The sequence below is a fragment of the Borostomias antarcticus genome (genome assembly GCF_949987555.1).
Source record: "Borostomias antarcticus genome assembly, chromosome: 14".
Taxonomy (NCBI): Eukaryota; Metazoa; Chordata; class Actinopteri; order Stomiiformes; family Stomiidae; genus Borostomias; species Borostomias antarcticus.
The window spans coordinates 1,647,152-1,719,240 of record NC_140247.1 but is presented as its reverse complement, the minus strand read 5'-3'; the positions used below and the strand labels follow the sequence as shown (position 1 = coordinate 1,719,240).

General features: G+C 45.5%; 3 protein-coding genes across 4 annotated transcripts; 2 read left to right on the top strand and 1 right to left on the bottom strand.

Annotated features, from left to right (window-relative positions):
• Positions 1-36,003: 36,003 nt before the first annotated feature.
• Positions 36,004-39,769, bottom strand: LOC311317949 (alcohol dehydrogenase class-3-like; the record flags this gene model as incomplete). Its single annotated transcript, XM_084449105.1, has 9 exons — positions 36,004-36,137; positions 36,326-36,464; positions 36,922-37,054; positions 37,386-37,646; positions 37,775-37,994; positions 38,119-38,206; positions 38,306-38,456; positions 39,457-39,558; positions 39,755-39,769. The coding sequence occupies 9 exons, from the start codon at positions 39,767-39,769 to the stop codon at positions 36,113-36,115; spliced, it is 1,134 nt and encodes a 377-aa protein (XP_084305231.1). The 3' UTR covers positions 36,004-36,112.
• A 2,853-nt stretch (positions 39,770-42,622) lies between these two features.
• Positions 42,623-45,312, top strand: gar1 (GAR1 homolog, ribonucleoprotein; the record flags this gene model as incomplete). 2 transcript variants are annotated; one of them, XM_084448704.1, is made up of 6 exons in its annotated part: positions 42,623-42,812; positions 43,097-43,251; positions 43,413-43,472; positions 43,577-43,700; positions 43,874-44,005; positions 44,529-45,312. In XM_084448704.1, 6 exons carry the CDS (start codon positions 42,623-42,625, stop codon positions 44,537-44,539), a joined length of 672 nt encoding a protein of 223 aa, XP_084304830.1. In that variant the 3' UTR covers positions 44,540-45,312. The 2 variants fall into 2 exon arrangements, with proteins under 2 accessions (XP_084304830.1, XP_084304831.1); XM_084448705.1 differs by having other exon boundaries at positions 43,874-44,015; positions 44,536-45,312.
• Positions 45,313-45,709: 397 nt separating this feature from the next.
• Positions 45,710-51,964, top strand: LOC311317295 (alcohol dehydrogenase class-3). Its single transcript, XM_084448372.1, has 9 exons — positions 45,710-45,750; positions 49,233-49,334; positions 49,699-49,840; positions 49,939-50,026; positions 50,242-50,461; positions 50,622-50,882; positions 51,146-51,281; positions 51,499-51,637; positions 51,754-51,964. The coding sequence occupies exons 1-9, from the start codon at positions 45,733-45,735 to the stop codon at positions 51,776-51,778; spliced, it is 1,131 nt and encodes a 376-aa protein (XP_084304498.1). The 5' UTR covers positions 45,710-45,732; the 3' UTR covers positions 51,779-51,964.
• Positions 51,965-72,089: the final 20,125 nt, after the last annotated feature.

The following is a 72,089-nucleotide window of genomic DNA, read 5'->3' as shown; positions in this document are numbered from 1 at the left end:
GCTCTTTCGCTGGCGTAAATCCACGGTCAACAGCAAGGCTGGGTCAAGTGATTTATACAGCGGTGTACACACATGCACTCGCTCTCCCCCTCAGAGACATATACATGTTCACACCCCCCCAAAATACCCAGGAAAACCTGTTACTGTACTCAAGCGCTGTAATGGGGAGTCTTGTTTAAAATATGGAGGAATCTGGTCAAAGTCATTTGGGAGGTCATTTGTTGAGGAAGTGCAGAGCATGCAGGGAGTGTGCGCTGGGCGCTTTAACCTCATTTGCTTCGGGCAGCGGGGGAGGAGGTGATGGAGTGTGGATTGGCAAACACAAAGCACACACACACACACACACACACAAACACACACACACACGTGTGGGAGCTGAGAGCTGCAGACAGTGGAAGATGAAGTGCTAAGCGAGGTGACTGTACTTGACCGTAATCTCTAGATGAAATGGAGGAGATGCAGTGTGTGTCCCGGAGGCTCACTTGTGACATGTCTTTAGAGCCTCTGTAATACTAGCATATTACAATATTCCAGAGAGGGCCATTACAGTGAATCCATTGCTTTGTTCTCAAGGCCACAGCAACGTGAATGAGCCCTGCGTGCCCTCACTAACACACGAGCACTGAGGCATTCAACCTGCATGTAGTGAATAAAGGGGACCTTTGTCACAATTCAACACTGAATTCCTATCGATCGAAAACAATGGCATAGAATCCGTGACCTCTAGACTGAACATGGAGATACTTGGCTTAAGAAAATGTCCCTTACTCTCATCTCCATCATACGTGAGAGACAAGTGGTATGTCCCGAGAGACAAGTGGTATGTCCCGAGAGACAAGTGGTATGTCCCGACAAAGAAGCTGAATCGGAGGCCAGTCAGGCACTGTCAAAGCAGAGTGGGATGAAATGATCCACCTGACAGAGTCCGATATCCGACTTTAAGAAATGGGACTGACAGTTGCTCGTCTTAGCTATAGTCCCCATATCAGCCCTGTCGTACATCACTGGACATCAACAATATTGACTTCTGTTGCGGAGATTACCGCACAGAGCTTTTATTTTGCTAAGGGATCAGGGTCTTTCATGTTCTTACCTAAATATAACTTTTGCTCCATTGTGGCTTTGACATTGTGGGTGCAGGTGGTTTTTCATTTATGACCACAAGCTCAAGACCCTGAATGCTTCAGCTTGACCACTGGGCTTTGGAGGGATTATCTGACGAATTTGTATTTTATAACAGCTGTTAGGGAGAAGCCACCGGGGGGTCTAAAACTGGACATGATGCTCCGCCCCAGTTTCATTGTGCTATTTTGTCACTTTCATTTTTCACTTGATCGTTTGATGAGTTGCCATTACCCTGTCCAAGATAAAAGTGTTTCCCTTTATCCTCCAAATTTGGAATCACATTCATAGAGAGACCCAGAGAGAGATGTAATGGGAAAAAAAACATTTTGTAGATTGCATCACACACCCGAAAATAAAACATTATGTCTCCTGAAGCATCGGAACCAATCGTACTCGTGTGTCTCAGTTCAGACGGATCTCTTGCAAGACAACTATGCAGCGCCTCCCCGGTTGCTGGAGAAGTTGATTTACGAGGCACCGCGGAACGATTGACAACTCGCTAATGCCTGCTTGGACGCGTGGTTCCCAATTACAGCACACGGGCGGCCAATGAGCAGGCCTAAATGACACCAGCTACAGCAAACATGTCACCTGTGAGCACAACCTTTAACACCTCAGGCCGACCGGATGGTTTCTCAGAACTGTAAATTCTCTCTTTCTCTCTGGCTGCTGACCACCTCCTTTGAGGGCTTACGCCAGAATCCCACCATGACACCTACGCCTGTCCAACCCCCATAAATCTGACTGGTGTCTGTGCTCTGAGACCTAGCTGGGCCTCACCGCTTTGAGAAGCACCGTAGGGGGAATCCCAACGAGCGGAATATACACTACCACTGGAAATAGAACATGCCATAAAAAGGTCAAAGGTTAGGCTTGGCAGACAGCCACTGGATTTTCTTTACATGGGTTGTACGGAATGGAAAACCATACAGGCCTCCCTCCAGAAGCAAAACCTTGTTGACAGAGTTAAAAAAAATTATGCCAATTGGCTCTAAATGAATATGAGGTTTAAAACAGAATAAACCCCAGTAAACCCTAAATCCTGCACTGGCTGAAATTGCTTAGAGAAGGCATGAAGTGTTGATACAGCTCTTAATCCATTAGCATTGTGCGAAAAAATAAAACCAGATAAACTGAGCCGATAATAGCAGTTCAATAATGAATACAGGCACACAGTGACTCAAATGATTAGAAGCCCTGAAAATAAGGATTTGATTTCATGTTTTATATTTGTGTAAAACTATTTATTGGGGCCCAGTGTCTGGAGCAGCCTACCATGACAGTGTATCCTCAGACCTTGTGGAGTGACTGTGTGTGCTGCGCATGCTTCGTCCTCACACACATCTGAATCGATCCCCGTCGCAGTCAGATCACTTCAATTTTCTGTTTTACGTTGATGGATGTCACCATCTCTGTGGGCCGGTCTGGGTCTTCTAAAGTGGTCTGCGTCTGTCTGGGATCATCGGTCTCTGCTGGGTTGGCCTGCCACATGCTGATGTCTCCCCAGACTCCATGTCCAGCTTCCTGCTGACACCCCGCGCTCCCAGAGGAGCTGGCCTCTTGAATTATGTGACGCCGCCAGGCTGGTGCTCAAAGTCCCGTCGTTTTAGATGTGACATAAATCTCCCTGCTATGTGTGATCGATCTATTTATTACCCTATTTACGTAGAGCTGTCTAAAAGCCCCCGACAGGTGGTTTCTTCAGGCTGAAATATCAATGGCCCATCACTCACTTTTTATTGCTTTTTTCCTTGTCTCTCTGGTCCTGTGACATTTGTTTTTGGAGGCGTTTAGCTGAGGCTATGAGACATGGAATAATAGAAGAGCAAATCTGCAGATATATTAAATGAGAGCCGATGTCAGGGGTTAATGTGTACTTTCATGTCTTTTGAATTCAGTCTCTGAACAATATTTGTCAATATCAGCTCCAGAGTGAACCAGGTCACAGTACTGAAGTTATTCAGAATTTCCACATACATTTTTATGCACAAAAGAAAAAAAAGAAAATAAACAACAAATATGAACAAAAATGTATTTGTTCAACCAAAAAAAGGTAGTTTTCGGTAGAAAAGCTATTTGTTTGCTGAAAGTATCCATCAAGCAGTAACTTCTCCCATAAACATCCAAGAATATTTTTCCCCAACAGTGCCTATTCCAATAAATTCATTTTTTGCTATTATCCATCAAATTGTGAACAAAGAGGCGATTCAGAATCCAGGTTAGTAAAGTGGCCTGACGCTGAACTCACTATCTCTTCTCCAATGTTCCGTTACTGTACCTCTGCCAGCGTCTGAGTGGAGTCTTTGTGCCCTAATCCTGCCACTGTCAGCGAGAGTCATGTCCCCATCACCTCTGTAGGAACAAGTGCGCTCCAACATTCCCCACAGCATGTGCCATATGAAGTGTGAAACCAGAGCGGGGACTAGCATTTTCCTCTGGCATCAAAGTGGGTCCAAAAATGGGTCAGTTCAGTGGATTACATCACACTGGCCCCACCCAATGGTACAGAGTTCAAAGTTCACAACAGTAAAGGTTTGCAGGGGTCCATATTTCCTTGCGACCCCATTACCTACCACCCTCCCATCCTGTCCTGTGTGATAGTGGTGTGAGCGTCGCGGCTTTTGCTATCAGGCAAATGCCTGGGCTTCCTAAGAGGGCTTCTCAGGGCAATCCTCGGTACAACCACTGGTGTTAACCCGATGGAGGACCCTTATCAGCTACATGTCATGTTCGGCTTTCCCCGCAGGTCCGCCACCCCAGTGGCCACCTCGACACTCTTCCAACTCTTCCAAGCTTCCCCCTCCAAGACCGTTTTTATCACAAGCTTTAAAGTGGCAAACATATTTGCCTGGAGCTTTCCCACAGTCCAAGAGATCAGAGCAGAGGATGGAACGAGAGCAAGTTGTCCAGGGCCGGACTTACAGGTATGCATTCCCTGTCAGTGTGGGGCCCCTCATACTGTACTACTGAATGTACTGTAGAGACCTATTTATTGAAGATACTAAACAAACAAAGAAACAATCCCAAAATGTCACCTCTAGAATATCATACTTCCTCAAGTCATTTTGCCACCTCTTCATTATTTTGCCACCTGTTGATTACTGAAAGGTATTCTGCAAAGGATGAATTATGATTAAATGAAATAATTCTGCCGACTGATATCAGTCACAATTACATCACAGTTTATCATATTAAATGAGAAATCTAGACAAAATCTATCTAGAAACTTTTTTTTTAAAGGTGGTTAAAGGGTGCTGGATGAAAGAAAACCTTTAGACAGAGAACAAGGATCCGCACACCAAGTAGCTCCTGGTTTTTAGTATTTGCTGTTGTGACGTTTCGAGCATATTACTCATACTCAGACTTCTGAAGTAGTTAAGAGCCGTGTGCTCGAAAAATCAAAACAACAAAGAATCAAATATGAGAATACCTTACATTTTGTCATTCTAATCCTAATTATATTCTTATTTGTGTAACTGCCTACACTTTATGTAAAATATATATAAAAAGTCAAAGTTGAAGAGTTCGGATCAAGGTTATCAAAAGTCTATACTGATGGCAAGGGACAAATTGAAAAGTAGTATATCTTTTTTTCTCTCTCCTTCAATCCCTCCTCTCCCTGTTCACCTCAACACCCTTCCTAACCTACTCATAACAACCAAGAGAGGGGTACCTTCCTAACCTACTCATTACAACCAAGAGAGGGGTGAAAGAGAGATAGAAAGAAAGAAAAACCACTGGGGAGATATGCTTTACTGCTTCTGTCATATTACGGCCACTCAGAAGCTCCCAAACATTCTTCATGCAGGGGGGAGTACCGGCTTAATGCTGCTCTCTCTGCCTTCTGGGCCTTTGGCATCACCAGGCCTTTTATGTTCTTCCTGTGGATTTTGGGTCACTGTCAGAGAGACTTGGAGGATGTGAGGGAAATTCAAATATGGCTCTCAGTAGAAGCTTCTGGATTATTAAGAGTAGAGTAGAGTAGAGTAAAGTAGAGTAGAGTAGAGTAGAGTAGAGTAGAGTAGAGTAGAGTAGAGTAGAGTAGGGTTATCTGCTGGAATACTGTTGTGTTCTTTGACTCTTGGCCAATTGCTGAGGTCATACTGAACCTTTTCACGGATCTGGACAATAAGTGAGTAATTTCCTTTTTTTCTCTCTCTATCCCCATCATGCTGGTGCATAGTAGAGGTGATCATATTCAGGTGTTAGAAACACTTTGTGAATATGTGGAATATTGTGATGAGCATCAATAACTGATCGTAGCTGTTTCCTATCACTCAACAGTTTTATCATGTGACATGTTAATGAGTCGTTAGTTTAGCTTGATTTGTCAGTCTGGTGCAACATTGTGCTCTTCATCCCATTAAGAGATTCCTTAAAATCCACTGTGGAGGGTCATGATCGAGGTCCAGTTGCTATTGGGACACCCATCTTTACTTCTGTCTCTCACCTCTGTCTCTCCTTAGGGACTAAGAGCTGTCAATGAGCCCCTCTCCCACACACACACACATACACACACACACACACACACACACACACACACACACACACACACACACACACACACACACACACACCAGGGCGGCTACTCAAATCTCTAGTTCTTAGGGTGCTGTGTATGATAGCGACTGGGTGAGCTTGGGGCTTGATTAGCGCAGTTAGCCCCACTAAGGCTTTGGCTGTTTACAGTGGATTACAGGGAGGGACGCAGGGGTTAAGTCCATCCAGGCACCATGCCTCCCTCCCTCTCAACCCCCCACCCCCACCCCAACACCCCCCACCCCCCAACGGGAGACCCTGCAGCGGCCCGGCAGCTCGTCTGGTCTCCCCGCGCATGGCCCGGCTGACAGGTAGCAGGGATTTGGCTGAGCGCTTTGCATGAGAGCCAACAAGAAAAACCCAACACGGCGGATTAGCTCGGGATTATGTTGTCAGAGCGAGCTTTGACGGACAAACTGCGGAGGAATAAATTGCAATCTGTTTGAGAAGCGCGCTGCCACGCAAACAGGAGAGGGACCCCTTCGCCTTGCACCCCGTCCAAAATGACAGGGAGGGAAGAAAATCATTAATAATTTATAAACAAGGCCTCGACCATTACCCATGTCCGTCTGCCTGCTCTTGGACTCTGGTGATTGTATTTAGACATGTGTCGTGTCCTCTGGCCCTCACCTGGCTTTACAAGGCTGGTTAATGTTAGATATTCAACCAAAAGTGACAAGGAATCCTAGGGAGATAAGATAGGGGGTTATGTTAGGTTTGAAAAGTCCCACTTCTCCAGAGGTCAGTGTCCTGTCCTAAATCTGATTACACATGGTGATGGTGTAGCTCGGAAAACTTATCTTGCTTTTGACGACGTGTGGAACTGGCATTCATCAGTTTATAGTTTTGACTGATGTTGGTATACGTTAACATCTTAAACAGCTTTTAGCACAGGTCTGAAAATGACTCAAGTGGCTTTTATGAAGCTAGCAAGGCCCATAAATGCATCCATATGTTTATGATGTGGTCCATTAATTGCAAAGGGCACTTTGCTGTGTTTTTGGAAGGTGTAAATAGCTGGCTCTTGTTGAAGCTCATAGCTTCTGTGTGGGGTTCTGTTCAGCTTCATCCTCACACGAAGCCTTAATTTGACCACTATTATGTTTTAGTGCATGTGGTGTGACTCAGGCCCTCTGTCAAACGCGGCCTGTTTGTATATAACAAAATTACACATTGCTGGATGTATCATTGAAAATGCAGACCTCTTGAACTTCAATTTGCATGTCAATGCAAGTTGAGAACATGAAAAGTAATTGCATTGTATAGGCTTTGAAAACGTTGATTATAGGGAATCAAGTGTCAGCACATCGGACAAAATGCTAACATGCACAGGTGTCAAAATGGGATGTTTTCTTCCTGATGAGTAATGTTGTTGAGTAATAGTCTGCATAATAAAAACAAATCCCATATAACAATTAACATAATTTAAGCTTTTGATACAGTCGATCACCACCTGCTTTTAAAAAGATGATCTAGTATTGGCTTTGATAGAGATGCATGTGATTGGTTCCAGGATTTTCTATCTGACAGGTATCAGTGTGTGAAATCAGGACCCAATCTGAATTCCTGTCTATAAGTAAAGGTGTGCCTCAAGGCTCAGTTTGGGGTCCTGTCCTCTATAAGTAAAGGTGTGCCTCGAGGCTCAGTTTGGGGTCCTGTCCTCTATAAGTAAAGGTGTGCCTCAAGGCTCAGTTTGGGGTCCTGTCCTCTATAAGTAAAGGTGTGCCTCAAGGCTCAGTTTGGGGTCCTGTCCTCTATAAGTAAAGGTGTGCCTCGAGGCTCAGTTTGGGGTCCTGTCCTCTATAAGTAAAGGTGTGCCTCGCGGCTCAGTTTGGGGTCCTGTCCTCTATAAGTAAAGGTGTGCCTCGCGGCTCAGTTTGGGGTCCTGTCCTCTATAAGTAAAGGTGTGCCTCAAGGCTCAGTTTGGGGTCCTGTCCTCTATAAGTAAAGGTGTGCCGCAAGGCTCAGTTTGGGGTCCTGTCCTCTATAAGTAAAGGTGTGCCGCAAGGCTCAGTTTGGGGTCCTGTCCATTCTACCATTTACAGTATATTAATGACATTGGGCTTCATTCACTAATATCTTCCAAAGTTCTGTTCTTAAATTTCTTCCTAAGAACGTTTCTAAAGAAAGCTCCCATCTGATTCACGTGTTCTTAAATCGCTGGATGAGTTCACACCTGCCTTCTCATAATGATGAATCCCATGGTCTTTTTTGCAAATTTCGTTTTGCAAATTGAATGTGCGTGGCCATACACCCGAATTAGCATATGTGAACTCCCTGCAAACCCCATACAATGCAACTAACTACAGGGTCGTGCTTACACTTCTCAGAATGAATACAGGTCATCCACGCTCTCGACTTGCCAACTTTTTGATAGCATAATGGTTTAGGTGGGGTTGTGCCAGGTGCATTGGTAAGTCAGAGGACTGCAGGTTGTAAGTAGGCCTCCTACTACGAGGAATTCACCTTGGTGCATAAACACAGCGAGACAGAACAGTGCAAAGTGTCAAAGTGATAGAATATGTTATGCAATAGCCCGCAGTATACAAAAATGTAGGCTATAAAATACACATGTCAATGCGGCATGCCCAAACCTATCTATAGACCAGGCTCCACCTGTCATATTTAGCTGCGTCAGTAAAATGCATGGGATGATATTAGCCTATGCTTCAGTGAATGCTGTATCCGGAGAAGGGCATTCGTGTCTTTTGCACGAATAGTCAACATTCATTATAGGACTAACATTCACTATAGAGACCCTACAGCTGCATGGACTTGTTTGCCCACTAGATGGAGACGTTATTGTCCTCTTACTCACTCTACCATGGTTCGTAAAGAGCTTACTTTGGTCAGTCATTGATACACATGATGTGACATTAGTATGTCTGTATTTCAACATCCATTATGGGACTTTTGACCATATAGGTGCATGGACTTGTTGGCTATTAAAATGGCGCTCATCCATCGTTGCTTTCTACACAAAAAGTGTCTCAGTGTAGGGACAGTCCATTCTAGCCAGGGGCCTTTTTAGCTTGACCAGCGTCATCCACCACATGAGCTGTTTAGAGCTCACATAGTAGTACTCGTTATAAGTTGTTTTTCCCATTGCCAGTACATTAAGATTTGAAGACTGAAACTAGTATGCTATGTATTTCAGTAAAAGTATAGTCTATTCTACTGAGGGACACTTCTACTTTTCAAATCCAGAGTTTAGATAAAAGAAAAGATTCCTGGATGTCAACTCGTTGTTTTACATGTTAGGAGTCTCATAGATTGCTAGTGTATCATTTTAATTCAAAAAGAAATTCCATCTTTCCACTCCATCATTGCCACAAAGGAATATGCATCATGGGTGGGGGACCACATGTTCACTGTGCACTTGTTTTAACTGACTTTTGTTGTTTATGCTGATTTAATTTGTTTATTGAATGTATTTGTTGATTTCTGCGTCTTTGTTTTTATCTATGCTCGTCGTCACTGTCAATGAGGAAAATCTCTGTTAATAGAAAAATAAAGGTTTCAAATTAAATTAAACTCAGGTCTGGCTTTTAATGGTGTGTCAAGTTGATGGTGTATCAAATGGTGCCTTTGTTAGGTAATATAAATAGCAAACCTATTGTGAAAGAAGTGTAGGCTATTACGTGTCAGTACACCCTAATAAAAATCTTTGTTGTCCAAGCACGCTGTGATGTCAATTTAGCACATTCCCAAAATGGCAGCCAAGTCACCTGAAGCCCATTCTTTGTCTAACTTTTTCAAATGTGTGCTCCCACTTCCAGTCAGAATATTTACGGTCAGTTGTGAATATTTAGAGGTGGATGTGGGGACAGGGGTCTGTGACACTGTGCAATAACTCATCCTAACAATCTACAGACATAAATTAAACCTCTGATATGTTGTCTTCAGTGTTTTCTCTCAGGAACAAGAGAAAAGGGAGGGAGAGAGAGAACAGAAATAGACAAAATAAATTGGAGGTAGTTCAGGGAGAAATACAGACAGCTCAATAGTACATTCTTCTATAATATTGCATCTCTAACTTCTGCTCTTGCTGAGTACATTGAATGAACCTGATTAGAAGTCACATGGTGTCGGTGACAGGCATGGCACATCGTATTCATGAGGTGATTGCATGCTGTCCCACCCTGGAACATTAAGAATGCACGTCTGTACGTTAAACATATGAATATGCATTACCATAGAAAATGTGCTCTGAGACTTAGCAATGAGCCAACGTTGTGCCAGGAATAATAAGCTATGAAAGAAGATGAACAGCTTTTCACTCTCTTTTTCTCTGCCAAGTGATAACATGCTAAAATAAATGTTCTTAAATTTGCCAGTGCACAATACAATTAAATTGATATCCAAATAAGTTTTCAGAGTTAAAAAATTAAGGAAAAAATATGCATTTTCAACCATCGAAATAAACACGAGAACAAAATTAGTTGCGGCTTAATTATGTCATCTACACTAATCATGATAGTTTGGTCCAGACATGGTTTGGATTGCTTGGTATGTCTGAGTACCAAGGTGTGTGTGTGTGTGTGTGTGTGTGTGTGTGTGTGTGTGTGTGTGTGTGTGTGTGTGTGTGTGTGTGTGTGTGTGTGTGTGTGTGTTAGAGAGCAGACCCAGCTTTTTCGCTGCTCTCCTCCTGTGTCCCATCACATTGTAAGACTGAGAGGTCAGAGGTCCCTGGGGGTCACTGTGTAGAGGTTAACACATCGCCAGGGTGAGACCCACACCTGATTGATGCCCAGAGGAAAATGGAGGAGTTCTATTGGGTAGATGGATTTTGCGTGCGTGGGAATAATCTTTGGGACCCTGCACAGTTTTTAACAGCAGAATATTAAGCACTAATTTAATTGCACCAAATTTCCCCCATAGTGGGAAAAGGGTCTAATTGTAATCAGAATACATTTGGAATCCTAGAACACTGTTGTGAAACACATAATTGATTCCAAGCAGCAGAAAACAGAGCCACTCACAAGCGTGCTCTCTCTCTGAGAGAGAGAGAGAGAGAGAGAGAGAGAGAGAGAGAGAGAGAGTCCCAGGGACCTGCTTTGCATTTTCCACACATTCGCCAACGAAAACAGGCAGCGTGGCCCTCAAGAACAAAGGCTCAATCTGCACGCAGCAGGCCGCACGCTACGAGAAAGGAAGGGTGACTGGGGGAAAAGGTTGCAGACAGGAACCTTGTCCTGGTTTTACTGTTTATGCATTTATCGGAGCATAGGTGAGAAACACAAATGGGTGTGCGTCTCTTGCCCAGCTCAGGAACACATGCAACCAACTAACCCAACATGAGGCTTGTTAGGGTAAAGTGGGAGACTGTTCACTTCTGCTTGAGATGTCCTGGTTGTACCTCATATAATATTGCCCCCCCTCTCCCGATTGATCTAAAACCCTTTGTAGAGGTTATCATATTTCTCCTTCAGGATGGATATGATTTGACAGTAGACTATTGAATGGGCTCTGTTTCTGACCTCTGCTTTGCCAATAAAAGTCAGCACTCCAATAGGGTTCAAAAATAAACAAAGTATGGGTCTATTTCATGTCCCAATTCCCTCAGCAAACAAATAAAGGTATGTCCATACACACAACTTTTGACCTGTGCTGATAATTTAACTCTTTGGAGATTATTGTTTTCTCACTTTGGTTTCAAATTATTATCTTTGGTCTCCAGTGACGGGGAGAGCAAACAGTAGTTGTAAGAGCCGTATATCTCCTTAAATAAACCGTGCTGTCTGATTATGTTTTAATAGGTAAACCTGGCTCCCTTGGGCTGTGACTTGTATGCATTGTACATACATGGCTGGTCTAAGCTCTGGCAGTTGCCCATGTTATTTTCATTCAGGGGTCCGATGTCCACAGAGGGGGCAACAGATTTTTTTCCCCCACTTACAGCCACTCTTTCCCTGTATAGGAAAATGGAGACTTGCTCAGGGCAAGAGGGGTTTTATAACATAGTACTTTAAGAGGACTACATGTCATCATCATCTGTCCTGCACTCTCTCAATCTCTTTTTCTTCGTTGCTGAAACTAATGAATTTTGAGGGGAGAGGAAATGCTTTGGGAATAGGTACAATTTCATCAAACACAGGATGTGTGCACTTGATTAGTAATTCAGAACAAAGCTAACTTTGGTCGGACAATATTACAAGTGGGCTCAAGGAAATGTAATGCGCGGCTAAGCTAACTTAATCTTTCATGGCATACAGTAATTTCATGTTCTAGGTATTCAAACCTAATTGAAATGTGAATATTAAGTGAAGTTCATGATGAACAATGAGGATTTCACATCTAAGATATATTTGCTATACTACATTCTCTTTTGATTCAATAAAGCTTTAATCATAAATGTAAAATACAATTTCATAGTTCTTTTCTGTTATAGAGCGGAGATGGTCCGTATCAACTGAGCATTCACATGATGTAGCTGTGACTAGCTAGAAATCACAACATGATGTAGCTGTGACCAGCTAGAAATCACAACATGATGTAGCTGTGACCAGCTAGAAATCACAACATGATGTAGCTGTGACCAGCTAGAAATCACAACATGGGAAGAGGGTTTTTTTTCCCGCTGGTACTTGTTTTCCCTTTCCCCCCCTCTCTCTCTGTCTGTCTGTCTGTCTGTCTCTCCATCCCTCTCTCCCCCCCCCTCTCTCTCTCTGTCTCTGTCTCACCATCCCTCTCTCACTCCCCCACACTCTTCTCTCTCTCTGTCTGTCTCGCCATCCCTCCCTCTGCCCCCCCCTCTTCTCTCTCTCTGTCTGTCTCTCCATCCCTCTCCCTCCCTCTTCTCTCTCTCTGTCTGTCTCTCCATCCCTCTGCCCCCCCCCTCTTCTCTCTCTCTGTCTGTCTCGCCATCCCTCCCTCTGCCCCCCCCCCCCCCTCTTCTCTCTCCACAACTGTCTTCTATTAAGACGAGCTATCCAGGGCTCTCATTGGCCGTCGGTCTGAGGAGAAGAATGCAGTGACGACACCGGGGCCGAGTCATTCACGAGCTGACACTGAGGGCCCAGCCCAGTAAGGAGGTAAGGCTATATCCCTACAGACACTGAGGGCCCAGCCCAGTAAGGAGGTAAGGCTATATCCCTACAGACACTGAGGGCCCAGCCCAGTAAGGAGGTAAGGCTATATCCCTACAGACACTGAGGGCCCAGCCCAGTAAGGAGGTAAGGCTATATCCCTACAGAGCGTGAGGTTACCCCCATCACATGCAACATGAAAACAGGTCCACCTAGGTCATGAGACAGGGACTCGTTGCGAGGCATTTCCATAGAGCAGCATTTTAGCCGGGGTTGCAGGATAGGATTTGTAATATACAGCATTTTGGTTTAAATGTGAAATTGGAAATATGCATTTTTTTTAAACGAATGATGCCCCTATAATAACAGATAGGCCCTACATTATATACATAGGTGTGAGGAACAGTAGCTCTACGTCTGTTGGGGCAGCGTTCAAAGAACGTGACAATGATGCAACAGCATCATAGATTGGCCTCGTTACCTGAGCATGTTAGTCTGCGAGGTGAGGCGTTGTGTGTGTGAAGGTATGTTCCCATTAAGGTTACTATTGGCAGGAAGGGGAGTGGACTGGCTGGCTTTCAGAGGGGTGGCGTGCGGCGATACACTCCAGTTTGTTTTTCCTTCCCATCATGCTCCGGCATGGCTGATTCCAACACTGCGAGCCGACTGGGGCTTTAGAGAGGGGTCCAGAGTTCGTGCTCTGGCCCTCGTCTGTGAATCACAGCCTAGCGTGCGATCGGCCCACTGCCCTCCGTGTGACTCCCCTGCAGACTCAGTTACAATAACACACTTGCCTTTCGCTCCGTCCCTAACCCTCGGCCCACCCCACTCCTCGCCCCCCCTACTCCAAAAAAACACGGGAGAGAAAACTCCCTTGAAAACCAAATAAAGTTCTCTATGGTGGCCTGTGAGATCAAAAAAAAAAGCCGACGGGTATTAATTTCGCCCATAACTGTGATGACGAAGATAATCTTTGTTATTATTATTGTTATTCTTTATTACTTTAATTTATTTCCCCCTCTGGGCCAAGATGCTGTAACGAGGGCCAGACGGGGTTGATCCCCACTCCCTCCTATGGAGAGCGTTTCCCCCATGTCAAGGTTAACAGTGCCATCTACAGTAGAGAGCATCAAGCTGCTTCTCCATCACTCTGCCGGGGCTCAGACACTGTGTGGTGGAGAGCGCTTGGTTGATCTTGATGTTCCGTCTTAGACAAAGAGTGTGTTGCTGTGTATGAGTTGCAGTGTCATCGGTGTCTTTTAACCACGTGTGATTTTCAGGGTTCTACTTTTTTTTTTGCACAATGTCATGAATTCAAACACTCACGTGTCAAAAGTGAGCCTAACTGGTGATATTCTCCAGCTATGTACAGTCTGTCATACACACCCGGGATTTGATTGGCCTGATAACAGAACGATTTGATTCATTTTATCATACAGTAGCAAACATTAGTAGCAAACGCAATACATCACCACTGATGGACATGAAATATCTACTGACAAAAATCTGAGACTGACAACAACAAAAAGAGGCTAACGACAGGGCGGTATAGTTTATCCTAACGACAGGGCGGTATCGTTTATCCTCACCCTAATCACCACGGCTCCAAATATTATCCCATTCTTTTAATCCACTCCACAACAATGTGCTCTCCCTCTTACCGGAAGCTCCGACATTTACCTCGGGATTTAGCGGGCTTGGGCTAGAGTGGCTGCGAGGGGGAAAGTGTTAATCCACAAGGCAGATTCAGGATTAGTCTGGTGAGCGAAGTGACCTAAGAGCCTGAGCTTCCATTGGCCAGAGAGGAGGAGGGTCTGTGGTTTGGGGAGTGGGCTGGCTGGCTAATGTGGGTCTCTTCTCTCTGGGTCTCACTGTCTCCTTCTCCTTCTCCCTCTCTCTTCTCTCTGGGTCTCACTGTCTCCTTCTCCCTCTCTCTTCTCTCTGGGTCTCACTGTCTCCTTCTCTCTCTCTCTTCTCTCTGGGTCTCTTCTCTCTCCTTCTCTCTCTCTCTTCTCTCTGGGTCTCACTGTCTCCTTCTCCCTCTCTCTTCTCTCTGGGTCTCACTGTCTCCTTCTCCCTCTCTCTTCTCTCTCCTTCTCCCTCTCTCTTCTCTCTGGGTCTCTCTGTCTCTCTTCTCCCTCTCTCTTCTCTCTGGGTCTCTCTGTCTCTTCTCCCTCTCTCTTCTCTCCTCCTTCTCTCTCTCCTTCTCCCTCTCTCTTCTCTCTCTCTCTTCTCCCTCCCTCTTCTCTCTGGGTCTCTCTGTCTCTTCTCCCTCCCTCTTCTCTCCTCCTTCTCTCTCTCCTTCTCCCTCTCTCTTCTCTCTGGGTCTCTCTGTCTCCTTCTCTCTCTCTCTTCTCTCTGGGTCTCTCTGTCTCCTTCTCTCTCTCTCTTCTCTCTGGGTCTCTCTCTCTCCTTCTCTCTCTCTCTCTTCTCTCTCTCTCTTCTCTCTCCTTCTCCCTCTCTCTTCTCTCTGGGTCTCTCTCTCTCCTTCTCTCTCTCTCTTCTCTCTGGGTCTCACTGTCTCCTTCTCTCTCTCTCTCTCTTCTCTCTCTCTCTTCTCTCTGGGTCTCACTGTCTCCTTCTCTCTCTCTCTCTCTTCTCTCTGGGTCTCTCTCTCTCCTTCTCCCTCTCTCTTCTCTCTGGGTCTCACTGTCTCTCTCTCTTCTCTCTGGGTCTCTCTCTCTCCTTCTCCCTCTCTCTTCTCTCTGGGTCTCACTGTCTCTCTCTCTTCTCTCTCTCTCTTCTCTCTGGGTCTCTCTGTCTCCTTCTCCCTCTCTCTTCTCCCTCTCTCTTCTCTCTCTCTTCTCTCTGGGTCTCACTGTCTCCTTCTCTCTCTCTCTTCTCTCTCTCTCTTCTCTCTGGGTCTCACTGTCTCTTCTCTCTCTCTCTTCTCTCTGGGTCTCTCTGTCTCCTTCTCCCTCTCTCTTCTCTCTCTCTCTTCTCTCTCTCTCCTTCTCCCTCTCTCTTCTCTCTCTCTCTTCTCTCTCTCTCCTTCTCTCTCTCTCTTCTCTCTGGGTCTCTCTGTCTCCTTCTCCCTCTCTCTTCTCTCTGGGTCTCTCTGTCTCCTTCTCCCTCTCTCTTCTCTCTGGGTCTCTCTGTCTCCTTCTCTCTCTCTCTTCTCTCTGGGTCTCTCTGTCTCCTTCTCCCTCTCTCTTCTCTCCTCTTCTCTCTGGGTCTCACTGTCTCCTTCTCTCTCTCTCTTCTCTCTGGGTCTCTCTGTCTCCTTCTCTCTCTCTCTTCTCTCTGGGTCTCACTGTCTCCTTCTCCCTCCCTCTTCTCTCTCTCTCCTTCTCTCTCTCTCTTCTCTCTGGGTCTCTCTGTCTCCTTCTCCCTCTCTCTTCTCTCTCTCTCCTTCTCCCTCTCTCTTCTCTCTCTCTTCTCTCTGGGTCTCACTGTCTCCTTCTCTCTCTCTCTTCTCTCTGGGTCTCCCTCTCTCTTCTCTCTCTCTCTTCTCTCTGGGTCTCTGTCTCCTTCTCTCTCTCTCTTCTCTCTGGGTCTCTCTGTCTCCTTCTCTCTCTCTCTTCTCTCTGGGTCTCTCTCTCTCCTTCTCCCTCTCTCTTCTCTCTGGGTCTCACTGTCTCCTTCTCTCTCTCTCTTCTCTCTGGGTCTCTCTGTCTCTTCTCCCTCTCTCTTCTCTCTTCTCTCTCTCTCTTCTCTCTGGGTCTCCCTCTCTCTTCTCTCTCTCTTCTCTCTGGGTCTCACTGTCTCCTTCTCTCTCTCTCTTCTCTCTGGGTCTCCCTCTCTCTTCTCTCTCTCTCTTCTCTCTGGGTCTCCCTCTCTCTTCTCTCTCTCTCTTCTCTCTGGGTCTCACTGTCTCCTTCTCTCTCTCTCTTCTCTCTCCTTCTCCCTCTCTCTTCTCTCTTCTCTCACTGTCTCCTTCTCCCTCTCTCTTCTCTCTGGGTCTCTGTCTCCCTCTCTCTCTCTCTTCTCTCTGGGTCTCTCTCTCTTCTCTCTGGGTCTCTCTGTCTCCTCCTCCCTCCCTCTTCTCTCTGGGTCTCACTCTCTCTTCTCCCTCTCTCTTCTCACTGTCTCCTTCTCTCTCTCTCTCTTCTCTCTGGGTCTCTCTGTCTCCTCCTCCCTCTCTCTTCTCTCTCTCTCTTCTCCCTCTCTCTTCTCCCTCTCTCTTCTCCCTCTCTCTTCTCTCTCCTTCTCTTCTCCCTCTCTCTCATTCAAGGATCCCTGATGAGAATTCCACTAATCAGTGGAGGATTAACAGGGACTCAAACAACACTACATCTAATTCCCCCTTCACCACCACTGGGGCAACAAGAGCCCCCCCCCCCCCCCCCCCAGCAGAACAGCATGTTCCAGATGCAGTATCTATCAAACAAATGATCAGCCATATGTATTCATACACGTTTGGATGTTTTATTCAATTCAATAAAACACATCCTCTTTATTTCCTAACACTTTGCATCCTATTTGTTTGGATGCATGTTCTGGCCCCTGCATGTTCCTGCATGACTCCTATGTAGCGGCGATACGTTTTTAGTGATCCGCGTGTCTGTCTGCCTGTGAGGGACCTGTCTGCCTGTGAGGGACCTGTCTGCCTGTGAGTGACCTGTCTGCCTGCGAGTGACCTGTCTGCCTGTGAGTGACCTGTCTGCCTGTGAGTGACCTGTCTGCCTGCGAGTGACCTGTCTGCCTGTGAGTGACCTGCCACAAGAACACTTTGGTCAGGCAGCGTTGGTCACATATGACAGCGACAGGCACTTATATATTCCAACGTGAATACAGAAAATAAAACGTTTACTTGCCAAGTAGTTTCCCAAGTTTTTATATTTCTAAAACAAAGTGTCCGAGTGATTTATTTTAATTTCTAATAAAGATCAGTAGTTCACCTCTCACCATGCTGAGTGTACCACTTTTTGATTTTGGTACTGTAAATATGACATTAGAGACAACTATTTGCTTGATAAGCATCTACTATTTTCCTAACGGTTTAACTTCTCCGCTTAACATTGCTTGACCCCATGCATTATGCCTCATGCACAATTCACAATAATGCACGCATGGGAAGCATCAATGGAGAGAGGGTGGCGTTCTCGGACTGGTTAAATACATTCTGGCACAGTTCCCAGGTTATATGGGAGACAGGTTGGCTTCTTAGCCTCCCACAGTTTTGCAGCTATGAAGGAGTTGCTTTACCCAAACAAACAGGCTCTCTGGTGCTGTACCTCGACTACTTCCTTAATCCAGGAAGTCTTTCTTATCTCCCCACAAATGGCCCTCTGCTGGGCTGCCGCAGGCTATGATGTCATCATTCATCAGCTCCGACTCAGACGGAAGAACAGGTATGGGTTTTTCTGTGAAAAAGAGACTGACGACCCACACACTGAGGCATGTACTCAAGTCTCAATCCTTGTTCTCGTTGTTTATTTTCACAGAGGCTGTCAACGTTGACGTCTTGGCATGTCATTTTGACCTTTTTTTTTTTTTTTAAAGAAAAGACATGTTATGTTAAGATGGCTCTCTTTTTTTATTTTTTTTCCTTGTAACCTGACACACAGAAGAAGATGACAATGGAAATTCATGCATTTCATGCATGATAGCTTCAGCTGTGCGATCTGAAAGTTAATCCGGCCTGATTTTTTCCCCCTCAAATAGGCCTTCAACTGTATAGTGGTGAGAAGGCACATTTCTCCATCGCTGTAACACTGTATGGAAAATGTACAGTTAATAATGAATATTTATGGCTGACAGTGATAGTGTAAAAAGACGTGAGTACGTTCAGTGTTGACAGGGTGAGGAACGTGAGCAGAGTGGCGGTGATGTGGTCTGGCAGAGGGAGAAGGTAATTTGTGGAGCTGTTATGGCGGGTGGCGCCGTTCATTAGACAACTTTATAGAGAGCTAAAAGCCTCCATCCTCCCACTACCCCCTTCCTCCCACACTGTGTCAGGCACCGCACGCACACACTCACTCTCACACACACACTCACTCTCACGCACGCACACACGCACGCACGCACATGCACGCACACACACACTCACTCACACACACACACGCACACACACGCACACACACACTCACTCACTCTCTCACACACACGCACACACACACACACGCACCCACTCACTCTCACACACACACACGCACACACACACACGCATGCACACACACACGCATGCACACACACATACACATGCATATACACATGCATAGACACGCATGCATGCTCACACAGACACAGACACAGACACACACACACTACTGTAAGTGCCATGCCATCCATAACTTCACACAAAATCCGTTATGGGGTTAAGAACTTCACTATGATAAACAGAGTGGGAGCTAAACTTGCAATGTTAACTCCCACTTGCAGAGACTGTGAAGCTCAACTCTAACACATTATGGAAATTCAATTAAATAACAAGACACATCTAATCATTCTGCATATCATTATCTATTCTGTTTTCAAACACTTGCAACATCCTCCTCCTAAGCCATTTCTCCACCCCACATCCTGTGTTTATATGTGTGTCTGTGTTAAGGAGGATGGCCGTTTCCCATTGATATCAGTTACACCCGACTGGGTTTTCAACTAGTGGTTAAGACTCTCACCCAGCGCTGGAGTGTTAATAGTGACCTGCACATTTCTTTCTACCCCAAGGTTATTATAAAGAGCTAAGACCGTAATGCCATGTTTGCGAGTTTAGTGAGCAGGCCAACAAGGAAAGAAGGTGGCGGAGAGAATTGGAGACCAAAGCACTCAGCCAGTTCACAAAGTCCAAAACAGCTGTGTTTTTACAACCACCGAAATACTATGCTCAAAGACCAGACCCCCCCCCCCCCCCCCACTACACATACAGCACCTGCCATTTTCATCACAGCCTTGTGGTCACAAAGGGAGCAGTATATCTGTCAACAGGACCAGTCCCTCAATAGAGCCAGCAAGCCAGTCAATCTCTCCAGCACCCCCCCAGACTCCCCTAGAACCTCTCAACCTGGCCATCTTACACCCATTCACAAGGGATAGACTCATATTGACTGAAAATAAGATGTTTCCTCAACCCGTCAAAACCATCCAAACGTTGGAGCAGCCCTCTGGGTGGGTGGCGCTCATGTCCTGAACACCCTCAGTCAGGAGCCGTGTTGGACACATGCAGGGGGATGCGTTTAGGACACTGTGCTTATTCCAGCAGCTGCTCTGCCTTCGTCTCTAGATTATTCACATCCCTAGTGGAGTTTACACCCTTGGACTCAGTGGCTGTTTTCCAGAAATGTAGAGAAATCTGTTCTCAAATCCCTTCTGCTGTGGCATTAGTTTCTTTAATTATATATAATGTCACTCAAATCAAAGATTTTGCAAAATCAAGACCAAGTCAAGTCTGTTCAAAGATTGTTCTGTGAGAAACCTACAGGTACACTCCGTTACGTGGAATCCGCTTCAACAACATAATTTACAAGTGTCACTTGACGGAAAAGCAACAGCAGAATAAAAACATTGACCCTCATAAAGAAACTTGTCATCATGGTTAAGCTCCAACACGGAGAAGGTCTGCAAATTGCTCGAGCATAAGGTACATCCCTCCAACAAGACCCACTATTGGTTAGGCACCCTCTGTGTTAAAAAAAACACGTGAAAGAGAGGAGGTACTGAGCTGACCCAGTCGGGATTAAGGGGGTTCAGAGTGGATCAGCTGGATCTTCCTCTCCCACAGAGGAGGGAAAACAAATATTAATCACCTCGACCACACCACACACAAAGGGCCCTGGGACACAGGGGGGCCGCAGAGCCCACGACACAGACCAGGACACCACCTAATGAAAAGCCTCCTATGGAGCCACATTGGGCCTTACACTCTCAGGACCAAGGCTGCATAAGTGTGTGTGTGTGTCTGGTGTGTTTGTGTGTGTGTGTGTGTGTGTGTCTGGTGTGTGTGTGTGTGTGTCTGGTGTGTGTGTGTGTGTCTGGTGTGTGTGTGTGTGTGTGTGTGTGTGTGTGTGTGTCTGGTGTGTGTGTGTGTGTGTCTGGTGTGTTTGAGTGTGTCTGGTGTGTGTGTGTGTGTGTCTGGTGTGTTTGAGTGTGTCTGGTGTGTGTGTGTGTGTGTGTGTGTCTGGTGTGTGTGTGTGTGTGTGTCTGGTGTGTTTGAGTGTGTCTGGTGTGTGTGTGTGTGTGTGTGTCTGGTGTGTTTGAGTGTGTCTGGTGTGTGTGTGTGTGTGTGTGTGTCTGGTGTGTTTGAGTGTGTCTGGTGTGTGTGTGTGTGTGTGTGTGTCTGGTGTGTTTGAGTGTGTCTGGTGTGTGTGTGTGTGTGTGTCTGGTGTGTTTGAGTGTGTCTGGTGTGTGTGTGTGTGTGTGTGTGTCTGGTGTGTGTGTGTGTCTGGTGTGTTTGAGTGTGTGTGTCTGGTGTGTTTGAGTGTGTGTGTGTGGTGTGTGTGAGTGTGTTTGGGGGGGGTGTGCTCTACAGACAGTGAGGAAGACTGGAATGTGGCATTGTTTGCTTTCTTCCTGACTTGGCTCTCCGTGTTCTACCCACACTCCTGTGCCCGCCTGCCCGCTCTCGCTGTGGGACCCCCGCCCGGGAAGCAGCTCACGAGTGGCGACGAACCCCACCTGGCGCGCCGGCGGCGGCGCCATCTGGTCCCGGCGGCGGTCGCCGATTGGGCCCGCTCGGTGCCCACGGTGCCAGAGTGGCGTTGTTTAATGAGCCCATATGAGCAAACAGTGCACTGCCAGGTGGCGATACCACCACACCATGTGACCAGGCGGGGCTCAACCACCACCGTTCAAACCCGGGGGCATCAAAGGGGGCCTGGGATTTCCAAAGTAACCAAGCCGTAATCCACCCCCTTATTGGGCTCATTCATATTGAAATGAATGATCAGAGGACTTGCAGGGGCCCTAATCTTGCCAATGAGTGGTCCGGCACAGCTGCGGGGATAAAGTTAGAGTATGAGACCACCACTATATTAGAAAAGCTAAGGCCTTGCTGATTGGATTATGTGGAAGGGGGGGGGGGTCATCTTCTAACGTGGTGTGTGGCGGCCGCGGCGGCGGTGGTGCGACAACTCAGCTCACGGGTGGCGGAGGACCGGCTTTGTCTCAGGGTCTGGTGTCCCACAAAGGCGAGCGGGGAGACGGAGAAAAGGGTGACAAAATGAGGAGCAAAAGTGTCCCTCTGGCGTCTGGACCCGGGCCTTGATACGGCCTCGGCTTCTCGGCATGAGCTTGTCTGGTATTAAGTTGTAGCACGACAAGAGTTTCCAGAGAGAGAGGCAAAGAGAGAGACAGAGAGAGACAGAGAGAGAGACCAAAAGACAGAGAGAGAGAGTGAGAGAGAGAGAGAGAGAGAGAGAGAGAGAGAGAGAGAGAGAGGACTAAATCAGGCATTAGCTGCCGACTTAAAGGTTTCTGCCGGTTCCTCTGGTAGTAAGAGCCGCCCCATTTAAGTGTGATTGAAAGTGGCTTAGATGGGGATCAATGGTTATCCTCTTGACTGTTTTGTTTTGATTTTTCTTTCAGTTCTCATTGGAAGAGGGAAAGGGAGTAGCCATTTGATTCTAGAAAGCAGGAAGCTCATTCGAGTAATGTGTGAAATCTTGGATTTTGCATTTGTACTAAAAAAACAAATAAAGTAAACAAAGCCAAGCCGTAGTTAAAACTTCCATTCCATTGCTTTCACATTAACAATTGTTTTTCTGTACACAATGTGATGAGACAGTGAGAACCTTCTCTCATTGAATAAGGTGTTGCACCTCAGTGGTGCTCTAACTGATAAGCCCTCTTCAACTCTCAACCTGATTGGACCGGTGCCCAGTCAGGGACGGCCCCCTCCCCTCCCATCACCATTCCTTCCTCTGCAGTCCGTCCAGCGCTGTGGGAGAGGCTCCGAAGGTCTACAGCAGTCATCTGGACCTGGCCGGCCTGCTGATGGAAGCTTGGCAGGAGTTCTCCACACCTGCCTCCGCTGTTTACCCAGCACGGCTGACTCACAGCGCCGTGTGGGAACCAGGGCTGTACAAAGACTCCATCCACACTGTATCCTGCAATTAGTAGTCCAATGTACTCGTCAGTGTCAATGGTCCAATTTGATTTGAAACAAGACTTGAGAAGAAAAATATTATTTTGTAAATATACAGTAAGGGCAATGATCCATTTGCTCTGACTTATTATCTCCAAAAAGACCCACACACCGAGCTGTGGAACGCCCTTCCATTGGACCCACACACCGAGCTGTGGAACGCCCTTCCATTGGACCTTATTATCTCCAAAAAGACCCACACACCGAGCTGTGGAACGCCCTTCCATTCCTTCCATTGGACCTACATTCTGGGGCCTCTGTTGACTCTTAAAACTCCGCTAAAGATTCATCTTTTCAGACTAGCCTTTGTCTAGCCTCTCTTTTTATGTTTTTGTCCTTGTTTTTTGTGTTATTGTGCTTTTGACCTTATATATACATACATACATATATATATAAATATACATATACATATATATATATATATATATTATTGATGATTTGTGAACCACTTTGTGACCCCTGTCTGTGAAAGGTGCTATATAAACACATCCCCATGCTCTCTCACTTATTCACTTATTCACTCCACTTCCCCTTCAATCGTTTGTATCATTTTCCTGACTTGGTTGGTGTAGAATAACACCATAAACATTCTCTCTTTATCTCTCTCTTTCACTCATACACACTCACACACACATACAGAGAGAGAGAGAGAGAGAGAGAGAGAGATAAACACACACACTCCCTCCCTTCTTCCCACTCTTCAGCCACTCCCTCAGAGCATCAAAGCATATGCCGGGAGCTTTAGCGGCACACAGAGATATTCTGGAACCTGAACACTGACCGACAGGGGCCAGGGGCCCCGGCTCCCCCTCCGTCCCGCACCGTCCATCTCCCTGCATCCATCATGTCACATTATCTCCGGGCCCACGCAGCGAGGGGTCACGCCGGTGGGGCCCGTCCTCGGGGCCAGGATGTCATCCCCCAGGCAGCGTGGGGCCAGGACATCATCCCACAGGCAGCGCGGGGCCAGGACATCATCCCCCAGGCAGCGTGGGGCCAGGACGTCATCCCCCAGGCAGCGCGGGGCCAGGACGTCATCCCCCAGGCAGCGTGGGGCCAGGACGTCATCCCCCAGGCAGCGTGGGGCCAGGACGTCATCCCCCAGGCAGCGCGGGGCCAGGACGTCATCCCCCAGGCAGCGTGGGGCCAGGACGTCATCCCACAGGCAGCGCGGGGCCAGGACATCATCCCACAGGCAGCGCGGGGCCAGGACGTCATCCCCCAGGCAGCGCGGGGCCAGGACGTCATCCCCCAGGCAGCGCGGGGCCAGGACGTCATCAGCTAGGCCATTGTTCTTCAGCAGAGCCATGGTGTTGAGTAACTCCCTGCTGAGAGACAGGAGCAGTTGCAAACAAACACTGGGGCCAGAGAGTCATGCTGTGGAACTTGTGCAATGAACAACCCACAGTTTAGGGCAGGGCACTGTGATGCATTGCTTTCATGTAATTGTTAGATTCATCAAAGTGACTGCAGTAAAATAGCCTCCAAATTCTACACTGTTCAATAAAGAGTTTAGTTATACAGTACCTGCCGATTTAATTTGCCATTCCCAACGGTCACCTCTTACTGTCTATAACCTTGATGTAACTTTGTGCATCAAAATGACTGTTGTGATGTTCTCCATGACCTCAGGAGGAGGTAGGTCAATTCGATCGCCATTCTTGATAAGCAGTGGGCCTGTTCAGCTTTCCCTTGGCTCCCCCAAGAGGATGGCAGAGCCTTACCCATAAGCATAAATGCACTAACAGTGCAAAGCACACGTCTTTAAATGTTAACATTCTTGAATGTGCTTAATTACCACCACTACATATGCTGTATTCTTCTCAGCATTGCTGAGGGGTTAAACAGTTCTATTACTTCCACTATTAGACTAACAGACGTCTGAGCCAATGCGGTAAGTGCAAATGTCAGCCTGGTGCGCTCTGGGAGGGTGACAGGTCATGTCAGCCGCGTCTTTTACCTGTCGTCAAAAGCTGTTACTCCTCTCTCTCTCCTCTCTCTCTCTCTCTCTCTCTCTCTCTCTCTCGCTCTCTCTCTCTCTCTCTCTCTCTCTCTCTCTCGACTAACCCTGCCACTAGGGAAGAGATGTTCCCTTTCGCCTACGCACGGAGAGAAGACCGACTCTTCTCTGCACTTCATGTTTGGAAATGCAGAGAAGGTCCAAAGCTATTTATCTCCATCTCCTCACCTTTTTGATTTGGCAACATCTCATTGCCGTCTCTATCCGTCACTCAACGACATGGGCCTGACTATTCACAGGGCGGGGCTGTGGCCTTGGCCTTGGGCGGGTGGGGGGTCTCTTGTTTATCTTTCCATGGCCAACAGCCGTGTAATGTTGAACACCCTCTGATTGCAGTGCCAGTAAGTCATTGAGTGAGTGAGTGAGTGAGTGAGTGAGTGAGTGAGTGAGTGAGTGAGTGAGTGAGTGAGTGAGTGTTAAGGTGTTCAATTTTAGCAGCGCTGTGTGCTGACCGTGACATGGCAGCCTATATGAGGAGACTAGGAAAAGAAGCAAAATGGCCACCGTGCAAGCCATGATATCCAAGCTGTATGAATTGGATCGGTTCGTCTCCCACACTTCAATAAAGGCCCTCACTGTGTTATCCATAGCTATGCCTTGTTTGATGTAGGCCTACTCTATCTTTTGTCAGTGACAGTTATCTGAGTCTTCCATAGTTCAAGGCAAATCAATAGAATTAACATATGCCTGATTTATCAACCTTTTGGGATGGGGTCATTTATATTGTGTACGGCTGTGAAATTGTGTAGACTTAAAACACCCATCCACATTGAATCTTTTGAAATGTTTTGTGTAATCACAACTGCGAAAACCTGCTCACCAAAGCTTTTGATCAATCTGTAATTTAGATTCTAAGTAAAGAAACTACTGATTATTTAACCAAGATTCATTGTTGTCTGTTGACTAAATACTAACCTTCCTTTAAGAAGGCAAACAGTGTCCTTTTTTTGTCCATAATCCCCCAGATATTCTTAATTATACACCGTTTTAGACAGAATCCTTTGAACAGTGAGCCTGTATTACTGCTCTTCGTCACAACACGCTTCGCTGTGATGTCATAGGAAAACCCCTGAGCTGTGGTGATTGTGTATCTCTGTGCTCCAGGACAACACCCCAGGAGGGGAGATCTACCCCCCGCCACCTGCACACAGACACAAGACCCAATCATGACCTTTATGTCGTGTTGTACCTTAAAGCTGTTTTAAAAAACACTATTTGTGTGTATGTGTTTGTGTGTGTGTGCATGTGTGTGTGTGTTTATTGTGCTGTACGCTGCAGCGCAAATTACAAAATTAACAAACTATCTGTATCTATAGCCTCCTCCAACACCTACAGCCTCCGATTAACCCATTTAGACCTAAAATGGCACCTACAGCCTCCGATTAACCCATTTAGACCTAAAATGGCACCTACAGCCTCCGATTAACCCATTTAGACCTAAAATGGCACCTACAGCCTCCGATTAACCCATTTAGACCTAAAATGGCTGCTAAAAACACACAAGTTGAACTAAAGACGTTACAGCAGGGGGCCTCAGCACCCCCCCCCCCCCCGTCTCCTACTGGGTTGGCAGAGTGAAGTACCTGGACCTAACAGAGAGGTCAGAGGGAAGTACCTGGACCTAACAGAGAGGTCAGAGGGAAGTACCTGGACCTAACAGAGAGGTCTGGACCTAACAGAGAGGTCAGGCAGCTTTATAGAGACACCTCAGACTGACAGAACCGTCATATGGTCAGGGAATGGCCATGCATAGGTGGAGGAGATCAAAGATTTATGATGCTTTCATTGCACCCACTCCTTGATGTCATAAAATTTTATGGTATGTTTTCCGGGATGAATATTTTTTAAGCACGTCTTTACCAGACCGCAGAGATATAACTCACTTGTGGTCATAACTTACTGGAGACAGAATTTCAAAGCATTAATCTGAACCTTCTCACACGTGAAATATAGTGCACTTCCAGCACGCCTGTCCTGAATATTTTGTTCTGGTTTGGGTTTTGGGGGGAGTTGCAAAACTTGACTAGGTCATCCTGATTCTTCTGTCCCTGTCCGAATGTGCCATTTCATCAGGGCTAATAATATAGAAGATAATATAGAAGGGCTAATAATATAGAAGACACGACTAAAATTCAGCCCCCACAGAATTCTGTTACATGACACTCTGCTGTAAACACACCTCTCAAATATTCTTCCTCTGAATATAAGCACAAACAAGAAAAACTATTTTTACTAAAGAGAATTGCTGAGTTTTACTGAGAGAGAAAGAGAGAGAGAGGGAGAGAGAGAGAGAGAGAGAGAGAGAGAGAGAGAGAGGAGCTTGTGTCTCTCATCCTAATCAAGACTGATAGCCTCTTCCATGGTCAGGCTCCATTTAGTGTTGTTGTAATTTCCAATTCTTATCTCTGTGTTGCCGCGTTATTAAAACAAATTGTCGCAGAGGTTTGGGTGATATCTAAAAACCTGACTCTTAGTCTAAGATTGATGCTTGTGGAGGCTGCTGAGAACAAACTGTCTAGTGAAGACCTCAAACTTTAAGTTCAAATAGAAAGGGACCATTGCACATGATGTGTGGGTGTACACTTTTATACTTTAAGTTGAAGTGCAATATGTTTTCTTTACACATCTGGACATCAAATCACCATACAATCTAAATCACCATACAATCTAAATCACCATACAATCTAAATCACCATACAATCTAAATCACCAGACAATCTAAATCACCAGACAATCTGGACACATTCTTAATGGTACAAGCTCAACTGGTATCTCCAACTGGGCATGCTGACCAAGGGTTCAACAGGGCTTGCAACAATCCTCTAGAACATGGGTTCCCAAACTCCATCAATGTGGGCCTCCCCTCTGAAAACAGTGACACACCTGCGCCCCCCCAACCCCGCAAATTTGTCCATTTTGCAAGGCAGCGTTAGCTAGCCCATAACGTTACACAGCTAAGTTAGCTCGGTAGCACCTGTTGCTAGTTAACGTTATGACGTTTTCACACAATACATCCATGCCTGCGGGGGAAGGCTCTCTCTGCACTATCCACACATTCACTAGGCTATACATCTATCCCATTATTTATTTTGATGTTTCATTCATAAAAACCATAGACATTTCAAAAATAAAAAACATGTTTTTCCTTATTTTTGTTATATTTTTTTTCTAACCAAGAATGATGTGAATTTCTTCCGGGCCCCCCAGGAGAGACCCGCCTCACAGTTTGTGAATGCCTGCTCTAGAACATCAACATCACAACTGGTTCTATGTGGGACATCATTGCTCCCTCCAGTGGCGCTAAGTTGCAAATGCACTCAGGGATAAAAGCAGAGAGGGTATCCTGATGAACTCCATTCTCTCTTCAAATATTGGGCAATGCGGCAACCTGTCATTAAACAGCATTTTAGTTCTCAGGCTCTTTTCCAAATAGCTCAATTAGCGGTTAGAGCGCTGATCTCCCTGCCTCTTGGTATATATCCCTTAAACCTCCGTTCTTAATGAGGCGAGAGATAACTGTCTGTCTCTGGGCATGCCGGGTGGGGCACGCACAAAAGAAACCAGATCACTGAATAGAGATCACACACACACACACACACACACACCCCGGATAGGCTCCGGTACAGGGCAAACCTAGGGTACGCCACCTCGCCACCCACACACTCTCCCAAACCTCACAGTTGATTGCCGAATGTGAGATTTGGTTGGGGTTGCTTGGCTTGGAGAGGCACTGAGGCAGGCAACCTTTCAGGTAAGGACGACCATGGGGATTCCCCCGTTTGGCCTGGGGGAGGCTGGCCTGTCGGGGCAGGAGAGGGGGGCTCTGGGTGGGGGGGGCAGCCTGCAGGAGCCCCGAGCAGAGGGATTAGTCCAGGCCATTTGACTGTGTGTAGGCTGGGACCATCCCAGAGAGGAGGGCAGGTTAGGAGAGGGGAGACAGGGTGGTGGTGGGCAGGGTTTAGAGGATCTGACTTAAAAGCATCATCATGGGTGTTCCTGATCTTCACTGTTTGCTTGTTAGTCAGTGGGGTGAGGTTAGTTTGCGTGTTTGGATGAAATCGTAGTCAATTGAGTCATCGTCAAATATATTGCAATATTACTTTTTTTAAAGGGTTATCTAAAAGAAAATATGTTGCAATTTCCTCATTGAGGCACACTAATACAATGTTTTGTAGTTTGCATGACTCACTTGTACTCGACTTACAGTAGACAAGGTTAGTCATGATGCAGAACAAACACAATTTATCTGGTCATCAACACAGTGGTTCCATCATTATTGCTTGTATATTCAACACCTACAAAGAGCCTACAAACCTATTTTAGAAATGTGACATATGAAAGTAAAAATATTTTCCTTAGTTTATCTGTGCCAATATCATTCCTAAATCCATTTGGGGTATTTCCTTCTAAAATAAACATGTTCTGCTCTTTGGACTTTATTGTACGTAATAAAGCCCTAATCACTAGAAAGAGGAGGCTTGTTTATTTTCTAAGACACTAACCCTAGGACCACACAAAAATTAAACCCTCTTTCACGTCCTGGCTTACCCTCAAAGCCACCCATATCCTCTCAGTACCGACGCAGATCATCAGTTAGCCCCCGGCCATCCCTTCGGAAAATATTTGTGGCGTCTCCGCTTGGACTCGGGTGCCACTCCAAAAGCCTAAACATGGCTTAGAATTCTGTCAAAGTAGGAAATAGTATTTGCCACTTCACAATAAGTTTGATTGTTTTTGGTCACTGGTGGTAGAGAGCTACACGAATTACATGTATACATTGTTTAATCCCGTCATCCTCACACATTACACACACATGTATAACAATTGTACTATGTGTGTATAAAATATATATTATTAAATATCTTATTCTATCATATATTATATCTTATAGTGAAGTTTATGTTATAACGGTGGACAAAATCTGTCTGGACATCATACCCCCATCTAGTGGATAATGCAGTTTATGCAGGTCTTCTTGAGTATGATGCTCTGTCTTTATGGAGGAGACAAGGAAGTCGCTATACAACAAAGGTCCCAACGGGTGGTTTGAGGCATCACCAGACATTCATTTTATAAGGGTGCCGCAAATTCAATATCTCAATAAGGGTTAAAACATCCCCCTTGTGATGAGTGACAGAGAGTGACATTCATATCAAGGCTAGATTTCCTCTGTTTGTTCAAGGGACATCCTCTCAACCAAATGTGTTTGCTCATCTTCTCCAGACATGTGGGCTGAGGGCTGAAATATCAAACAGGACAACTGTTTAATGGGGTGTGTGTATACCAGCACACACACACACACACACACACACAACCACACACACACACAACCACACGCAACCACACACACACACACACATACTTTATGGAAAACGCACTAGGGGCAAACATACAAACATCCAGGCACAGTACAAACTTTAATCTTTTTTTTTTGCATTTCAGCACACCTCCCTGCCCCTAAATCACATTCAGGTAGTATGGTTCCTTGACTACACCTTATTTCCAACGAGAGAATATTTCGAAAACAGTTCAAAAGATGTCTCTGAAAGAGACAGATAACTGCTATTGCACTGCCGCACCGTGGAGCCGTGGAGGCAGAATTACCCATGTGCCCCAGGGGGATCTAATGCAATTAGGAGTGTTTGCTTACACCATGTGTCCCCCCCGTCTGTGAGATGGCCCTGGCTGCATCCGCCCGCATTCTACCATTCAAGACTCTGTTTGTTTTCAGAATTTACCCCCCCCCCCGCACACACACACACACACACACAACACACACACACACACAAACACACACCCTTTCAATATCACTAATTAAAGTAAACCAATCGGTTTCGGGAGAGGACGAACGGGGGCTTAGAGAGAAGAGATGTGTTTGCGGAGCAGATTGAACTCCGGCATATCAAAAGTCAAAAGAGACATCGGGTGCTGCTGGCATAATATACATTATTTATGATGCAAGGGGGAGGCCACATAAGGAGCAGGAGGTTTGTTTAAAAGATTAGCGATGGCCTGCTTATTAGCTTTAACGTCCGGGTGGAGAACTACCAATCTTCTGGGCCCCCATTTGCGAGGCTGTCAACATAGCAGTGTCCAGTTCAGGTTGAGCTCAAACATTACAATCATGACCATTTTTTTATTTTTTATAAGCGATCATTCAAAACCAATGATTTTTCCAGGGAAGACTTGTGGTGTTGGTGTCAGGAGAGGGGATGAAGACGTTCATATCTTTTCAAACGTCACTACGGCCCTGTACTATGCAGTACATACTGCTTGGTTTGGGACTTCTTGGGACTGGAATAGCATTTCATATCTTGGACATTGTGTCCAGGATGATATAACATAAATCATGCCGATGCTCATGTTTACCCAAAGGGATTTTAAACGTATAAGCAAACAGAGCCGAGAGGCTCCAGCGACTTACAATATGGTAGATCAAGAAGAAGCTCTGACGGAAGATGGTTGGTTGTCATAGTGAGTGGTAGGAACATTCTCTTCACACCCAAAACCCTCAGCAGGAGTTTAATTTTTGTTTAAATGTGTAAGTTTTTTTTTTTAGCATACTGTAGCTTTAGCTCACCATCTTAAATTTACTTTACACACAACTCTTTTCCAGGTGCTCTGTTTTCAAGCACAAACCGCAGCAGGGTAGCATATCTGAAATGAAACAGCAGGATCTGACAGCATACTGTAGTAACCACATGTCACTAGTAGTCTAACTTATTTAGTGCCACCTAGCATAATCCACTTGTGTGGCCTCAGGACATATTAAACTGACAAATGTATCGATGGTGTAAATGTAATAGTGTGTTTTCTTCCTGTCGCCCTGTATAATTGAACACTGTGGGAGGGAACACAGTGACTAATGGAAATAGGCCCCTATAGCATATCATCTCCCTTGTGTTTTCCTTCACTATGACCATAAGCCAAAGTAAAGTAACATTCAACTATATTCAGTTGCAACTGTATTTTTTGTTCAGGCAGAAATACATTTTTCGATCTGACAAGAGGCGAGTAAATAGTGTTTTGGGAGCCTCATCCTTGGACGACATGGATACGCTGAAAGAGGATGATGAACCGTCACCGCAGTATTTCACCAGAGACGTTCACAGGGTAACCGATGACTCACCAGTGTACTCTTCTCAATATTTGCATCATACCACAACCTTGAACTCAATGTGAGATGGGCGTTACAACATTAAAACATTGAGTGGAAGAAAACTGTATTTGTCACACAGCATGGTAAAAGTTGAAGCAGATAACCCGTTGATTTCACCCATGTTTGCAGACGCACGTGTGGCTCTCCACAAAAATGCCCAAGTATGAACCAAGTTAGTATTCCCTTGGTTTGTGAAGTCCTTCCCTGGGATTAGGATGTAAACACAAGAGAGAGAAAGAGAGACAGCTTCTCTCTCTTTAACTCTCCAGCACATGACATGGTCCTGTTGAGTGAACGCTGGGGCTTCTTGAGAGGGGGTTCTGGGTCTAGGTTCTGAGGGGGTTCTGGGTCTAGGTTCTGAGGGGGTTCTGGGTCTAGGCCTATGAGAGGGGGTTCTGGGTCTAGGCCTATGAGAGGGGGTTCTGGGTCTAGGCCTATATTAAAGACATTGTACCATTCTCACATTCCCCAAACACACGTCAAGGTGAACTTTAAACAAATAAGAAGACGGATCATTGAAGAGAACCCTTTATGAACGAACATTTCTAATTGGCACAAAGAGGTAACATGTACTGTATGTTAGTATTATTCCCAACATTAGGAGGATATAGTTCATTAATGATAATGAATGCATTTCTAAAAATGTTGTTCTTTGAGATGCTTAATTCAGAAGCGTCAACTCAGAGTCTGCATTACCAAATGAGAGGTGAGACAACAGTAGACGTGAGTTAGATGAAACATTGACAAGCAACAGTGGCCTCAGGTGTCCCACTTCTGCCCACGCATCTCAATTATCCACACATTGAGGGGGCTGAGGGAGAAACCAGACATGGGAGTGGCATGAGCATACAGTACTGCTAATCTCACAATTACTGTGTTGCTGTGGCAGGTAGACACAACAGCGGCTTAGCCTGTCACGCAAAACAAAGTGTTAGTGTTTGTTACTCTGCGTGTGTGTGTGTGTAAATCCATGCATTAATATTGGACTTGTTACACTGCCGTTTATGTCCTTTGTTCTCTTTCCCTATGTACAATATAACTGCTTACTGTACCTACAATAACACGGGGCGACTGGGAGTTCAGACTGTCCTCAGGTGAGATGCAGGATTACCTGACGACCAACTACCACACACAGTAGAAGGACCAAGGTCTGTAGCACTGACGTTGTAGCAGGGGCTTCCAATGGGGATATGTTACATAATAAACCAACTACCTGACCTTAAATGACAGAGCTGGGCGTTGTCCTCCAGACTCGGTGTGTGTGGCCCTCGACACAGACGTTAGCGGTGTCAGGTCAAGGCTGGGGATGTCGCAGGCAACACATAGCATTAGCTGTAATGGGCAGGATTCACAACAGATAAAACAGGGGCCGAAACGTTGGCAGATAGCAACTTAAGCAGTGCGTTCTGTAGCAGCCAGGGCTTTGTCTATCCCTCTCTCTCTCCGTTTCAGACTCACTTTCCCTCTCACTCACTTCCTTCAACATGACAAGTTAGAGTCAGTGCATAGCAAGAGGGCTTATCTTGACTGAGGAACATCTACAGCATGTGGATTTGTGGAGTACTTAATACTAACAAGTGAAAAGGAAAGGGATTTTGTTACTACATACATCTCTATTTCCTACATCAGTAGTGTAAAATGTACTGACCTCAGAAGGTCTAACTGAGCAATATCTAAACATTTGTGACATGCTTTACATCCAACTAATGGACTCCAGCTAGGAATCCTGAATGTGTGGGGGAGACCAGCGTAGATGTCTACGGTTCTTCCTCTAGCATAGTCCTCCAGGATGCTCTGGAAATATCATATCCATGCTTCAGTGCTGGCTTTAGAATCAACACTGATCACTAATTCATTGTCTAATCATTCTCCCTGTCATTAAAGGGACACAGCTTTCCTGGAATGTGGCATGAAATTGCCCATGTCTCCTCACAGAAGTGAAGGAAGTGTGAACATTGAATAACAGGGTATGGGTCCTATGGAGTCTTGCATGGTTAGAGGTTTGAACATGTGCTGATGTCACACGCCCTGCCACTGGTATCTGAGAATATTACAATCACACACAGTAAGTCAGGGGCTGAGCTTCAGTGAATTAATATGATACCGATCTGAGCCTGCAACCCATACTTAGTGTTATGACTTTTACAAAACTGCAGAAGCCTACATATTTCATAAACCTAGCTGATGAACTAACTAGTCTTTCAATACAGACACATTTTCAGTCCACCACAATTTTACATTCCAGGACACCATCTGTCCCTATTATACATACAATACAGTAATTAAGAAGGAAATCTCTTGATCCCAATCCAAATATTGAGACAAGGCAGCTTTGACATTTTTTCTCCTACCTGTCCTCTATTTGTTCGATGGTATTTACTTGCACTGGCATTTATGTTGTCAATTTTCTTTATGAGTTGACCGACAGATAGGTGTTACAGCCCAATGTTTGCCTGGCAGAAAGGATAAGACATCAGAAAACATAATTTCCTCTCTAAAATAGATTTACTCAATACAGAATGGTGCTTCAATGCTTGTGTCCAACTGTATTATTATGAGACTTGCTATGGCTACTTTCAGCTGTGCAACTTAAAAGTAAAACAGTCGTACACTGAAAATGAGTCCAGTTATCGTTTTATTCAATTTTCTGAGAGAACACTGTGGGTAATTATAGTGCAATAGGTTACAATCAAACATCTTTGTTCATTGTAATAAATACATCTAACATTTAACAAATCTAACATTATTTAATTCAAAGTGTAAATATTAAACAGAACAAAACAATAAAGTGTTGGGGAACAAAGCGCCATGTTTGACATAGAACAGTCAGAACGATGAAGATGCACTGGGAACAAGATATGCCCAAGTCTCTAAAACATGCAGTGAGGTCATGATAAATGTAATTCAAATAGCAGGTCTTCTGTGTATCAGTTCCCTAGAATTGTGACAATCTCAGAGGTTGAGAAGTTCAAACACAAAAAAAAAACAGCAGAGAGAGACTTATGGATATCAGCATAGATATTTTCCCACAGATGAGACAGACACACAGACACTCGTCACTAAGAAAGGAGCCTTATAAATCTGAAAGGGCGCGTCCAACATTTATAGATGAGGGTGCCAAGTCACATAAGCACCTGTCAAAACCCGTCTGCTTTCTTCTACCCTCTTTTGATGTCTCTCTCTAGCGTCTACCCATGCCACATTCCCCTCCCTGCTTCTCTCTCCCACTATGTTTCTCTCTTTCTTTGACCGGAGAAAAAAAAAATGGAAGCTTTGAATCGCTGATTGATTACACCCAGAGAACGGAGAGGAACACGGAGGGAGGCAGCGGTTCATTTTCCATTTTAAATAAAGATGGAAAAGTCAGGAAACTGCCAAGGGTATTCATTTGATCTGAATGGAACTTCAATAAAGCAAATTCCTGGACAGCTATTTCAGTTTATCATCGGTAGGCATTCCCTAACCAACCGTCTGTCTTGGGCCTGACAGGCCGCAACTGTTATTTTAGCCGCCATAGCGCTCGTATTAAATCAATATATAATATTACAAAGGTGGAAATGACCACAAGAAATGTATATGATTCATCCCTGGTGACATCGAGCCATTTGTCCTAATGACATAGCATTCTCTCACTGATTAATCTGTCTTTTCCTTGATTCAAATCTGTTTCATTCGGGGGTAAAGTATCAGATCACACGGTTAAATGTTAAGTGTATTAGGGAAACTGTACATAAGCTTTAATTGAGTCAATAATTTAAACACAGAAATACATACCATTTTGATTGTTGTCTTGAATTAATTATCTTAAAGATCTATTCAATTTACTGGCTGTAAAGTCAAGTTTTTACTTGTTATTATCTGTTTGGGGGGGGGGGGCGGTTGATCTATGGAGGCTTTTGGTGTTATGTGTCTGCCATCTACTGGTGAAAATAGTCTACTACATGGTTATTTATGGGTGAGAGTAAATGTACCTGATTGACTCACAAAATAACAATGAAATATCAATCAGTATGATAGGTGTGTGCATGTATATTAAATTACAACCACACTATAGTTTGAAAATGAACAATACACATTGTCGAAAAACTAGTGTAGAGTATTGAGTGTTGCTTTTTTACTTAATTATGATTTAATTATTCTATTAGGGCAATATACAAATATACATCATGGCCAGATGCTTCGATGATCTTGATCTTTGTCCAGAAAGTTAAGTCCCATCATAATTTTATGACTGTTCGAATGCTATAATAAAGGATTTGGGAGAAAATTATTGATGACCTGCAGTACATTCTCTATTTGAGCTAGTCAAAATGAAATGTTAAAACAATATCTCCTAAAGTGTCTTACTTGTGTACTAAGTATATCATTTTATAATGCTAGCATTATAAAATAATATATTTACACAATTAAGACACTTTAGGAGGTCTCACCTTTTCCCACTGGTCAGGAGGTGGAAGGCCTTGTTGATGTGCTCCAGGTTCAGGGTGTGGCTCACAAACTCATCCAGCTTCAGCTTCTTGTTCATGTAGTCATCTACGAGTTTTGGGACACTATCCACACTCTTCCAGCCTATTGGAATATTGAATCAAAATTAAATACACATTTGTAGATATGGTTATTCTACACTGTTGTTTTTCATATTCAAATGCTCATATCTGATGTCTAATATTTCTAATATGAAAATGTATGGAATTATCATACATTCCAAGTGTTGACCGACTTAAAGTAAACATGCCCTCATAAAAACATCAAAGCATCAATGCCAGTAAGAGGTCACTCACCTCCGAGGTACGTCCCCTTCAGGGTACGGCCCAGTAAGAGGTCACTCACCTCCGAGGTACGTCCCCTTCAGGGTACGGCCCAGTGAGAGGTCACTCACCTCCGAGGTACGTCCCCTTCAGGGTACGGCCCAGTAAGAGGTCACTCACCTCCGAAGTACGTCCCCTTCAGGGTACGGCCCAGTAAGAGGTCACTCACCTCCGAAGTACGTCCCCTTCAGGGTACGGCCCAGTAAGAGGTCACTCACCTCCGAAGTACGTCCCCTTCAGGGTCCGGCCCAGTAAGAGGTCTTTAACCACCAGACTCATCTCCTCTGTCTCTGTCCATCCAACAATGACGCAGACGCCCCACGCCTCGTTGGTAGACTCTAGGGCAGCCCTCTGTCACAAACAACAGGGAGACATTTGTCATGACGCAGGACATTCTTTCCTCAATGGTGAATATGACAAGATAGTATAGAGAGATAGTATAGAGTCTAGGAGAGATAGTATAGAGTCTAGGAGAGATAGTATAGAGTCTAGGAGAGATAGTATAGAGTCTAGGAGAGATAGTATAGAGTCTAGGAGAGATAGTATAGAGTCTAGGAGAGATAGTATAGAGTCTAGGAGAGATAGTATAGAGTCTAGGAGAGATAGTATAGAGTCTAGGAGAGATAGTATAGAGTCTAGGAGAGATAGTATAGAGTCTAGGAGAGAGAGCAAAACTATGCACCATGACAGCAACACTTCCCACACACTCCAGAGCGTAGTCCACGCCTCCATCAGTCATCTCCTTCAGCACCTCCTGGATGGGGTTACTATGGTCCTTGGGGTTCACACAGTCAGTGGCTCCAAACTCTTTGGCCTTCTCAAACTTGTCAGGGTTGATGTCCACCCCGATGATCCTGCGGGCCTCTGCCGCCTTACAGCCCATGACTGCAGCCAGACCCACAGCCCCCAAACCAATCACAGCGCAGGTGGAACCGGATTCAACCTTGGAGGGTGTGTGTGTGTGGGGGGGGGGTACTTCATCAGTCTACCATGAGACATTTCTTTCCAAAATGAAATGAGACAAAACAGCACAGGGAACCTTGTTCCAATTCATGAAAGGCAATTGCCTACCTTGGCTGTATTGAGTGCAGCCCCATAACCAGTAGATACGCCACAGCCCAACAGGCACACAGCGTCCAGAGGGGCATCATCTCTGATCTTTGTAAGTGAACTATCAGGAACAACTGTGTACTGTGAGAAGGAGCTGACTCCGAGGAATTGGTATACCTGCTGCCCTTTACAGGATATCCTGCTTGTGCCATCAGCTAAAACACCCATTTGTGTATTTGCCCTGTTAGAACAAGGAAGTAAACAAAGTGCGTTTAGTGATTTGAGCAAAGAGTAGCCTATATATTATGTGCGGTACGTGACGGCAAAATACCAAGATAAGTCAAAGTAGGCAGTGTTGAAGTTACCAGTTCTTTTTGCAGAGATTAGTCTTTGGACTCTGGCAGCGGTCACATTCGCCACACTGTGGTAGAAAAAGCGGAATAACTTTATCCCCTATAGAAACACAAAAGGGAAGGGAAATATGGGACAGGGAATGATTGTACAATTTAAAGAGAGACTGGCTATCAGAATGTCCGTTGCAGATAGTACTACCTGGTGAGAATTTGGTGACTCCATCGCCGACACTCTCCACCACTCCAGCGCCCTCATGGCCAAGGACCAGAGGGAAGGGTCTAGGATGCATCCCCTGGCCAGTCTCATACAGGTATGCCCAGTCAGTGTGACACACCCCACTGGCTGCAATCTGTCCAAATGAAAGGGAATTCCAACATAGACATTTTTTAAATTCAACTTTGTATCATAGCGCTGAGCTATACTGTGAAGCTACCAAAGATACCAAGATATTCTGCCACACGACGCACATATTGCACACAGTGAGAGGCGACAAGGCACACAGCACACACACAGTTTTTTGGGTGTCGGCGGCGGACATTGTTCCCTGCATTTCCCCATCCAAGTCGTCCTCCTCCAGCAGCAGTGGGCAGCCATCGTTCATGGCGCCCGGGGACCAAGTCCAAGTGCTCAGTCCAGGTCTTGGTCAGGGACCGGACTGAAGAACATCTGTTCTTCTGCATATCTTTTGTATTGGATTCTTTGGGAGGAAACCCTTGTGAACATGGGTAGAATATGCAAACTCCAAACAGAAAGGCCTGGAGACCTTCTTGCTGTGAGGCAACAGTACTGGGTACAGCATCACCAGCACATGAGCAATTTTGGGGTTCAGTGTCTTGCTCAAGGACACTTGGGCACAATGCCGGGAGCTGGGATTGAACCTGGGACCTTGCGATCCCCAGCCGGCCACGCTACCTCCCGAGATACAGTACATCACTAATACCAGTATGCCTTGTAGTGGTATGCCTTGTGGTGTCTGACCTAATAACCTAGAAGTACAAAATTATATTTTTCACAACCATTGCAATTGTGTGTGTGTGGGGGGGGGTTAACATCACACGGTTAAACGGTTAACATTTAACCGTGTGATCTGATACTTAACACCCGAATGAAACAGATTTGAATCAAGGAAAAGACAGATTAATCATTAGGACAAATGGCTCGATGTCACCAGGGATGAATCATATACATTTCTTGTGGTCGTTTCCACCTTTGTAATATTATATATTGATTTAATACGAGCGCTATGTGGGCTAAAATAACAGTTGCGGCCTGTCAGGCCCCAAGACAAAAGGTTGGTTTAGGAACTCTCCTTTCAAACAAGCCTAGGACTAACTCTAACAGTCAAGTACCTTGATGCGCACTTCATGAGCTTTGGGTGGGGCCACTTCCACTTCCTCGATGGACAGGGGTTTCCCAGGCTCCCATGCAACAGCAGCCTTGCATTTGATCACCTGGATAGACAGTACACTGCATTTTATTTTGATAAAAATAAAATAAAATGAAATAAAACGTTCTTTATCAATAAACATAGAGGAGGCTTCATAAACGCTTTGAGGCCGAGGAAGGCTATTCCCCCCAAACACCATGCAATAACCTAATTTGAGATTGTTTAGTTTTTCTTCTCAGGATTCAGATACATGTTCTCACCTGTCCCTCAGTCATGATCACAAACCTACATGTTCTCACCTGTCCCTCAGTCATGATCACAAACCTACATGTTCTCACCTGTCCCTCAGTCATGATCACAAACCTACATGTTCTCAACTGTCCCTCAGTCATGATCACAAACCTACATGTTCTCACCTGTCCCTCAGTCATGATCACAAACCTGCATGTTCTCACCTGTCCCTCAGTCATGATCACAAACCTACATGTTCTCACCTGTCCCTCAGTCATGATCACAAACCTACATGTTCTCACCTGTCCCTCAGTCATGATCACAAACCTACATGTTCTCACCTGTCCCTCAGTCATGATCACAAACCCACATGTTCTCACCTGTCCCTCAGTCATGATCACAAACCTACATGTTCTCACCTGTCCCTCAGTCATGATCACAAACCTGCATGTTCTCACCTGTCCCTCAGTCATGATCACAAACCTGCATGTTCTCACCTGTCCCTCAGTCATGATCACAAACCTGCATGTTCTCACCTGTCCCTCAGTCATGATCACAAACCTACATGTTCTCACCTGTCCCTCAGTCATGATCACAAACCCACATGTTCTCACCTGTCCCTCAGTCATGATCACAAACCCACATGTTCTCACCTGTCCCTCAGTCATGATCACAAACCTACATGTTCTCACCTGTCCCTCAGTCATGATCACAAACCTACATGTTCTCACCTGTCCCTCAGTCATGATCACAAACCCACCCAGTCAGTCTGATAGATCACACGGTTGAGCTTTGAGGGCGAAAAGTGTGACGTTGACGTACATATCTCGACCAGTTTACGACAGTCTGAGCTCTTATGTTCATTTACGGCACCCCCCTAAGCACACGTGTTGCTGCTCTGCTAGGAGACACCAGCTCACTCACACTCTACCAGCTACAACAAGGTACTTCTCGTTTTGTTCGTTGATAGTTGATTGCTTGCATGAACCCGTGATCTAACCAGGTAGAAAGCTTCTCTACACGCTCTTCAGGAGGGGCCTGTTCATTTAACCAGCTATGTGAGATGAACACGGGCTCTGTTCACATGAATGGGTCTGCATGCTAACTCCTAGCTCACTACTACCTCACTAGCCTGGCTCGTTATATCCAGCATGCTTCTCCACTAGCTCACTAGCCTGGCTCGGTATATCTAGCATGCTTCTCATCTAGCTAACTACTAGCTCACTAGCCTGGCTCGGTATATCTAGCATGCTTCTCTACTAGCTCACTAGCCTGGCTCGGTATATCTAGCATGCTTCTCTACTAGCTCACTAGCCTGGCTCGTTATATCTAGCATGCTTCTCTACTAGCTCACTAGCCTGGCTCGTTATATCTAGCATGCTTCTCTACTAGCTCACTAGCCTGGCTCGTTATATCTAGCATGCTTCTCCACTAGCTCACTAGCCTGGCTCGGTATATCCAGCATGCTTCTCTACTAGCTCACTACCAGCTCACTACCAGCTCACTACTAGCTCACTACCAGCTCACTACCAGCTCACTGCCAGCTCACTGCCAGCTCACTGCCAGCTCACTGCTAGCTCACTACCAGCTCACTGCCAGCTCACTGCCAGCTCACTGCCAGCTCACTACCAGCTCACTACCAGCTCACTGCCAGCTCACTGCCAGCTCACTGCCAGCTCACTACCAGCTCACTGCCAGCTCACTGCTAGCTCACTACTAGCTCACTACCAGCTCACTACCAGCTCACTGCTAGCTCACTACTAGCTCACTACTAGCTCACTGCCAGCTCACTGCCAGCTCACTACTAGCTCACTGCCAGCTCACTGCTAGCTCACTACCAGCTCACTGCTAGCTCACTACCAGCTCACTGCTAGCTCACTACCAGCTCACTAATAGCTCACTACTAGCTCACTACCAGCTCACTACCAGCTCACTACTAGCTCACTACCAGCTCATTGCTAGCTCACTACTAGCTCACTACCAGCTCACTACCAGCTCACTGCTAGCTCACTACTAGCTCACTACTAGCTCACTACCAGCTCACTACCAGCTCACTACCAGCTCACTGCCAGCTCATTGCTAGCTCACTACTAGCTCACTGCCAGCTCACTGCTAGCTCACTACTAGCTCACTACCAGCTCACTACCAGCTCACTAGCCTGGCTCGTTATATCTAGCATGCTTCTCTACTAGCTAACTACTAGCTCACTACTAGCTCACTAGCCTGGCTCGTTATACCTAGCATGCTTCTCCACTAGCTCACTACTAGCTCACTAGCCTGGCTCGTTATATCTAGCATGCTTCTCCACTAGCTCACTACTAGCTCACTAGCCTGGCTCGTTATATCTAGCATGCTTCTCCACTAGCTAGCCAAGTTATTGAACTAACGTTAGCAAAGCTAATAGCTACTTTATCAAGTTGTCGAAGATGAATGATTAATAAGATAACATGGCATATACTACATTGCTGTTGTTGGTACAAACATTTTCCTAGCCAACCATTGATCTTGGCTAGCTGCCGTAGCTAGCTCGTTGCTCTGGAGGTCGTGGGAGCAGGTGAAGCATGGCTGGCTAACTCCAGGGCTGGGTAACTCGAGGGCAGGCTAACTCCAGGGCTGGGTAACTCGAGGGCAGGCTAACTCCAGGGCTGGGTAACTCGAGGGCAGGCTAACTCCAGGGCTGGGTAACTCGAGGGCAGGCTAACTCGAGGGCAGGCTAACTCGAGGGCAGGCTAACTCGAGGGCTGGCTAACGTTCACGACGTGGCATACATCAAGTGAACGTTGTCTTGTGAAAAAGCTCGATTATATGATCTGGTTCCGAGCTTGAGATGCATTGGTTAGCTGATGGTTTGAATTGCTGCTGTCTGAAACGTGTGCATTGTGTTGACAGGTTTGGAGATGTCCTTCCGAGGAGGTGGTGGTCGAGGAGGTCGTGGAGGGGGATTCAACAGAGGTGGAGGCGGTGGAGGTGGAGGATTTGGTGGCCGAGGTGGAGGATTTGGTGGCCGAGGCGGCGGGGGAGGCTTCCGAGGGGGCGGCAGAGGCGGCTTCAGGCAGCAGGACTATGGGCCTCCAGAATATGTTGTCGGTAAGTTGTTGCTGACCTAATAGGCTCTGTGCACCAGCTCCACTACTTCCTGAAAGTCACTTGGCATCTTTATTTCCTGTCCTATATGATTGGATTAAGTGATTAATCAGGTGTGCGGCAGACCCAGCGCACACCTGATTAATAAAGATGCCAAGTGACTTTCAGGAAGTAGTGGAGCTGGTGCACAGAGCCGTGTTGACCTGATGGTTAATGTGTAGCAGCTGAAATCACTTCTTTTGGAATACATTTAACACAAATGACTGACTTCTTTACAACTCTTACAGCACTGGGGGAGTTCGTGCACCCATGTGAGGATGACATTGTTTGCAAGTGTGTGACAGAAGAGAACAAAGTACCATACTTCAACGCTCCAGTGTACTTGGAGAACAAGGAACAGATCGGGAAGGTGGATGAAATCTTCGGCCAGCTGCGTGACTTTGTATCCTTTGTCTTTGAAAAGTACAGTAACTATGTAGAAGCTGTTCCACTCCCTTGCAGTGTATTTGCATCTTTTCATTTATTATCTAAAATTAAAGGGTGACATGGCCATGGGTGCGAAATATATTCACCTTAAGTTGAGACCTTAACCCTATGTTACAGTATTTTTCTGTCAAACTTTCTGAAAATATGAAGGCGTCATCGTTCAAGAAATTACAGAAGGTATGTAGTATGTGTCTTTGTAATAGGTGGTAGGTTTGTATTTGTTTTTCTTCAGGTTTCTAAGACTGTTGGTATTTGTCATTTAACACTTACTTATCCTACAGTTTTACATAGATCCAATGAAACTGCTGCCACTCCAAAGGTTCCTCCCCAGGCCGCCTGGGGAGAAGGGTCCCCCTAGGGGAGGCCGAGGGGGTAGAGGGGGAGGCAGAGGAGGAGGCCGTGGAGGTAACAACATTCCTCTACTCATTCCACATTTTCAGCATTCTACAGTTCTTTATTTTGTTGAGGTTATATATCGATATCACAGTTGTTTTCATGCGAAATGTAGGCTGTGACTGCTGCTACAAAAGTATTCAACACTGTCTAATGTCTCTTGTGTCCTTTAAAAAAATGTCCAGGTGGTTTCCGAGGCGGAAGGGGTGGTGGAGGTCGCGGAGGAGGCGGCTTCGGAGGAGGCGGCTTCGGTGGCGGTGGGCGTGGTGGAGGATTTAGGGGAGGACGAGGAGGAGGTGGGGGCCGTGGATTCAGAGGTTGGTCTTAGTTATAGTTCTACAACTGAGAGTTTGGATACGTGATTCTGATAGGCTACCGCTTGATCTTATCAATGGCCTCGTCAATGAGATTGACGGCGCATTAATACTAATTGTTATGCGGTCGCAGCTGTGGGTTACAGAGTATTTTACCACGGCTGCTAGCCAATCAGAATCAAGTATCCCAACTCCGCTATCGGGTCGAGCCTAACAATGCCCCGTAGCTGTGGTAAAATCCTGTGTAACCCACTGCCTCTCGTGGTCAATTGCTTAAATGTGACATTTACATATCAGTCATTAGCAGACAATTTTATCTGAAGCAACATAGAATAAGTACATTTGTCAGGAATTGACTGTGCATCCTGGTTGTTGTCTGTAAAGCCTTCAATAAGAACCAGTGCCACCAGCAGTCAGTGTTTGAGAAAGAAAGAGGACACGTTGATTTAAAAATGTCCTTTCAGCAAGTCATTTTGCAAGGATATTCATGTTCATGTCCATTTGTTTTGACTTGGTTCTTATCTAGGTGGGAGATGATGATGATGACGACGTTGGACTGCTCATTGGACCCTCTTTCTCAACTCTCTGCGCTGAAACTCACTGCCACTACCATGCTCAGTTGGACATAAAGGAGTTATGGAAAATGGACATTGTCATTTTATACTGCTCTACTTTAAGTTTGTTTTGGTTTTATCATGATGGACTTTTATTTGATAAACGTAATGCATTCTGTTCTTCAGTGTGGTGTTTTTCCAGCTACTGCACTCTACAAATTGTCCTCAATGTCTCAAACGGCAATGCTGACTTGAATTTAAGTGCAAAATAAGGAATTCAGAATTTGAATAATGTCAAATAAACCTGTCTTTTTTCAATTTAAGAGTAATGGAGAGTGTCGGTTAAGTTTTTCACATATCGTATATATTTTATTTCTAGAGTGATTAATCACTTGCCGAGTACTGTTACCTTTTATAAAGAAAAGCCTGTTTAAACTTAATCTGCTCTTAAGTGTTTTTGCTGCATTCACATGCGCCTCTGATGGTCCAATTTCCCTAGTTGTGAAGTTGATCGACTTAAGCGTGTTCATGAGCTTTTAAGTCTATAATATGGGAACAACATGGATGTCATAAATAAGATAATGTATGCCCAGGGTGTTTAATCAACATGCTGGTAGCAGTTTCTAGTTTTTGCGTGGCAATAAAGAGCAAATGGTTACCTGAATCACAAATATATTGCTTTACCCGACTTGTTCAATAACTTTAGGCTAATCTAGAGCACTCTACCTGGACTTCAACTTAACCTTTACAACCTAATACCATATGACTTGCCTTACAAATAATGTGTGAGCCATAAATAAAGTTTATTACCTTATGGCATTCCGTACTTTGTTGAGGGGGCGTTCATGTGAATTTTCCCAGTCGGGAACTTATGGAAACATGTTTGTCACACTATGAAACAGTCGGAAGTACCAGGCCGAGTTTACACTGATAAGTGAATTTAATTCCCTATACTCTTGATAGATGCGCCCCTCAATGTAGGTGGCTGTTTTGCACAAATCATGGGTCTCTGCGGGGAAAAGCCACGCTTTTGATTGGTCCGTACGGCACGCTTTCCAGCCACTGATTGGTCCATACGGCACACTTCTGATTGGTCCATACGGCACACTTCTGATTGGTCCATACACACTCTCCGGCCACAAGCCCCCGCCCCTTTCTCACGTGGCCGAGTACAGAATGGAGACCGCTGGGAAAGTAAGTTGCAGGATTTGTTTAAAAATGCTTCCGCTGTTATTAAACTACTATCTCCTTTTCATAGCAACATGTTCAGACAGGATGTGCTCTTATAACCACTCTGTTCAGACAGGATGTGCTCTTATAACCACTCTGTTCACGTTTTCGATCTTGCAGCGACTCAAATGTTGCCTTGGCCTCGTCCTGTGTGACAGCTAGCCTACCTAGTTTGTGGGTACAAATGGTGCTTTCGTTTGTGGTCGGAGGTGGCAAGTCGCAAGTGGCAAAATACCCACCTCCGACCTGTGTGCATTCGAGCTATAGCGAATGATATGATATTGACGCCAGCCGGCAACTGGGGGCTGAGAAACATCCGAATTTGCGACGAGGAAGTGCGAGTTCATGAGGTGTTTTATTTAATCATTCCTAGTAGCAAGTCGCAATTTGCACCTCCCAGTTATAAACGAACACACCAAAAGAATCAATCGTAGCGGTGTGTTCCTGGTCTGGGGCTGTTGGGTGTGTTCCTGGTCTGGGGCTGTTGTAGGGGTGTGTTCCTGGTCTGGGGCTGTTGTAGGGGTGTGTTCCCTGGTCTGGGGCTGTTGTAGGGGTGTGTTCCTGGTCTGGGGCTGTTGGGTGTGTTCCTGGTCTGGGGCTGTTGGGTGTGTTCCTGGTCTGGGGCTGTTGTAGGGGTGTGTTCCTGGTCTGGGGCTGTTGTAGGGGTGTGTTCCTGGTCTGGGGCTGTTGTAGGGGTGTGTTCCTGGTCTGGGGCTGTTGTAGGGGTGTGTTCCTGGTCTGGGGCTGTTGGGTGTGTTCCTGGTCTGGGGCTGTTGGGTGTGTTCCTGGTCTGGGGCTGTTGTAGGGGTGTGTTCCTGGTCTGGGGCTGTTGTAGGGGTGTGTTCCCTGGTCTGGGGCTGTTGTAGGGGTGTGTTCCTGGTCTGGGGCTGTTGGGTGTGTTCCTGGTCTGGGGCTGTTGGGTGTGTTCCTGGTCTGGGGCTGTTGGGTGTGTTCCTGGTCTGGGGCTGTTGTAGGGGTGTGTTCCTGGTCTGGGGCTGTTGTAGGGGTGTGTTCCTGGTCTGGGGCTGTTGTAGGGGTGTGTTCCTGGTCTGGGGCTGTTGTAGGGGTGTGTTCCTGGTCTGGGGCTGTTGGGTGTGTTCCTGGTCTGGGGCTGTTGGGTGTGTTCCTGGTCTGGGGCTGTTGTAGGGGTGTGTTCCTGGTCTGGGGCTGTTGGGTGTGTTCCTGGTCTGGGGCTGTTGTAGGGGTGTGTTCCTGGTCTGGGGCTGTTGTAGGGGTGTGTTCCTGGTCTGGGGCTGTTGTAGGGGTGTGTTCCTGGTCTGGGGCTGTTGTAGGGGTGTGTTCCTGGTCTGGGGCTGTTGGGTGTGTTCCTGGTCTGGGGCTGTTGTAGGGGTGTGTTCCTGGTCTGGGGCTGTTGGGTGTGTTCCTGGTCTGGGGCTGTTGTAGGGGTGTGTTTCTGGTCTGGGGCTGTTGTAGGGGTGTGTTTCTGGTCTGGGGCTGTTGTAGGGGTGTGTTCCTGGTCTGGGGCTGTTGTAGGGGTGTGTTCCTGGTCTGGGGCTGTTGTAGGGGTGTGTTCCTGGTCTGGGGCTGTTGTAGGGGTGTGTTCCTGGTCTGGGGCTGTTGTAGGGGTGTGTTCCTGGTCTGGGGCTGTTGTAGGGGTGTGTTCCTGGTCTGGGGCTGTTGGGTGTGTTCCTGGTCTGGGGCTGTTGTAGGGGTGTGTTCCTGGTCTGGGGCTGTTGTAGGGGTGTGTTCCTGGTCTGGGGCTGTTGTAGGGGTGTGTTCCTGGTCTGGGGCTGTTGTAGGGGTGTGTTCCTGGTCTGGGGCTGTTGTAGGGGTGTGTTCCTGGTCTGGGGCTGTTGTAGGGGTGTGTTCCTGGTCTGGGGCTGTTGTAGGGGTGTGTTCCTGGTCTGGGGCTGTTGTAGGGGTGTGTTCCTGGTCTGGGGCTGTTGTAGGGGTGTGTTCCTGGTCTGGGGCTGTTGTAGGGGTGTGTTCCTGGTCTGGGGCTGTTGTAGGGGTGTGTTCCTGGTCTGGGGCTGTTGGGTGTGTTCCTGGTCTGGGGCTGTTGGGTGTGTTCCTGGTCTGGGGCTGTTGTAGGGGTGTGTTCCTGGTCTGGGGCTGTTGTAGGGGTGTGTTCCTGGTCTGGGGCTGTTGTAGGGGTGTGTTCCTGGTCTGGGGCTGTTGTAGGGGTGTGTTCCTGGTCTGGGGCTGTTGGGTGTGTTCCTGGTCTGGGGCTGTTGTAGGGGTGTGTTCCTGGTCTGGGGCTGTTGTAGGGGTGTGTTCCTGGTCTGGGGCTGTTGTAGGGGTGTGTTCCTGGTCTGGGGCTGTTGTAGGGGTGTGTTCCTGGTCTGGGGCTGTTGTAGGGGTGTGTTCCTGGTCTGGGGCTGTTGGGTGTGTTCCTGGTCTGGGGCTGTTGGGTGTGTTCCTGGTCTGGGGCTGTTGTAGGGGTGTGTTCCTGGTCTGGGGCTGTTGGGTGTGTTCCTGGTCTGGGGCTGTTGTAGGGGTGTGTTCCTGGTCTGGGGCTGTTGGGTGTGTTCCTGGTCTGGGGCTGTTGTAGGGGTGTGTTTCTGGTCTGGGGCTGTTGTAGGGGTGTGTTTCTGGTCTGGGGCTGTTGTAGGGGTGTGTTCCTGGTCTGGGGCTGTTGTAGGGGTGTGTTCCTGGTCTGGGGCTGTTGTAGGGGTGTGTTCCTGGTCTGGGGCTGTTGTAGGGGTGTGTTCCTGGTCTGGGGCTGTTGTAGGGGTGTGTTCCTGGTCTGGGGCTGTTGGGTGTGTTCCTGGTCTGGGGCTGTTGTAGGGGTGTGTTCCTGGTCTGGGGCTGTTGTAGGGGTGTGTTCCTGGTCTGGGGCTGTTGTAGGGGTGTGTTCCTGGTCTGGGGCTGTTGTAGGGGTGTGTTCCTGGTCTGGGGCTGTTGTAGGGGTGTGTTCCTGGTCTGGGGCTGTTGTAGGGGTGTGTTCCTGGTCTGGGGCTGTTGTAGGGGTGTGTTCCTGGTCTGGGGCTGTTGTAGGGGTGTGTTCCTGGTCTGGGGCTGTTGTCTGGGGCTGTTTGTGTTCCTGGTCTGGGGCTGTTGTCTGTGTCCCGTGGTCTGTGGCTGTTGGAGGCTAAAGTCCGACTGTAAACTAGCGTAATGACGGACTGCAATTGTCCCGTTTGAATGGTATTCCAAATTAACTGTTTGTTGGACTATGTCACATATTAACACCCAATTGAATAGTAAGATGCCTAACAACCTAACTTAAGCAATCATATATGCTAACCTAAGAATTGCCAGTTCATGCCGACAAGTTTATCACTAATGCAAGTCAATGAGTAGGTGTCCCATGTTTGGGGGCAGTGAATTTGCAGAGGAATTCCTTCCCCCTAATAATAGCCTACCCAATGTACAGCATTCTGACCTGGAGCACTTTTGAGCTGGCTACCTCCCAGGGCTACACACCGGCTGCATACATGAACGTTCAAGATCAGCATGTTTTTCTATTGTCCCCTTTCCATCAGGTGATCAAGTGCAAGGCAGCCGTAGCCTGGGAAGCTGGGAAGCCGCTGTCCATTGAGGAAGTGGAAGTGGCACCACCCAATGCCAATGAAGTGCGCATCAAGGTAAACCACCCAGTCCTGTACTGTACCTAAGACATGTCTCAACCCGGTGCTACGGTACACAGCGTCGCTTCTCTACTCAGGATAATTGCAGGCTATCTTGTAAAGTCACGTGGCGTTCTTTCTCCCTGCCTAAGAGCTGTGCTTGACGTGGACCGAAATAGGCGGCAGTACTCACTAGTACTGTTCATATTAAGATGCAGGAGCGAATGCCACACTATTTTTTAGCTGATATTCTAAAAGAGATGCAGTAGAAAATGTGCCAGTGCTCCGCTCTGGTAAGCTCCTGCCCAAACCCAGCACGCCCTTGCAGAGGTCAAAAGGGTCACATAGAGGCGGCATGATGAGGGGGGATATTGTGTTTCAGATCTTTGCTACAGGGGTGTGTCACACCGACGCCTACACTCTGAGTGGCAGTGACCCGGAGGGCCTCTTCCCCGTGATCCTGGGCCATGAGGGCGCAGGGACGGTCGAGAGTGTCGGACAGGGCGTCACCAAGTTCAAGCCAGGTAAGGGCTCTGCCCAGGTGAATATGAAGATTTTCTTTAGCCCTGCTTAAAAAGGCATCTGCGTCAGTAGTTAAAACGCCCTTTCTTCCTCCATCTAGGTGATACTGTCATCCCATTGTACGTGCCTCAGTGTGGAGAGTGCAAATTTTGCAAAAATCCTAAAACCAATCTGTGCCAAAAAATCCGGTGAGAAGAGTGCAACCCTGAAAATCTGCCACGGCCAAACAATTGTGCTTAACAGCATGCAGCACACAGTCAAACCTGATCTGTCTAGTACTCTCCATCAGTATTATCTTCTCTCCCACCACTTCCTCCCTCCCTCCCTCCCTCCCTCCCTCCCTCCCTCCCTCCCTCCCTCCCTCCCTCCCTCCCTCCCTCCCTCCCTCCCTCCCACCCTGTAGGGTAACCCAGGGACGAGGCCTGATGCCTGACAACACCTCCCGCTTCACCTGCAAGGGCAAGCAGCTCTTCCACTTCATGGGGACCAGCACGTTCTCGGAGTACACAGTGGTAGCTGACATATCTCTGGCCAAGGTGGATGAGAAGGCCCCCCTGGACAAGGTGTGCCTGCTGGGCTGTGGCATCTCCACAGGCTACGGTGCTGCCCTTAACACTGCCAAGGTGGGTTGACGTGCATGATGTTGGATGCCAGGCTGCAAGCTGCTTCAAGCCATATAAAACTGTATGCAATCAAATTGCATCTTTGTTGTTACCTTGTACTTCTACATTGACATCTGGCTGTACCTGTTCTTGTTTTTCACCATGTTCATGGGGTGTGCAGGTGGAGCCTGGCTCCAACTGTGCTGTGTTTGGCCTCGGGGCCGTTGGGCTCGCTGTGATAATGGGCTGCAAGGTCGCCGGGGCAACTAGGATCATCGGGGTGGACATCAACCCTGACAAGTTTGAGAAGGCCAAAGAGTTTGGAGCCACAGAGTTTGTGAACCCCAAGGACCATAGTAAACCCATCCAGGAGGTGCTGGTGGAGATGACTGATGGAGGCGTGGACTACTCGTTTGAGTGCATCGGCAACGTTGGCATCATGGTAAACTTGTGCTGTTTCAAAGGAAAGAGAACTGGCTTGGAGGTTTTCACAGTTCCCATTGATGTGATGTTGCAGGAATCCTGGAAAGTGATTTTAGCTTGTTCTCATTTTATGACATAACATACAGGGTGTTTCTCTGCTCTTAACCACCAGAGGTCACTGTTGTCAAGGACAAGCCTAGCCTATAATCCTGCCTGAGAGGGAGCATATTGCAAGATCCTGGTAAGCCAGGCTTCTTGACAGTGCCCATTGTGTTGTTTCAGAGGGCTGCCCTGGAGGCTTGCCATAAAGGCTGGGGGTTGAGTGTCATCATCGGAGTGGCCGGGGCAGGCCAGGAGATCTCCACACGGCCCTTCCAGTTGGTCACAGGGAGAGTGTGGAGGGGCACAGCATTTGGAGGTGCGTAGGCTGATGTGTGAGAACCTTTCACTCAGATTTGCACTTGTCATCTATCTGTAGGCAATTCATCATACTCTGCAGAACCATGAATTATCAGGAATACCTTCATTTTGAGCTGCTTAGAACTTGTTTGTCGTGATGTTTGGGTAGGTAGTAAATACATTCCCTATACAACACATGCATTCCTTACCTGCAATTCCCTATGTATTTATCCCAGGCTGGAAGAGTGTGGAGAGTGTGCCCAAGCTTGTGCTTGACTATATGAACAAGAAGCTCAAGGTGGATGAGTTTGTGACCCACACCCTGCCTTTTGACCAGATCAATGAGGGCTTTGACCTGATGCATGCTGGAAAGAGGTAAATTGATTGTTTCTAGAAATATCTTCACTAATAAATTGTCTTTCCAAATTGTTAACATTGAAATGATGACAGTGATTTGGGGTAATGACATTTATATTTTCTGTATCCAACAGTATCCGCACCGTTCTGAAGTTCTGATGTGCCTCGGTGTTGAGGAAGCCTCTTCTCTCATCCTGACCTATGAAACATCAACTGGAGCACTTGGATCTGTGCCCTTATTGGGACCCACCTTTCTTCTGAATTCAACCAGAATTCAATGTCTATTCATGTGTCCTTTAGAAATGTCAACTTGCTATCAATACAATTTGTTAGAAAATAAATTAATTCAATTAATTTGTCCCTATTTTCTCTTCAAATGGCTTGCCAATGCAATGCTGTGTTGGCCTAACTTTCCTGAACGTTGCTTTGTAGCAGTTATCATGGCAGTAGATGGAGTGGTATTTCAGTTATCATGGCAGTAGATGTAGTGGTATTTCAGCGATATTCCCCATGATGAATTACTGCACCTCATCTATTATTAAGTCATTGAATGTGTTTAATATTCCTCATGTGTTGTGTAAACAGCAGGTTTGCAGTCTCTCAGCCTTCAATGTCCTTTTCAACCTTCTTCTTTTTTATTCAACATGGCTTATCCATATATCTAGATGTACTGTATGTGATGTGTGACACTTCCCCAAGAACGATTTCTTAATGACTTCTTGGCTGTGCTTCCTGAATGCTTCAACATGCCTCAGGATATGTGAGACAAGGCCAGAGCACTAACATAAACATGTTCATACAGTCCATCTGGCTGACAGGATATGCATTAGAGGCCGTAGGGAAACAAACCAAACCATGAAAGCCCTTGAAACCATCTCCCATTGAATCAAATGAATTAGCAATTATCAAGACAATGACAGATCCCTTGACTACTGTGCACTGACTGAACATCACATTGCAATTGTGGACAGTGTGTATAGTGTCTGCTTCTTTCAGATATAGTACATGCCATTTTGTTCAATCAAATTCATGTATCAATTTTAATGTTCATTCAACAGTATGAACAAATATTGACTGGCAAAGTCAAATGATGGCTGCTGAGCAGTGATGCTCTGCAAGCACCTAGAACTGGATTCAAATTATACTTAACTGGGAACAATTACAATCCTTCAAGATAATACATCCTTCTCATGGCTAAACATGCCATTTTTCCTACCTTTCTCATGTTATGCCCATCTTCTTTGTGTCTTAGAGATGTAAACAGAAGTGTGTGTGAATTAATGAATGGATCATTGACGTGGGTGAACATGTGACATGAACATTGTTTTCCTCCTGTCCTCTTGCACTGCAAGTAATTGAATGTAAATGTCCCAGTATGTTCAGGCAATTGAATATCACTAAATAGACACATCGACCACATCCTGTTCAAACAAAGGGCAAGTCAACCAACCAGTAGATGGATATACTACCGGGCTAAGCCCAATTAATTAATTGACCTGACAGATTGTGTAAGCCTTTCCTTCTCAGTGTGTCATGCTTGTCTTTTATACAGGCCCCTGCCGGCCTTGCAGATCTCTGGGTAATGAAGGCACCACCTACAATGAGTTAATTCACGGATCATCTTGTGATTTTATTAATGCATGAGGACTTGCAGGGCGGGCCAAACGTCCCACCCTGTGAGGCACAAGATTAATGGGCTTTCCCCCAAACCGCATCAGTTAGCCGGTGCTATCTGCTATTTGTCTTTACAAGATTGTATCGACTTTTGGGAGATCATGCAGAAAATGAACTGTCATGTGCGCAGGCACCCGCTGAAAGCTGATAATACCTTACGATTGGGCGGACAGAAACAAGCCTCTACACTGTTAACGGAAAGAAATAGCGACAGAGCCATGAAGAGCAAGAACATCTATCCTCTGTTCTCTGTTTGAAAGGAGAGAGTTAATCTTTGCCCGCGGCTTTAATGAGAGCATCTTGTATGGAAATTGGTTCTTAGTTGGGATAGGCTATTTGATTTTGAACATATCAAGCCACCCATGTGTTTGCAAGGACCAAATAATAGTGTCATTATTTTTTCTTTATGGAAATTTGATAAAGAAAGCAATGCGGGCCGGCTATGTTCTTGCTCTGTGTATGTGGTACTTGGTGTCTGATTAGTATTTGAGGCATCTAAAACCATATATTTCAAGGAGTTTTTTTTCTTCTTCAAAACCGACATTTACTTAATCATCTCTTTTGTTGTTTTTAATAATGCATGACCCATCCAAATATTGTGAATTTTTTTCAAAATTGTTACTTTTTTTTTTAAAAGTAGGATGGCTTTTCATATTTTATAGCTGCACAATGGAACCTTGAAATCTGAATAATTTCTCTGGAAATTGCAGCATGGACATTTGAGCTAATATATTTGTCTTTATATAAATGAAAGGCAAGCCTTCCCTCAGCTGTACTTTAAGCAAACATTGAAGGGACAAGGTCAGAGGTCCCTACAACAACTGCTGTGTACACAATACACACACACACACACACACACACACACACACACAGTCATATACTCCAGCAGGCAGTTTTCATACCATACTCCCCCCCACTCAGTGGTGTAGTGGTGACTGAAGAAGTGGGTTCACTATAAAAGCAAATATTCTGAAATTATTCAGTTTTTACATCAGTGGTGGATAAGAAGTGTGGATACATAAGTGGGTATACCCTCGACTACACTACTGCCCCCTCCCCCCTCGTGATACCCTCGACTACACTACTGTCCCCTCCCCCCTCGTGATACCCTCGACTACACTACTGCCCCCTCACCCCTCGTGATACCCTCGACTACACTACTGCCCCCTCACCCCTCGTGATACCCTCGACTACACTACTGCCCCCTCACCCCTCGTGATATCCTCGACTACACTACTGCCCCCTCACCCCTCGTGATATCCTCGACTACACTACTGCCCCCTCCCCCCTCGTGATTCTCAGTCAAATCTGGATATCTAGAGACAATGGGAGGTCCTTTAAGGCAGACCACCACCAGCCCTTTTGGGGGGGGGGGGGGCAATCTCAAAGACAGCGATTGCATCAACCCAGCCAGTTAATGCAAGAAAAGCCGGCGTGTGTGGCGGGGTGAGGGTGATTTCCACCAGCGCTCAGGTAAACTGAGACCATGAAGGAAGCTGGGGAGACCGATCAGAGCAGGGGGAAAGGAGCCTCTTATTAAGGCAGTTCACATCCGCCAGTAGTGAGAGGAATGATTACAGAGAGAAGATAATTGTGCCTGGGGAAGCATCAAGCGAAGAAGTGCCAGGAATTTTATCAGCACACCATTTTACGGACTGCCCTTCCCGATAAGGTGGGCTATGAAAACTGGCAGGGTGCAGGTGAAAGGCAGAACATATTACCTAGTCTCCTTGCACGCCCGATAACCCTTTCTACCACCACCGCCTCTTCAGTTTGTTTACGCTCTTCGCTCCAGCACTTGCTTGATGAGGTAAATGCACAAGTCCCATGGCCTCTGAAATCAATTTGGGTCTCTTTCTGTCTCTGTGGAGGGCCCTGTGGCACAGCTCCTTGATGATGCCTGGCAGATCTCATTCTTTTCCTCCCTGCATGCTGCAAGGGGCAGCTTGTGATTAACAGTGGTACGCACAGGCAAACACATGCATATATAGCTTCTCATACAGACAGACGTACATACTGTACAGTTCAAAAGTCACAAGTGAGGGCCAGCGGTGCACAGGTCTTGGATGAGCTGTGATCCTGTGAGGGATTAGTGAGTATGTTGAGAGGACAACCAAACCCCCGAGCCACATCCTGAACTGATGAACTCCAGCAACATGGGTCATAGTCGTGTGTCCTCGGTGACCTTAGACACAGTGGGCTGAGCTCTCATCTGCTTTTTGTCTGCTGCTGGTCGTTCACAATTTAACAATTTAACCTTTTTAGAATCAAAACAAGTATTTTTTAAAGTATTATCACAGGCATATTTGAATTATCATAATAGTAATAATAATAATAACAACAACAATAATATTAATAATAATTTAAAATAAAAAACATTTCCTGCAGAATTGTGTGTGAATTCTGAGATGCTGAAAGAAATCACAAAAACAAACGCTGAAAATGTGAAAAATCGGAAATGTCAAATGAGAGAGCATACATATTAAATAGAATGTCAAAGGGATGATGTGTTAAGCAATGAGACCTCTCCGGGACACCAACCTGCACGCGCCAGGGAAGACCGTGTCGCTAGCTCACTCAGGGGCTGAGTAGTGGGGTCCGTGGCGTGGATAGTGGCGTGGTGGACAGACTCCGCTGCCTCGGGTCAGAGTTGGTTGGGGACAGTGTACCCCTCTCCGGGCCACTAATAATAATCATCATCATCATAATCATAATAATATGGTCTTTAAAAAGTGCCTTTCTCAAACTCAAGGACACTGTACAAAAACAAAAAGAGCAAAAAATTAAAAAGATTGAGTAAAAATAAAAAGGGACTACAAACAACTGCGGGATAGCACTACTCTGAACCCTGGCCATGCCGGAGAAGGCGGGTGTGTTTTTAGAGGTTTTAGAGGTGTGTCATCTCTCAGAAAGCTAGTAATACTGAGTCGTGGATAAAGGAACTCATTAATTCATTCACTCTCAGAGAATCATTGAGGGTGACCCTCATTTACAATGATGCTGAAATATCAACAAAGACCAACAAACAAAATAGATTAAAGTAAGTTAAAATAGCTACCATTGTAAATAAAATCAGACCGAACAACAACAAAATCAGTTTAAAACGGTTACAGACAAGATTGACTGGGTTCTAAATTGGCCATGCTACAGCCCTCCACCCAGTTTCATGAAAAGCAGTCTGGTAGTTTTTGCATAATCCTAGTCCAAAAATGGAGGTGAATGGCCAGCCCGGCAATGTTTGGAAAGCTCGTGGACCAGACCGTGAACCTGGTCTAAAGCTTTTCTATGGATTCAACTCCATTCAATTCCCACAAGCAACTCCCCACCCAGCTGTGACTCAGATCGAAACTGGCCAATAGGGACGTGGTCCCGCCCACAGGATTCTGTGCAACAGCGAGCAAAATTTCCTGATCCGAGAGAAAATAAAATTGATTCGCGAACACAGAAAAAAAAAATTGCGAGCAAAGACTTCGGTTTTGAGAGAGAGAAAAAGAGCATCCGAGAGCAAAGGAAAACTATTTGATAGCAAAGACAAACAGTTTGCAAGCAAAACTTTTTTAAATGGAATTAATATATTTTTTGATCGCCTTGTCAATAGTTTTGCTCTCAAATCTTTTTTTTGCTTTTAGTGCGAAAAGTTTAGCTCTCAAATCTTTTTTTTTGCTCGTATAATAAAGACACAAATCTAGCTCCATACTTGTCTTGGTACTCCAGATATAGTGTTATGATGTTGAGGGTGGAGTCATCTCGAAGTGCAAGGTTGAGGTTCTGTCGGTCACATGACTTGATGAGGTTAAGCAGAGCCTCAGGTGTGAGCTGACATCCTCTTCCTCGATAAAGCGCTCTAGGAGCAGTCGCTCCAGTGCTTGGCAGACGGTCTTCAGGCAGAAGAGGGCCTTGGAGTATGCCTTTCCACTTAGGACACTCTTCAGACAGCCACTTGTGACCAGCTGAGCCTCAAGGAGGATCTCAGTATAGCCTGAACCATGACACTAATGGTTGGTGATCATGCCGAGGTAGTTCATGGCAGTGTGGAACTGCCCTAGGAGGATGAGGTGGTGCTTGTACTTCTCTAGGAACTTCCAGACAAGTGGCAGGGCCTTCATGCACACGCCCAGATCAAAGGTATTGAAGGTGTACTTCTGACTGACCTCAGCAGTAGCCTCTTCAGTCTGCCTTAGGACCTCTTGCACCACCTCAAACTGTGTGATGGGCTGGTTGATAGGCATGTCATAGTTGATGGTAGACTTCTTTTGAGGAGTAACACCAGTGGATGAGATGAAGCCGCCCAGACCCGGAACCCTCTGCTTGCCGTTACTTGAGATCACCCTGGAACCATTATTTCACCACAATTAAAATAATGCTTTAAAACCAACTGCACCTAATTCGATCCGTAGTGACTAAACATCCTTCTATTTGATCCTCAAGTCAAATATATTTATGATCAGTAACACACATACCTGCTCAGCATCTAGACATAGTACACGTGGAGAGAGCTTTGGACACCTCAGTCATTCTCAGCAGGAGAGATGAAGGATGCATTTTCAGGGAACTTGGGGCCCCTTCTCATGCCAATGATTAGCGGAGGGAGGGTCTTGGGTGTCCCCAGTTTCAGACGATGGTCCTGTCATATCAGTGTTCGCTCCTAACTGTTTGTGGCACCAGGTTTTGTCTCCTGGATTCCTGGACCTCCTTTTTGTTTTGGTTAACGCTCACAGCCATAAGGGAACCCAACCAGTATGTATTACATAGGCTAGTACTTACTATGTAATACATGCATTTATTACTATGCAATTATATTTATTACTATGCAATTATATAAGTGATACCCCGTTTTGATGATATTTGATTTCAAAAGAAACAACCATTATTCACTTTGTGACAGATTGATGTGACAGATTGATGTGACAGATTGATGAGATGGACGGAGATGGTGACCAGTGAAACAGAGTTTTGCCTTCCATTAGCTAGTATTATATGATTGCCATCTACTCAGTTCATTTTCATCAGTAAAGAGTCATCCTACCTTTTCAGTGACCTTTCCATTTGATTCCTGGTGTCAAAATTACATGAAAAAGTGTCTTCATTTGTCTCTGTATGTCGTCTGGTTTAGGAGTTATGAAAATTGGTGTTTTCACCATTTGTGTGGACATCAATTCAAGATGGCCGCCAAATGGACCCCATGGGGCATTAGTTGACCCGGGCAACAAGCAAAAATCTTAATTCGACACCTTTAGGGTCTTAAAAAAACAGGTTACAACATCAGGTCCCGAGGGTGCATGGGAACCCCTCCTTCCTACTAGACTAACAGATTGGGAAGATTACACCATTCCCATCTCAGAAAAGCACATTCATCATAGTGTTTTCAATGCATATATATATACCCCATTGACTTCCATTGTAGCCCAGTGAGAGCCTGCATAACAACTGCAGATAGCTCAATACTGGAACGATCAGTGAAATTATGGTCTCTGTGGCTGCGTTCCGAATCGCATAATACCCTACTATATAGTATGCCAAAACAGGATGTAGTATGTCCCAATATAATAATAATAATAATAGTATGCCCCATGCAGTATGGCAAAAATACCAGGATGTCCTACTACATCCGGTCATATTTTGCAGTATGCAAGCCAGCAGGATTTTCTGGCTATTCTGACCCACAATCCTGTGCGCAGCGGAAATGTGCGTCACATGTGCGAGTCGTGACAGCTGTAGACGAATGTCGCGTTATGGACAGCGACGGATGTGGGCAAATTTCAAGGCGCAATGTTATGACAAGGTAGTATGTCCCAACTGGATGCCTACTGCTTGCAAAGTACGTACTTTCTAAGGGCAGCTGTAGTAGGTACTGGTAGTAAGAAGTAGAAGTATGCGATTCGGAATGCAGCCTGTATTCATGGTATGGTTCATGGTAGACGGACCACAAATAGGGCTTAATGTCCAAAATGGCACACTACCCCTTTAAGAACATTCCTAAAATGTCCAAAGGGTACAAAAGTACATATATGTATGTGTATATATATATATGTGCATACACACACACAGCATTGCTCATGAGGCAGCTGAAGAAATTCAAACTGCTCAAAGACAATGTTGTCACTCTTCTACACCATCATCACCATCAAGTCCATCCTCATCTCCATCACCACCTGGTCATATGCCACCACAGCATAGTCTAGACCGCAGTGTATTGTCCTCTCCACTGAGAGTGAACGGCTGCAACCTGCCATCCCTTCAGGACCTGCACGCCTCCAGGGCCCTGAAGTGGGCTAGAAAGGTTGTGGTCAACCCCTTCCACCCCGTTCAATCTCTTTCACCCGCATGCCCCAGCACCAGGCTGTGGCCCATCAGGACTAGGACCTCACACTGCAAAAGCAGCTTCTTCCCAACTGCTACCAGCCTCATCAAAAAGGCTTGTGTCGCCCTCCAACTCTGCCCCGACTGTCTGTTGCCCTACTTGCACATGACCTCTGATTGTACCAGTGGAGGCTCGTCCATTGAGGCAGGGGAGGACAGTCCTCCTCAGTTTTTGGAGAGGAGAGGGATTAAAATATAAATATATGAATTTATTTATTCATAATTAATATTATCTCAGTTTTGTTCATAAAGCAGGTTTTCCCTATGGATAAAAACCCACTATTGAAATTCTAAAGCTCCAACAGTGACATCTATAACATGCAGCTGGAGGACCCATAGATATCTATGGAAGGGAGGCTAGCCTCCCTTAGGGCGGGTTCTTTTCTCTTAAATCAATGTAATGCCTTTTTTCTTGCTAATTTGTGATTGGCCAAAACGCTGAAAAATTACCGCAAGGGAGGACAGTACTCCGGCCCTGTCTGAACAGGATTCAGATATTGACATTTTGTTAGTCCAATCACATTCCAGATTCCAGATTTACCACAGTGAAGGCCGATTGAGTCGGCGTTGATGTCTGTTTCTCTTCCCTGTGCCATTGGAGACTTTTTTTTGTGTTGGTAGCTCCATAATAAAATACATCCGAAAGTATTATGGGACATATTATACATCAAACTGTTCGTCTATTTGTCTTGATTCTAGCCATCTAAATATCCAAGCTGACATACTTTCTGAGCTAGAGCCGTCTGAACACAACAGTTCCACTGGCTGGCTATAGCCGGTAACGTTAGCTACGAGGTGCACGTCAGGCTACGGGATAGGCAGGCTGCTGATTGGCTGGAGTCAGGCTACGGCATAGACAGGCGCGCTGATTGGCTGGAGGCGCAAACTGTTGGCAACTCGTCCAAAACATTTCTAGAGACTGGGTCGCAACACCGGATCGGAGAAATGCACTGAACAGCCTGGCTCCTGCTTGCGTGAGAATTGATCGCTTTGCGGTGCTTATTCCTCATCCAGTGATGGATGGGTGGATGGAAAACATTCAACTGAATGTTCATATTGTTGTGATAAGTGTAGCTATAGCAACATAAGAGTGGCAGCTTTGACAGCAACCCAAATGAGCTCATCCCATAGCTGTACCATTGCTAGCTAGCCATGAGCGAACTGTTGGATACTGCATTTGCTGTGCAACGTATTCCATTGTCCAGTTGTCAAATCTATTTGCCAACAAACTTTTTGAGGGCCAGCACACCTCAGTGTCCCCTAATCAAAAACATTTTTCATATATCACCTAACCTCTTCAGCACCTCACCAATATCAATTATTTTCTCTCTTAAGAGAAGAATACAATCCATTATAACTATTGCTTACAATGTTTTATTGTTGTTTTGTAATATTTTATCATGAATATGACAAATAAATGCTGCATGTAGTTAAAGAAAGTGTTATTCAGTTTTTCATATGCTAAAATTGACTGTAAATCCACTTTAAAGCTGATATTTCAAATAATAACTGACTAAGGGAAAGTGCCCCCAGGCGCCCATGGGCGGTTCGCCTCTCTTCCTCCTGTCCTCCTCAGTTTTTTGAGTCACCAGCTGCCACTGGATTGTACATATATATAGGTTGTCACTGCACACACAGGTCACAATGGCACACATTGTATACAAACATTGCACACACATTAACACATTGTACACACTTTTAAACCCCATTTTGTATTTTGCACTCATTTGTACTGTCCTGTCACTGTCCTTGCACCCTGTCTATTGTTGTTTATCCAAAGGTCTTATGCACCAGCTGACCAGAACAAATTCCCTAGTATGTGTAAAAACCTACCTGGCAATAAAACTGATTCTGAGAACATAAAAAAGATTGCAGGTTCTCCACACCTGTAGCTGAATGGAGTCGCCCATACAATATTATATAATCTGCATACAAATGTGCATGGCAATTAGTTAAACGTGAGATAATATATTACAGCTGCTGTGCAGCACTGGACCAAGGCCGGGCGTTTTGCCCAGACCCTAATTAAAAATTTCTTCCACACCTGTAGCTGAATGGAGTCGGCAATACAATACAATATTGTATCTTCTGCATACAAATGTGCATAGCAATTAGTTAAACATGAGATAATATATTATAGCTGCTGCGCAGCACTGGATCAAGGCCTGGAATTTTGCCCGGACCCCAATTATTAACTTCTTAAATTAAAAAAATCTTTAAAATCATGTCTGAAATCCAAACAATACAATCACTGAGTAGGCATTAGCATGTTTATTCTGCATCACCAGGGGCTTGGACTCACAACCATAGACACCAAGGGAAGATCCATGTTCTTGTTGAGCCAAGTGAGAAGCTGGTAGTTTGACCTAAAACTAATTATAAATGTCACAGCTAGATATTTACACCATAGGAATCCTGCATGAACATTAGTAGGACTACATACTGTGATGGGAATGAGTTCTAGGACTCTGGACTGAGCAGGGATTCACTGATTGACTGAATTGATTGGATTGAACACAGGTGGGACTGATTGAGATGTAAGCAGACAAAAGACTGGTCAGAAGAGATGCAAACAAAATGAAGAAACAGTAACAGCTACAAATTAAAACTACCGTAAAAAAAATCATGTCACACAGCAAAATGTCTGAGTATGCATTAGCATTTTTATTCTGCATCCCCTTGAGCTTGAACTCCTGTTGAGCTACCTGCCATGTGAGAACTGTGTTAAACATCACAATCACAAGGGTTGCATGTAAATGTCACAGGTGCATGTAACATGGAGGTTTCAGCAGTTTCTACAAAATGTTTGTTAAAGGCACCACAAGGGGCAAAAACCAAAACCAAAGACTAAACAATAAAACCAAGTTACACACTCAACAAGTGGAGAGAAAAGACAAAGCTGACAAGTTTAAAAACGTACAAGCTGCCACAGGAAACACCAGGAACGACGCACAGCTACAGCAAATAATGAACAAAGAACAAGAGGGGAGCTACATGTAGGCTCTATATACACAGACTAACAAGACAGGTGGAAACCAATCAAACTATCAGTGGCACAGGTCTCCTCTCAAGCTGCATGTACACTGTGCGACTGAAAAAATCTTAGATCGGGGATCCCTTCCCACTGTACGACCAGGACTCCGTCTCAAGACCATACGATGTGTGTATTCACACTATGCGATTTGTATTCACACTATACGATTTCTGTCAGCCACGATTTTGCCCACGATTCATCTTGGCTAAACGTCTATGTGATCTGCGATCTACGACGAAAATATCTGACATGCCAGATATTTTGTCGGGAGGTCGTAGCCTCGTCGTAGAACGTTGTAGCAATGAATCGCAGGTCGTACACCTTCTCACACTGTGCGACTTGCGAGTCCCGATTTTGCATACGATGAGCTACGATTGTCTGAGACAACCCACGACCACCTCACGACCTCAGAATCGTGGGTTTTATCGCACAGTGTACATGAGGTTTCAGGTGCCGTTTACACGACAACGATCCCTGCAACTTTTGTTGCGATGTGGCCTTTCGTTTACATGACAACGCGTTTTGCGGGCCTGAATCCGCAAACTTTTGACACCGGGTCCCAGGGTGGAATCTTTTAAAACACCACCGTAATTCTCGCCATGTAAACTGGCAATACGCAATTCTTGCGAAAAAGGTGACACGGCCCCACTTCGTGCCTATAGGCATGCGCGAATAGAAGAATATGAGGGATATAGCCTACTGTACTGCGCACAACGTTGTAAGACCTTAATTCACCCATGTTGAAGAATAAGATGTTGGAACAACGTTGCAATATCAACGTTAATTCACCTTTCAAAATCAAAACCTAATCCAACGTTTTGGAAAATTTGTTGTTGTGTAAAAGCTAGGAATGGTCAACAGTGTCAAATGCCTTGGAGAGGTCCACAAAGATAGCAGCACAATGTTTTTTTTCTTATCCAAGACATTGATAATGCCATTCATAAGTGATGGCAGAAACATTGCTCTGCATTCTAGACCTGAATCCAGATTCATGGAATAAAAACAGAGTTAGAGCTCAATTCCTTGGCTTGACCATTAACAAGTGACTAGGATTTTAGCTAAACAAGGCAATTTGGATATTGGTCTAAAGTATAGTTATGTGGATATTGGTCTATTATTATTTGGATCACTCTTATTTTCACTCTTATTCAAAGGGCCAACATGAGCAGTTTCCAAACATTAAGTATTACAAAATTGAAAGGTTAAAATGTGAGTTATTTGCTCAGTAATTAATCAATGGAGTTTGGAACGATTAAGAAAAAAAGTATCCAAGTTGACTTCACCAATAGATTTCTTAGGCTCAATCGAATGAAAAGCCTCCATAACTTTTCTGGAGGGGACAGGATCTACAGTAAACCGAGTCTGAATTTTCAGTATAGGTAGACAATCATAATTAATAAGATGATGGTCAAAGATAGTAGGAGGGGATCCTTTTTTATTGTGTGTTTGGCAATTTGCTTTATTGTGTGTTTGCCCTTATAGGCTCAAAGGACCTCTGGAGTGGCATATAATGTAGCTGATTAGCAGGGTTATTAGACTGAAGCAGAACCCCCCCTCCCCCGGCGATGTTCCTACAGGGAGTTGGCGTCACTGGAATAACTCAAAGTGAGATCAATAAGCAGGCCCTCTTTAAAAGTCACAACTCTCCTGTGAGGATCTCCCAAGGAGTCGTTATTTACTGCTCATGTCCTGTTGTGACAAAATAACTCAGCCTGGGCCCATTAATTTGTAATTAGAGAAAATAAAAGAGCATAATACTATGCATGACCTAGCTTGTTAAATCAGTTTCACAGCCAGATGTATTTAAATGTGTTTTTAGGGACATGGTTGAGGCCAATAGCATCTATGTAGATGCAACTGTGGGGGAGAGTCAAGAACGTTCCAATGAGCTTAACCAGTTCTTTAACAGGTTCGACGCAGCGTCCACCCCCACCCTTGTGGCTAGAAGGCAGCCCAATGCCTCCTGCCTCCGCTCCTGCCCCCCCCCCCCCTCCCCTGGGAAGTTAGTAGGCAGCTTGCCCCCATATCCCCCCTCTACCCCCACCAGACCATTCATCTCGGAGAGTCAGATAAGGGGTGAACTCAAAGAGTGTGCGAGACAGCTGGCTGGTGTGTTCCAACACCTATTCAACCTCTCCCTGAAACCTCCTGCATCGTTCCGGTGCCCAACAAAGCACGTCAGCACCCTCAATGACTACAGGCCAGTGGCTATGACGTCTCCTTACATGAAGGTATTCCAGAGAATGGTTCTGCATCGCCTGAGGCCCATGGTGTCCTGGAACCCCTGCAGTTTGCATACCAGGTTCTAATCAGAGTGGACGATGCCATCATCTACCTACACCACACAGCCTACTCACACCTCTTTGACTTTTCCAGTGTTTTCAAGACCATCCTTCCTCTCCGGCTCTCAGAGAAGCAGCTGTGCGGGTAGACCCCAACATGGTGGCCTGGATCATGGACTACCTCACCAGCAGGCCACAGTATGTCCGTCTGGCTGCCAGTCCGATATGGTCATAAGCAACAAGGGTGTCCCCCAAGGAACAGTCCTGTCACCTTTCCTGTTCACCCTCTACACTTCTGATTTTAGCCACAACTCTGAAGTGTGCCACGTCCAGAAGTTCTCAGGCGACTCCTCTATCGTGGACTGCATCAGGGCAGATGATGAGGAGGAGTACAGGGACGTGGTCAGGAGATTCATTGAATGGTCTGAGGAGAACCAGTTCCAGCTCAACATCAGCAAGACTGTTACGGCCTCCTACTGTATGTTTATGTTCTGTTCTCTGTTCTGTTCTTGTCTGTCTTCCCCAGGTGTTCATCATTGTGCTCATTCTGTCCAGTCAATCAACTAATCATCGACTCCGCTGTGTCCAATCATCTCCCTGCCTTGTGGTCTAATCAGAGAAAGACCTGTCACTTATATTTTCTCTGTTGTTCTATGTGCAAAGGAGGAGAGGGTTGCTATGTTTGTATGTAGGCCTACTTTTGTTCTGTCTGTTAATCTAGTGTTTGGGGTGGGTTTTTGTTCGTTGTTACCTTGTCCTCCGTTTTCCAGCAGTGATTGTGGAGAAGGACTAGGTAAGAAACCCATGTGTATTATACACCTAATCACGTAGGTAACCCTTTGTTATCCAGCAGTGATTGTGGAGAAGGGCTAGGTAAGAAACCCATGTGTATTATACACCTAATCACGTAGGTAACCCTTTGTTATACACACTAGGTTAGGGAGAGTGGGTGTCAGGGCCCAGACACACCGACCCGACATCAAAGAACTAGCACCGACGAGGACAACTGCTGTGTCGACAACTTGCTGTTGCATCGCCTCCCATTGCCTGTTTCAGGGCCAACAAGTTTCACTTGAACACACCAAGTGGACAACAGCCATCAGCTGACGAGCATGTACGTTTCTGCGCTTGCGTGAGATGAAATATCTCCACACCACCAGGTGGTGGTAGTCTGTATGGTGGTAGTATGTATAAAACGTAAACAATACGTTTGTTTAGCTACAAATACAGCACTCTCACTCAGCATAGACTGTCATCTCTGAGAATGTCTATTCAATTGTGTAAATTGAAGAGGTCTGATAAATTGAAATTAGCACTGTCGTTATCAGCCCTGGGTCCCTGTGTTGTAGAACAGATTAAGAGGCGTAGGTGAAGGAGAAACTGCATGAAAACATACATGGATCCTACAGCGACAGTCAAGCAACTTTCCCGAACTTGTGTCAAGAGCTAGAGATAAATGAAATATCTGATGTTATTGCTTGGCTCTTTCCTGATCAGCTGAACAAGTTGAAGGAACTAGTCAGTACACTCATTCAGAGGCAAAACCACATACTACCACGTCCCTATAGGCGAACGTCTGATTACTGCACTTGGCAGCAGGTAAGCTAAAGGTTTAACGTTACAGCATTTTCAGTTTGTGTATTAGCCTATGTTTTTTACGGTCTTATAAGCGCAAAGATTTTGAATGAAATAAACTTGTGCAATTTGCAAACTCGTTCCTGAAATCTGTGCAGCAATCGACTAGGTTTAAAAAATGAAATACATGACGGTATGTAATATATAGCCTTTCTGTTTTAGATACTTTGATGTTTATAGTGCAGTCTGTAGGCATTTGAACAACAATGGACGACTACAAGTCCATTCCTTCACAATGCAGGCTATGGTGATGGGTCGTCTTTATGCTAACATAGCACTCCCTTGCATATTGTGGATGACAATGGGAGACAATTGGGTGCAATCACACCAGGTCGCATAGGATACATGTGAATGGAGGTGTAGCCCCCACCTGGACAATCAGTGGCCTGTACATTTCATGGGTCATACAATTCATTAATTTCACCTCGACTCAGGGTCCAAATAAATAACATGACACATTGTATTGCCATTTGGAAGAGTAGCAGCAAGTAACAGGTGGGCTCAGTGGAATTTTCCAAACTAGGTGCCTAGGTGCTCTAGATGGGAAATACATCAGCATCTGTCCACCAGGAAGTGTCCCAAGAAGATGGAGACTAGACCCTGACCTGTGGCAGGCCTCCCTGCCATGCAAAACCAATCCTACAACACAAGGAATGATGCAGAGGGGTGAACTACACTTCTACTTTGTCTCTGATAGCGACGTGATGCTTTTTCAGTGGGACAAAATGTAGAAAATGTCATATAGTACATTTAGTGTAGTGTTTTGATTTAGTTTTCTCTTGTTTATGCGCTCCCATATTGGGTCTCCTTCATGAAACGTGAGCAGAACAAATTTGCGAGTAAACTGTGAACAGCGGGAAATTTACGTGCATTTCGGCATTCATCATTATTTTATTAGCTCCGATCTTTTCATAGCTACGAACAAAATCTACACCTGCTTCTGACTGCGTATAGGGCTTGGGTAAATACCCAATGTGCATCAATAGTGCTTGCCATTATTAGGCTACAGCATGTTGCTTAATGGAACACCCAGGTTTGTGAATTCCAACTAGAAAGAACATTTCCTGGAGAAAATGTGAGGTGGGCTAGCTGCTGCAGCTGTATGTAACAGCTACTGCTAGAACTACTATGGACCGGGCAATCTCCATGCACCCACCGGCGAAGACCGTGCGTCTCTAGCCCACTCAGGGGCTGAGTTGTGGGGTCTGTGGTGTGGACAGTGGCGTGGTGGCGAGACTCCGCCCCCTCAGGTCAGAGCTGGTCGGGGACAGTGTAACCCTCTCCGGGCCACCTACCCGCCCGCACCGGTGAAGACCATGTGTCTGTAGCCCACTCAGGGGCTGAGTTGTGGGGCCCGTGGCGTGGATAGTGGCGTGGTGGTGCAACTCCGCCCCCTCAGGTCAGAGCCAGTCAGGGACAGTGTACCCCACTCCGGGCCACCTACCTGACTCCACCGGTGAAGACCGTGTGTCTCTAGCCCACTTCAAAGGCTGAGTTGTGGGGCCCATGGCGTGGATAATGGCGTGCTGGTTAGGCTCCGCCCCCTTGGGTCATAGCTAGTCGGGGACAGTACAGTGACCTCCGGGCAATTTTCATGCATCCACCATTGAAGACGGTGTGTCTCTAGCCCACTCAGGGGCTGAAAAGTGGGTTCTGTGGCGTGAATAGTGGCGTGGTAGCGAGGCAACGCCCCTTTTGGTCATAGCCAGTCAGGGACGGTGTACTCCTCTCCTGGCTACCCACCGGCCCCCACCAGTGAAGATCATGTGTCTCTATTCCACTTTGGCTGAGTTCTGTGCTACCACATTAGTTATAATAGGGTGCCTGTACCTTTAAGAGAGGCTGCACATGCACACAAATTCAAAAAAAGCAACAGCTGCCAACACTCTAATCCCAACTGACACTCTGTTTCTAGACATGGTCCGCTTCAGACAGTTTTATCACGAAAACTATAAATGTTACAGCTTATATATTGATACCATAGTAATCCTGAGAACTTGCAGAACATTTCTATGTATAATATGTCCGTATAACTGTAGGCATGGCGACAAGTTAGAAAAAGGGTAAAAAAGCTAAATTAGCAGCTCAAAAGTTAAAGTGCGTTGCCATACGTTCCAATGGGGAGCGCAGTTGCCGAACAAATCGTCAAAAACAGTAAGTCACACAGCTTAGATACTTACATTTTACGAATCAGCACAGCTGTGTGAAAGTTTTGATGTATAATATGTGTGTGAGCTTTCAAAACTGTAGGAGTGCCAGCAGTTTACAAAATGTGTAAATATTTTCAAAGCAACAGCTGCCACCACTCTAAAAACATAATGATACTGAACATTCCACCAGCAGTTTCAATGGCACAAAAATTACTATTAAAAGTTAAATTACAAAAAAACTATAAAAAAAAAAAATCTAAAATCTGAATACATCCGTTAAAGAGCTAAACATCGTGAACATTTTGTAAACTGCGTGAACGTCTTTCGAAATGAAATAGCTTCCCCACTTGCTCCAGCACGCATGCGCACAGCGCGCAATCGTTGCTCCAGCACACTGTGCGCATGCGTGCTGGAGCAAGTGAGGAAGCTATTTCGTGTCTAAAGATGTTTCTAAAGATCATATTACAGAGGCATGTGAAAAACCACAACAGGCCTACGCTCTATGTAAGCACAACTAGCGATTCATAAAGACAGATTGATGAAAACAACCGTTTCGCGGCAGAAAATAGATTTTTAGAAACTGCATTCTCGGTGCCCCCACCACCGCCATTACATGCATATACAGTACTGGCTCGCGCTGGATTTTACATTTCTTCTACATGCCTCCGAACTACACCAAAGTGATCTCGGTGAGTCAAACGTCTTATAATATGTCGTAAATAAGGTCCAGGTTGTCAAAAACGAGCATTGTCCTTTAAAGTTTGAATGAAGTTTCTAGGACAAAGTATGAAGAAGTTATAAAAGAGACAAAAAACAGGGAGAAAAAGAATAATAAGAAAGAAAGAAAGAAATAGTGGGAATATCACAAGTGGGGCTAGCTTTTGCAAGCTAGCCCACCTAATAAGTAAGAAAGAAATAGTGGGGATATTACAAGTTGGGCTAGCTTCTACAAGCTAGCCCACCTAATTAAAGCTATGCGCTTGTCTGCAGCAGACAACTGTGATTCGGAAGGGCCTCCTCCTCCTGTAGCTATTGTAGTTTTTTGTGTGTTTATGCATTTTTTTTGCATCAATTGTCATGTCAAACCATTTACGTTTCACCTCTTGGATGGTTCTGAGAACTGAGGAGACTTTATTGACGGCGTCTGTCACCTCCTTCCATGCCCTGGATTTCCCTGTCCCTGTCATGCCACTGCTAACTGAGGAAAATAAAATCCTTTTTGTTGAAATTCTTTATTAGGAGTTACCACTTGAGATAAACTATCTCGTTTTCAAGGGGGTCCTATACATACATATACAGACTCAGAGTACATACATAGTATACATATATACATAAAACAAACACACAAACCCCAACACACACACACACACACACACACAAGTGCAATGAGAGCTAAGCATAATGTCTTGTATACAATACATATGTGAAATCACAGGATATACCCATGGAAGGATCATGTCAGTGATACTGAAACTTTACAGAAGCTATACATAATGAGACATTTTACCACAAATCTGAGATCAGAAGCACATACAGCTGTTTGCATAGTATGATGATAGTGCCACTTTGAACCGGTAAAAGGATATTAGAGATCTTATGTTGGCAGGCAAATTATTCCAATCGGATGGAGCTTTAATCATAAAGGCTTTTTTAGCTATAGATTTTGACGCTGGAGGGACACAGAAGTAAAATTGCATTGAGTGTCGTAGATGATATGTGAAAGAGAATGGGATCATCAACTGCTTTAAATAAATGGGGTAATTGAGGTGGATACATTTAAATATGCAATGCAACCAATGTTGATGCCTCCTAGATGTGGGGGAAGGCCAATTCAAAGAGTCATACATTGAGCAATGATGGGTAGTGAAAGCACATCCAAGTACAAACCTGCATACTCGGTTATAAATGGTGTTAAGAGGAAGCAGGATGGTTTTGGAGGCAGACTGGTACACAACATCTGCATAATCAATTATGGGTAAAATTAGCTGTGTTGCTAGTTTCTTCCTGACAAGGAAAGAAAAACAGTTTCTAGATCTATACAATGTTGAGAGAGAAAAATTGACTTTCTTGACTATATGACTGATATGGGATTTAAATGTAAGATTTGAATCAAGAGACACTCCTAAGTATTTTATATGTTCAACTCTAAGCAGAGAAGTGCCATCAAGACAGGTAATATTAAATGATGAGGCTTTGTTCTTGATGCTTTGGCGTGTTCCAAAGATCATTGTATGAGATTTTCTTTTGTTAAGTATTAATTTGTTATTGATAAGCCAGGTCTGTAATGTATTAAAATCGGACTGTAATGTATGTTCAATTTGAGCTATGTTAGTTTGAGAAGTATAAATGACTGTGTCGTCCGCGTAGAGATGAGCACAGCAATCAGAAAAGATTAAAGGAATTTCATTAATAAAAATGGAAAACAGAAGAGGACCAAGAATTGAGCCTTGTGGCACACCTCTTTGTTGAATCAAAGTATCAGACTTAGTTCCCTGTATAACAACACATTGTTTGCGAGTATGTAAGTAAGAATTGAACAAAAGCAATGCCTTGCGTGACAATCCAATAGAATACAGTTTATCTAGTAGAAGATAGGGGTCAACTAAATCAAATGTGACCGCCGCTGGTGATTTGGTCCTCAACTAGGCATTTTCATTTTTCAGTTTTTTACAGATTATGAAAGTGCAGATTGTAAGCTTTCAAATGAGGTCTCATACATTGAAATCTGAACATATTTGAAGAAGATATGCTTATTTGAATGCTAGTACTGCCAAATCAACTTAGCTGAGAAATCGCCCTCCAAAGTTCTCCAACATTTCACACCTCTGACTGCCAGGTAATGGGCGTGAACAATAGCCTGGTAACCGCACCCCCAGCCACTCCCCCACTGGACGATCTGTCATTATCTGTCAGAGTGGCTGTCAACTTGGGGTATTACCTGAGAGTGGGGTGCTCTCTCACTGATTACCCCACACTCTTTGAGTCAGTATTAATCTTGTGTTGTGAATGCAGTTAAGAACAATATAAGATGAAGTTCAAATTTAACATTCTTTATTGTCAAATACATGATATACATTACAAGCATAAGTAGTAAAGTGTACAAAAAAAGGCAACAGTCTAAGTGTTAAAGTGTACAGTCAGTTGTATAGACGAGGTGCATAGTGTTCATTGTGATCAAGTGCACAACAAAGTAATAAGGTGCATAGTGTTCAATGTGATCAAGTGCACAACAAAGTAATAACAAGGTGCATAGTGTTCATTGTGATCAAGTGCACAGCAAAGTAATAACAAGGTGCATAGTGTTCATTGTGATCAAGTGTACAACAAAGTAATAA

Coding starts and splice junctions, on each gene's coding strand:
- LOC311317295 (XM_084448372.1), top strand. Junction 49,335..49,698: donor CCAATGAAGTGCGCATCAAG/GTAAACCACCCA, acceptor ATTGTGTTTCAG/ATCTTTGCTACAGGGGTGTG. Junction 51,638..51,753: donor CTGATGCATGCTGGAAAGAG/GTAAATTGATTG, acceptor TGTATCCAACAG/TATCCGCACCGTTCTGAAGT.